At 37.8% G+C, this 72,089-nt stretch overlaps 1 protein-coding gene across 1 annotated transcript; it reads left to right on the forward strand.

The window, feature by feature from the left end:
• The first annotated feature begins 6,948 nt into the window (after window positions 1-6,948).
• LOC107787845 (phytyl ester synthase 1, chloroplastic) lies at window positions 6,949-35,119 on the forward strand. The gene is made up of 13 exons (XM_016609453.2): window positions 6,949-7,656; window positions 7,887-7,938; window positions 8,850-8,905; window positions 9,782-9,940; window positions 10,042-10,146; window positions 10,735-10,841; window positions 12,802-12,923; window positions 14,046-14,154; window positions 22,296-22,426; window positions 31,307-31,676; window positions 33,008-33,121; window positions 34,398-34,495; window positions 34,640-35,119. Exons 1-13 carry the CDS (start codon window positions 7,266-7,268, stop codon window positions 34,938-34,940), a joined length of 2,115 nt encoding a protein of 704 aa, XP_016464939.1. The 5' UTR covers window positions 6,949-7,265; the 3' UTR covers window positions 34,941-35,119.
• The last annotated feature ends 36,970 nt before the right edge of the window (window positions 35,120-72,089 follow it).

Raw genomic sequence — 72,089 nt, forward strand, 5'->3', positions numbered from 1 at the left:
ATAGACAGAAGGATCAACTCAATTACGCAGCTGTCTAAGTCCCACAGTGGGCGTCAAACTATTTACCCGTAAAAAGGTACGGTTGAATTTATAACGTGATTTATAGACAAGCGAATCGATTTGATTCCAAAAATGATAAATGAATTAAATAAAATACAAGACTTAGCATTTAAATCGAGATAAAATAGCAGATAGCTTGGTTCCGGAAGAAATGTTTCCGAAGGCAGCAATAAGAATAATGTTAGACATAAGATAAAGTATTATTTAGCTTGGAATAGTGTGTAGTATAAGTTTGTTACAGATTTTCATGTCCCGCAAGGTTGTTGAAGCCACTATTTATAGTTATACCTAGGGAACAAGGTCATAGGATCAAGCCCCTCTTAAATGACAATAATGGGGCCATTGATGGATATGTAACAGTAGGTCATGAATGCCAAAATTCTCTCTAACGACTGCGTATTTAATACTGAGGAATATTATTCATTGAACATCATCTGGTGACAAGTATTCGTTTTCTCCCGTCGATATTGTTCCCTTCGGGATCTACCCGGAGCCAACCAAAGATATTATCCTCGGTTTTGGTTTCCACTCATTTCATCTTCTGTCTGCCCCGGTTCCACGTGTCACTCTGTCATTCGAGCTTTTAATATGAACCGATTTGACATGTACACTTATACATATACACACATATTTTTTCTCAATGTAGTTAATGATGATAGAGGGTTAATTCAGTTTAATAGCAGAATCTGATTAAACTCATTTAAAATTAAACAAGGAGTCTAAAGATGGCCTCTTTCGCTTTTCTTCTTTGAACCTTTTAAAGGCTAAATTAGGTAAGAAAAACGAATGTAGGGTAAAATTGCTTGAGAAAGTATATACTGTTATAAATATATTATATTATGGATGTTCATTTAGTACTCTGTTGTAAATAAGCTTCCTGAAGAAACTTATCCATATGAAACTCCGCCGTAAATATGTTTATCTATTTAGTACTCCATTGAAAATAAGCCTCCTGAAGAAGCCTATTCTTTCGGTACTCCGTTATGGATAAATATTATCCATGGTAGAGGATTATCTATATCTGGCACAACAGCTTAGAGTAGCAGCTTACAAGCAGCTTGCAGCAGCAGCTTACACAACAGCTTCATTTCTTCCATAAATAGAGGAGAATTCAGTTCATTATGTACATAAGTTTGAAGTTTTAATAATATATCAGTTTTTCTCTATACTTGTCTTTACTTTACTATCTTTATTTTATAATACGTTATCAGCACGAGACTCTGCCATCTCGAGAAAATACTTTGAAAGTATCAGAGGTACGAACTTTCTTTTTCTAAATAATGTCAAATCTTTCTAAACTTAAGTTTGTAGCCCTGGATATATCAGGCAAAAGCTACATGTCTTGGGTGCTTGATGCCGAAATTCATCTTGATGCGATGGGTCTGGCAGACACCATCAAAGATAAAAATCAGGCATCAAACCAAGACCGTGCCAAAGCAATGATATTCTTACTGTTAAAGATCCAGTCATACTGTGGAATAATTTGAAAGATAGATATGACCACCTGAAGATGGTCGTTCTTCCACAGGCACATTATGATTGGACTCATCTAAGGCTACAAGATTTTAAATCTACCAGTGAGTATAATTCTGCTATGTTCAGAATTATTTCCCAATTGAAATTATGTGGTGATAATATTACTGATCATGATATGTTGGAGAAAACTTTCACCACTTTTCATGCCTCGAATATGCTCCTGCAGCAGCAATATCGAGAGATGGGATTCAAAAAGTATTCTGAACTTATCTCACATCTTCTTGTAGCCGAGCAACATAATGGGCTATTAATGAAAAACCATGAAAGTCGACCTACTGGTTCTTGTCCATTCCCTGAAGTGAATGAGACGAACTTCCACCAAGCTAAGCGTGGAAGAGGACGTGGCCCCAGTCGTGGTCGGGGAGGAAACTCTAATCGTGGTAATAACAATGCACCAAAGAACCCTCCTCACCACCAGCAGTGGAAAAGGAAGGAACAAAAGCATGAAGCGGTACAAGCAGCAAAGCCAGAAAATGCATGCTATAGATGTGGAGGAAAAGGGCACTGGTCACGTACATGTCGTACGCCAAAGCACCTGGTTGAGCTGTATCAAGCCTCCCTGAAGAAGACAGAGAAAAATGCTGAAGCAAATTTTATTTCTGAAGATAATTTAGACTTCATGCATTTGGATGTAGCTGATTACTTTGCACTCCCAGAAGGAGAAACAAGTCATATGATCGGTAGTGAATCTGTAGAAATGTAAATATTTTAATTTTTGTTGTTTGCAGTAGATAGTATGGTTATGTAATTGTTGTACATAAATAAAAGTTATGCTTTGAAAATGATGTTTACTATCATATTTATTTTGTTTATGTCATTTTGAAGAATATGGATAATCCTCAAATTATGTTTGGATCAAAGACCAATCATGAAGATATTTGTGTAATTGATAGTGGAACAACTCATGCCATATTCAAAGATCAGAAATACTTTTCTTATTTGCATAAGGAAAAAGCAAATATTTCAACAATTTCTGGTAATATAAGTTTGATTGAAGGCTCCGGAAGAGCTACTGTATTTCTGTCTAAGGGAATAAAACTTATTATCGACAATGCATTGTTCTGCTCAAAGTCCCGAAGAAACTTGTTGAGTTATATAGATATCTGTTGGAATGGGTATCATGTTGAGACAATAGATGAAATGAACATGGAATATCTTTGTATTACAAAGAATATTTCTGGTCAGAAATGCATTGTAGAAAAGTTACCAACTTTATCTTCTGGCTTATACTATTCAAAGATTAGTATAGTTGAAGCACACTCTATCGTAAACCAAAAGTTTACTGATTCAAATACTTTTGTGCTTTGGCATGGCCGTTTGGGCCATCCTGGATCAATAATGATGAGACGAATTACTGAAAATTTCTAGTGGGTATCCATTAAAGAACCTGAAGATTCTTACAAATGATGAATTTTCTTGTGATGCTTGTTATCAAGACAAAACGATCACTAGACCATCACCAATGAAGTTTAGCATTGAGTCCCCTGCCTTTTTAGAACGTATACATGGGGATATATGTGGACCTATTCACCCACCAAGTGGCTGTTTAGATATTTTATGGTTCTAATGGATGCATCTTCAAGATGGTCTCATGTGTGCCTACTATCATCTCGCAACCTGGCGTTTGCAAAGTTATTAGCCTAAATAATTCGATTAAGGTCACAATTCCCAGATTATCCTATAAAGGCTATTCGCCTTAATAATGCTTGGAGAATTCTCATCTCAAGCTTTTGATAATTACTGTCTATCAGTTGGAATAAAAGTTGAACATCCTGTAGCTTATGTTCATACTCAAAATGGTCTTGCAGAGTCATTTATTAAATGGCTACAATTGATAGCAAGACCACTACTTATGAAAATAAAATTAACCACTACTGTTTGGGACCATGCTATCTTGCACGCAGCATCACTTATCCGTCTCAAACCAACACATTATAATAAATATTCTCCGTCACAATTAGTTTTTAGTCATGAATCAAATATTGCCCATATACGAATTTTTGGATGTGTTGTATATGTGCTAGTAGCACCACCACAGCACAGTAAGATGGGCCCCCAAAGAAGGTTAGGAATATATATTAGGTTTGAATCACCCTCTATTATTCGCTATCTTGAACCATTGACGAGAGATTTATTTACTGCTCGATTTGCAGATTGTCGATTTGAGGAAACAAATTTCACACAATTAGGGGGAGAGAAAAAGAAAATCAAAAGAGAAATTGTGTGGAAAGTTTTATCATTATCTCACTTTGATCCACATTCCCCTATATGTAATCAGGAGGTCCAGAAGATCATCCATTTATAGAATATAGCAAATCAAATGCCAAACGCATTTACTTATTTGAAAAGGATAACTAAGTTGCATATCCCTGCAGAGAATGTGCCTAACCAAATTGATGTCCCAGCAGGACCATCCACTAGCATGAGAGCTCGTGAACCTAAACCACGCCTGAAACATGGTAGACCTTTGGGTTCTAAGGATCGAAATCCTAGAAAAAGAAAATCGACAAATGATCAAAATAATATTATGAAGGGATCTCGTGAAGAGACCCAAGATCTGATTAGTTCTGAGATTCCTGAAGAAATCACTGAACCCGAGACTCAAGTGAGCAAGGAACTTTTAATAAGTTCTACTGGTGATGGAATTAATTTAATTTGATCTGAAATAGTGGTGGATAATATTTTTGCTTATAATGTTGCACTTAACATTATGCAAGATAGTGAGAATTTTGAAACCCGATCTGTCAAAGAATGTCGACAAAGATCTGATTGGCCAAAATGGCAAGGGGCAATTCAATCAGAATTGAACGCACTTGCTAAAAGAGAGGTCTTTGAACCAGTAGTCCAAACACCTGCTGGTATAAAACCAGTTGGTCATAAATGGGTTTTTGTGCGAAAAAGGAATGACAAAAAAAAGTTGAACACAAAGATTCTCACAACGACCTAGATTCGATTATGAAGAAACATATTCACCAGTTATGGATGCCATAACATTTCGATATCTCATCAGTTTAGCCTTACGTGAAAGGCTTGAAATACATCTAATGGATGTGGTTACAACTTATCTGTACGGGTCACTTGATAATGAGATTTATATGAAAATCCCTGAAGGATTTAAAATTCCTGAAGCATTTAAAATGCCTAAAGCATATTCAAAATCTCGGAAAATGTACTCAACCAGATTACAAAGATCTTTGTACGGTTTAAAGCATTCTGGGCGCATGTGGTATAATCGCCTCAGTGAATATTTGCTGAAAGAGAGTTATATAAATGATGTTATTTATTCATGTATTTTTATAAAGAAAATGGCTTCAAAATTTGTATTACTTGTTGTTTATGTTGATGACATAAATCTTGTTGGAACTTCAGAAGAGCTCCAAAAGGCAATTGAATATCTTAAGAAAGAATTTGAGATGAAAGATCTTGGAAAGACAAAACTTTGTCTTGGTCTGCAAATTGAACATTTAGCAGACGAGATCTTTATCCATCAATTTACCTATGTAGAAAGAGTCTTAAAACGCTTTTACATGGACAAAGCGCACCCATTGAGTACACCAATGGTTGTTCGATCACTTGAAGTGAATAAAGATTTGTTCCGACCTCCAGAAGAGGATGAAGAACTCCTTGGTCCCGAAGTACCCTATCTCAGTGCAATTGGTGCACTAATGCATCTTGCTAATGTTACAAGACCCGACATAGCATTTTCTGTTAATTTACTAGCAAAATATAGTTCTTCTCCTACATGGAGACATTGGAACAGGATTAAGCATATATTGCGATATTTAAAGGGAACTCTTGATATGAGTTTGTTTTATGCTGACAGAGATAATGCAGATCTTGTTGGTTATGCAGATGCAGGTTGTTTATCTGATCCCCATAAAGTTAGATCTCAAATCGGGTACGTTTTTACATGTAGAGGTACTATCATATCATGGCGCTCCACAAAGCAATCTATTGTTGCTACTTCTTCAAATCATGCTGAAATAATAGCTATTCATGAAGCAAGTAGGGAATGCGTATGGTTGAGATCAATAATTTATTTTATTCGAGAAAAATGTAGTTTGAAATGTGAGAAAAGACTCACAATTTTATACGAAGACAATGCTGCATGCATAGCCTAATTGAAGGGAGAATTTATAAAAGGAGATAGAACGAAACACATTGCACCAAAATTATTCTACACACACGGTCTTCAGAAAAATGATGACATTGATGTGCAACAAATCCGTTCAAGTGACAATACGAAAGATCTATTCACTAAATCTTTACCAACTTCAACTTTTGAGAAGATGGTATACAAGATTGGAATGCGAAGACTTAATATTTGAAACAAGGTTTTCATCAGGGGGAGTAAAATACGCGATGTACTCTTTTTTCCTTATTAAGGTTTTTCCCCACAGAGTTTTCCTTATAAGGTTTTTAATGAGGCAGCTAGTAATGCGTATTACTAAATATGTGTACTCTTTTTTCTTCACTAGGATTTTTTTCCACAAGGTTTTTTTCTAGTAAGGTTTTAATGAGGCACATTATCTTTTAATGAATATCCAAGGGGGAGTGTTATAAATATATTATATTATGGATGTTCATTTAGTATTCCGTTGTAAATAAGCTTCCTAAAGAAACTTATCCATATGAGACTCCGCCATAAATATGTTTATCTATTTAGTACTCCATTGGAAATAAGCCTCCTGAAAAAGCTTATCCTTTCGGTACTCCGTTATGGATAAATATTACCCATGGTAGAGGATTATCTATATCTGGCACAACAGCTTAGAGTAGCAACTTACAAGCAGCTTACACAGCAGCTTACAAGCAGCTTGCAGCAGCAGCTTACAAGCAGCTTGCAGCAGCAGCTTACAAGCAGTTTAAACAGCAACTTGCAGTAGCAGCTTACACAGCAGTTTGCAGTAGCAGCTTGCACAACAACTTCCTTTCTTCTATAAATAGAGGAGAATTCAATTCATTATGTACATAAGTTTGAAGTTTGAATAATATATCAGTTTCTCTCTATACTTGTCTTTACTTTACTGTCTTTATTTTATAACATATACTTCCTACTAATTGTTTCTCTTCTTTTTTCTTTTTCTTTTTCCTAGTGCCTTCTAGTACCTAACCTTTATAAACATGTTTTATTCTAATCCACATATTGGTTTTTCTGTTTGGCACAAAACCCCACCCAAGGTGCTACTGGTGCTACATGTGCTAATTGGTTTTCCTTATACGTCTACCAATAGTTTTACGTGTATTATCAACAAACAAATATCCCACAATGATTTGTTTCAGTCGTTCAAGTAAACCCACGTCTCTTTTGCCTTTTTGGTAAACCCCGCTTCCCACATGCTCCCGTAACGTATGACTGTATGTGTATATCACTTTCACACTCAATTTAAGTGGATTCTTGTCTGTTTTGTTCTATCTCAGCACTAAAGAAGCTTAAAGCCACAAACTCTTTTTCGCTTTTGTTGTCAACCTCTGTTTCACACAGCTGATGTACCTCAAAATTTTGTGGATTTATTTTTCTTGCTTTTTTATTGGGAAAACTAGCCATCATTTATAGAAGAAAGAAAGGGAGTAAATAACACATTTTGCTCACCAATTAAAAGAATAACACTGTAGTAAATGGAGCTTGAGTTTTCAGTTTCTTTTTGTGCAGTTAGTTAGACCCAACCATGGCTTCAATTGTGCAGAGTTTGTGGGCTTCCCCTTGTTTGGCTTGGAATTCAGATTATAAGACTAAGTCATCTCGAGCTTACACGAGGTGTTTAGCCAGCAGCAGCAGGGACTCCACATTACAGTCTTCTGATTCTGTTAGAGTTAACGGTGTGTCCTTTGTTGAAAATAGACCTTTGATTGATGTGGGAGATGGTCATTTGAGGAAGGAAATTGTTCAAGAAAAGTTGGAACCACTTTGGGATGATGGATATGGAACACAAACTGTGAGGGATTACCTTGAGTTAGCGGAAGAGATTATTAAGCCTGATGGAGGTCCGCCGCGGTGGTTTACACCCATTTCAGCTGGCCCTCCTCTCAGAAACTCACCTCTTCTTCTTTTCTTGCCTGGTAGTAATTTCTAATATTTAACCTGTAATGCCTAAACACAGTTACTAGGAAGTATTATTTAGTTTATAGGTAGAGATGATTATTAATGTCAGAAAGGTAATGCTCAAATTTGAGCTGGAATTTCCTAGTTCAATTTGCTGAACCATGCAGATGTATCTGTGCATTGTACTTCTGCGGAGTCTTTATATATGCTTTTTCAATATCTAACCCTAGGGTATTTCAACATGTAGGAATGGATGGTACTGGATTGGGTCTTGTTTTGCATGAAAAGGCACTTGGAAAGTAAGTTAACCTTGTCCTATAATATTTAATTGTAGTTGTATCTAGTTCTAGAATCATGCTTTCACTGATTATGAGAAGGCAGTAAATGAGCACAACTATAAGAGTACTATTACTTTAGTTGGCAACTTAAATCACGGGGAAATAGTTAAGAGAAGAATAAGATCAATGCCAATTAACGGGGCGTAGCTTAGCTCAGCTCGTCTAGTGCACTTAATTTTTCTGCATCCTCAATGGTAATTTGTACAGTAGATGTTCTCTTCTTGTGCTAAGAAGATACAGTAAGACCTTTTGTTTCAGTTTGGTAGTCTCTGTCATGCACTGCAGTTGCCTTCTTCATATTTTTAAAGCTACAGGTTCATTCGCATGTCATGATTTTGTGGCTATGTCTTCATGCCATTTTTCGGTTTTGAGTTAGAAGCAGCAAGCTGTGAATTTAATTATTTAAATTACATAACCTTGAATTTTGATAGACAAGTGCTGTGATTGTGCTCCAGGGCTTTGGTTCAGTGGTATGGACACAATGCATGATGCGTGAGTCGAAATGTGGCCTGATATTTAAGTAGGAGAAGGATAGAGAGGCGGGCCCATGTTTCGAAACTTGGCCAACTGTGACTCGGACAACTAACTCAAAGGGCATTTCTAGGCTATTAAAAAAAGTGATGTGTTTGTTGAGTCTGAAGAACTATTGTTTGATGCCACTCTTCTGTGAAATGGTTGTGGTTCATAATGGCATTTTAAACTTATTTTTCCTTCAGTTATTGTGCTTAATCTAAACCTGCAGTAATAATCTCTAGCATTCCAGTACGAAATTCTTCTATTGAGCAGCTTCTGTAATGCTGAATCCTTTGCATAATGGAACTGCCAACCCCTTTTCTATCAGAGTGCACATATTGATCTAAGGTTTCTTGCAGAGTCTTTCAAGTTTGGTGCTTGCATATTCCTGTATATGATCGAACACCATTTGAAGGTATACTTTTTTCTCCCTCTATTTTGTTCTTCTGGTAATTTTGCTATGTTAAATTGAGAAGCAGTCTACTGTGAATTCATGATGTTTATATGTGCACCATACATCAAACTCTTAGAGACATTGTTGTCCAGTCAAAGAAAAAAGGAGTCACCTTAGGATCTTAACGGAAATACCTCACTTCTGGAAGTTTAAATAGAGCCATAGGTTGGCATTGGGGAGGTTGAATGGAAGGAAATAGGGTGACTCCTAAACGCTGACAAATTGGATGTATATGGAAGGTAAGGCTTCAGCGTAGAAGGCCATAATAGAACATATTCTGGATTTTTCTCTTATTCATTTATATAACTTTTGCTGGGTGGATCCAAATAACTAAGCAATTTGGATCTAAGATCAGGAAACAAATTCCTAAGAGATTTTTACCTTCATTTCCTTAATTTTTTTTTCTTTTGAATCTTTTTTCTTCTTTTCTGGGGGCTCCTTTCGTGCTGGGGGTATGGGGTGGATGGTGTTGACGGGGATGAGTTGGGCGCAGGTTGGAAGGTTCAGAAGGTTGTTTTCATCTGTTTAACCACCAGCCAAAGGCTTAAAGAGTTAAATAAGATGTAAAGGTCTGTCTTCCTTCTTTTGATCTGGGAGAGTGGGGGTGAGGACGAAAACCTTGAAGGTTAGAACAAGTTTTTTCTGTTTATCTTTGGGGTGGGTGGACTTGATAAGATGGCTCTCTTTGTTTGTGAATTTGGACTTCAACTATGACTTGCAATATTTCTTTTTTATATGTTTACTTAACCTGAACACGATTCTGGCTTATGGTGCTTATATCTGTCACAACTGGAAATCGATTAGAACACTTATTCTTTGAACTTCAATTTTTTTTAGAGCTGGTGAAATTTGTTGAGACAACTGTAAGGATGTTGCATGCCTCATCTCCAAACAAGCCAATTTATATAGTTGGAGATTCATTCGGAGGATGTTTGGCTATTGCTGTTGCTGCTCGAAACTGTAATATTGATCTTGTTCTGATATTAGCTAATCCAGGTCAGACATCAGAACAAAGCTTTTCTCTGATTGTAATTCCGATGTGGAGATCCACCATGTCCTAGTATTCTATGGTTTAACTGTTTGTTATCATCTTTCAGCAACTTCATTTGGCAGGTCACAACTTCAACCTTTGCTCTCTCCACTGGAGTCTTTGCCTGACGAACTTCATGTTACAGTCCCATATCTTCTGAGCTTTATTATGGGTATAATTCTCCTGTGGCTGAGAATATTACTGTTTCCAGCTTCCAAGTTTAAACTTCATGCATTTATTATGTTATCTCCTATTATCAAAATAAAATAAAATAAAATATTATGTTACCTTCAATTGCCAAGTATAATTACGGCACATAAATAGGAATGTTGCTTTATCTCTGACCTTGATAAGATTTCTTGTGCTGTTCCTATGTATTTTAGTCCTCAAGTGTTAATTGATGGTTGTTGTTTCCTCTTTGTTTGTTGGAAAGTTTTTCCGAGGTGACATTAGTAGCAACTCCCTAAGATATCTTCTGTTAGAAACATTGTACTGATTAAGAATCTTGATTACTCCAGCTGCAAGTAGTTGGGGAACTTTATCAGAACTCGTATAACTTGAAACTACTAAATAAATTCAAGGCTGAACTGATTATAGATTCTACTTTTTGTTAACTTTTTCCCAGTTTCTAAATCGTGTTATCAAAAAGAAATAGATATGGAATAACCTTTCGTTGTATCTTTTTCTCTACCAACATATGCAAGTTGTAGCTTCAAGTTTTTTATATAGTCAGAAACATAATGTGCTTTTGCTTCATCAGGTGATCCAATGAAGATGGCTATGGTTAACATTGATTCCCTGCTACCTCCTAAACAAGTTGTTGAACAACTCTCTGACAACCTCACTGCTTTGCTTCCCTGCCTTTCTGTATGTACTTATGCATTATTTTGCTTCTTATTGCATACTTCTTTCTCTTTTGCTACAAATAGACTTTTGCAATAACTATATGGTTTTAATATGATCATAAAGAAGGTTCACTTAGGGTGTGTTTGGTATGAAACAAAATGTTTTCCTTGTGAAATATTTTCTTGGAAAATAAGTGATTTTCTTACTTATTTTCTGGTATTTGGTTAGGTAGCTGAAAATATGTTTTATAATTTAAGCAAACACCGTGGGAGACGAAATGCATAAGGGCGGGGAGGGTGGTAGGTCGGGGTGGTGAGGGTAGGGGGTGGTTGGGGGGCGAGGGTGGTGGCAGGGTGGGAGCGTAGGGGTGGGGGTGGAAAGGGGTGGCTAGGGGAGAGGGTGGGGGTGGGGGTAGCGGCATAGGTAGGGGTTGGGTGTGGAATAGTGTGGGGAAGGTTAAAAAAGAATTTTGAAAAATGTTTTCCCTTCTAGGAAAGTCATTTTCCTCCAATTGGAGGAAAGTGAATTCATGAGGAAAATATTTTCCAAAACATTTAAGCCAATCAAATATGGAAAAATGTAAAAAACATTTTCCAGAAATTGTTTTCCGTCATACCAAACACACACTTATAGTGCATGTTATTTCTTCATTCTTCTTATAAGAAATATATTAGCATAGTATTCTCTAAACTTGACTGAGCTTTTCATGTTATCTTGGTTGTAATCCCAGTATAGGTTTGGCGATGAAAATGTATACTTTTCTGATCATCCATATTTTACCTTATAATCTCATGTTTACTAATTTGCTGCAAATGTGGTGCCAAGACAATGAATAGCACACCACAGGAAACTCACTTTGCAGCTGTTACCAGGAAAAAGTTTTTAGTCATCTGGTTGCATTTGTTATGTGTCCCTTAATGTGTCACAGGATTTTTTGTTTGTAGTTTGGGAGTGAGGCTTAGTTGATTTGCTGAAGTGGTTGCTTGTTGTCTTCCATTCAGTACGTCTATTTAGGAGTTGGAAATTCTTTATATTGATTTAATGTACTCGAATGTCCAGAAAACTTGTGAGGACAGATCAAATAATCTCTCCTCCTCTTAGTATAGATCAAGATTTTCTGTAATATATGGCCATTGTATCTTCGTGAAGAAATTGGGAAAAACTAACAACGGGGTCATCAATTCAATTTTGAGACCTCTTGTTTAAAGGCAAATTGGATGAAATGAAAGGAGAAGTAACTTGGGGTTTTTATAAAGGACTGGGGCCTCAAAGTCTATCAGAGACATCTGTAGATGCTAGAGCCTAGGCAAGAGGAAACAACAGCAGAGAAAGGGACAGAGTTGAAGATAAGGAGGCTCGAGTTGACACTAGTGGCATTTTCTCTTTAGAGGCTTCTTCTTTTAGACCTATGAGTAGCCGGCTTTACAAGTTAGCAATTAAATAGAAGACCAGACTACAATGAAATATTCCATAAAAGCTGCATTTTCTAATTTAGGTGACAGAAGAAGTGAACTCACAACTAAGTTCTTGTTGTGCACATTGAAAAATACAAGAGTAGGCCCTCTATAGCTTTTGTGTTACCTTGTATGCGCATTTGTAAAATCCTTTAGAAAGTTGAAAAATTCCAAATGTCTGAAAACTATCCAGAAAACAAATTTGTTTTGGCAAGGGGGGGTAGAGTAATAATAAAAAAGTAGTAAGTTTGCAGTTGTTTACAGGCTGTGGTTTAACAATTGCAGTTGGTGGAAAAGGGTCTTGAATGTTTAGCAGGTGTTTTAACATGGTACTGGCCAATTATTTGTTATCAATTATTATAACAAAAAAAAAATGCTACTGGTCTTTCTGATGCTGGGCAGTAAAATATTTTAAGTTTTCGCCTTCTTATGCTTGGACAGTCAAATGCTACTGGTCTTTTTGTTCTGTTGGTAATTAGATATGGAGTCATATTCACAGTGTTGTATTCCACCTCGCCTTTCTTCAGGGTTTGGCTGATATCATACCAAAGGAGACTCTTCTCTGGAAACTGAAGCTTCTTAGATCTGCTTCAGCTTATGCAAATTCCCGTCTCCATGCTATTACTGCTGAAGTACTTGTGCTCTCAAGGTTTCTTCCCTGTCTTACATTAATTCATATTCTCTATTGGTCTGTGTGGATTTCTTTGTGCGATACGTACGTTAAAACTTTGGATCACTTCTGAAGATTCGTACACCAAGCCCAAACATGCCTGTGGTGTGTAGAAGCAGTATATCCTAGAAGTGTTTTCTAAAATTAAGCATATGTTTCTTCTTCTTGATTAGGTGTTAACTAACTTAAGTGGTCTACTTTCTGAATGCTTTTACCCCCTTAGCGAGTAGTTCTGAGCAATCACAAATTTTTACGAAATTGAAATGCAAAAATCAGTAAAATAAATGGTACAAGACGGAGAGAAAAGAATTTTTTCACTAACTGTGAAGAAAACCATATCTTTTTGTAGGTTTTCTACTTTATGGTATACTTCTTGAATGCTACATGCTATGTTGCCCAATCATTAATAAAAATTATTACTTTGTCAAAAAGATATATTAAATTGGAGGAAAAGTAAGTGGACATCCTAGTAATTTCTGCTTTCTTTGTCCCGTGACAAAGTGCTGAAAAGATGGTTTATTTTATTGTTGTTTCTAATTTTCTTGCTTCAACTGACCGTTCAATATGTACTGCAGGATTCGCCATGTCACAAAATATATATGAAGCCCAACTCAGTTTTTAGTTTATTTATTTTAATTCACTTCAAATTGATGGTCAAGAACTTGAATAGAGTTTATTAGTTATGAATTGCTTTAGGAAGTTGCATCGATCAGGTTTAACTTTTATCTGGTCTTATTACTCCATCCAGAACTATCAGTGAAATATATATTTCATTTAGGCACTCAATAGTGAACTTACTTTATTTCATGTGTTACAATAGCTAAAAAGCACAGAATTAGGTTCCTCGGTTTCCGTGTTTCATTGTTGATGCTATGTTATACTCTCTTCTTTTTTTTTTTTTTGGATTAATTGCTATGCGGTGTAGTATTTACTTGCCTATTTTTATCTTATCTGGGAAAGACAGCTTATAATACTAAAAAGCTTTTTTCAAGATTTTTTTTCTGTCAATTCTGCCTCCTGTGCATGCATGCATGCAGTTGAATTTATGTTTCTTTATCAGATTTCTTGATAAAATGTGATGATACACAATGTACTGTTTAGTGGCAAAGACAACATGCTTCCAAGTGGAAATGAAGCTCAGAGGCTTGCAAAATCATTAAGAAACTGCCAAATACGACACTTCAAGGACAATGGGCATACTATTTTACTGGTAAGTTAGAACTTTGTCCCGTTATTGGAATACAATCATGCCTTTCCATTGTTTCAAAGTTATCTGTCTGCTTGTTTACAGTAGTTGCCGTTACCTTCATGTTTCTATAAACTTTAATTGGAAAATTGTTTGAAGCCTAAAAACTTTCTACTCATATTGAAGTTGAATTTTTTGTCAGAAATTTGATGTTCTCACTTTTTTCTGATCTCTTTTGTTGCCCAAGAATTAGATATTTCAGTTAAAACTTGCTTCTTGATTTAAGTGCATGTGCAAAAAATTCAAAAATTATTGGCTTCTGTGAAGATATGACCATTGGGCCTAACTCAACCCAAAAAGCTAGCTCATGAGTAGCGGATTGCCCAAGATCATATAAGAGACCACAAGTCCACCACCCATTCCCTCAACTACTGTGGGACTTAACACTCCCCCCCATACGCTCAAGGCTCAACTGCAACGTGAATTAGGTCCAACATTGACAAAATCAACATCAGGGATCAATGGCTCAGGTGTTGATTCCATGTAAAGAAATGAATCTTAGGCCTAACTCAACCCCAAAGCTAGCTCAGAGGGGAGGATTACACAAGAGTAGGGGTGAGCGTTTGGTACTTCGGTACGGCATTAAGAACTACGGTTCGGTACTTCGTTATTCGGTAAATCAATTGTGCATACCAAATAGCGTACCAAAGTAGTTTGACACGGTTCGGTATTTCTTGTTTGGTTCGGTAGCCAACCAAACTAAATTGAAATGATTTTCACATTAGTATAAAACGTTAAACATAGCTGGCCATAACAGTTTTCAACCTTTTTTTTTTTTTTTTTTCTAACAACGTTTTCAACAGTCAACACCAACACTTGAAATAGGAATGTTATGGACTTATGGTCCTTAGGGAACAGTCTGTACTTTGCAGCGTCTAAACTAAGAAGGCTTCACTGGATAACTTCATTTGTTCCTGCCCTCATTAACGAGTGCCTGTAAAATGGAACATAGGAGTACAATTTGCCATGCTTTTTGGAAACAAGATAAAAGAATTTGCTGTAGTAAAACTAATTCTGGTTTGAAATAATAAAGATAACAAAAGTTTGCACTTCTAACTAAGAAGGCTTCCCTGCCAACGAAACAGACTCTGCACTTTATGAACTCACAAAACTAGTAATACCACTGCGAGTAAACTACATCTGCCAACGACTAAACTAAGAAGGCTTCCCTGCAACTACACAGCTAAACTAGTAACAAAGTTGAAATTTTGGGCTATAGAAAGACAAAGTTAAACTTTTGGGCTGGGCAGTGTAGGACTAGGAAGCACGGGAGTACTTAAATAATTCGGTATTTCGGTATACTGAAATACCGAAACCTCAATACCGAATACAGAAAAATTAATACCGAATAAACCGATACCGAATTAATTTGGTCCGATTCGGAATTCGGTTTTTCGAATTTTATGCCCACCCCTACGCAAGACCATATAAAGAAACCACAACCGCTTCCCTCATCAATGTGGGACTTAACCCAACTTTATAAAGAATGGTTCCTCCTTCAAACAAATAATGGCACTTGCCACTTGCAATCTTTTGTTGGGAAGGAAGAACCACTATGTCTAGACTTATTAGACTTACTTTGCGGTTAAGTTATTAAAACTAAAATATGATAAGAGTTGAGAATGTTAAAGAATTTAGTTAGTGCATCGGGAATACACCTATATAGGTTTAGGTTGTATCACTTCTAAACCCATATGACAGTGATATGAGCATATCCTACTCCACAGAAGGAAGAATACTAGAAAGCAGACAGTGGAATCTTTTATCTCCTTGACTTGTAATTTGAGTTGATGCTCTTAATGTCACCTGCTAAAAATCAAGTTCTTAGAAAAACATAGAGTTAGAGAGAGAAATCATCCCATCTGTCTAACATTTCAGTTGAGTTTTCTGAATGTTTCCGGAGTCCTTGTTCGGTAAGTTAAGCCTAGTTTATGCAGACGTGAAAGATAGATCAAATTGGGATTTGAACTTTTGGAGTTATGGAAAGAAAAATCTACTTTGCTGCCAGTGACAACTAACAAGTCATTCGAATGCAAAAAATGAGGCAGCTTACTGGTGTGATTGGGTCGAAAGAAAGAGGAATTTCATCAGTCAAAACACTGATAAAATCATTCAATGCTTCTCTAGGTGGTCTGCCAAGTCTTACAGCTAGCTTTCTAGACATAGGCAACTTGTTCAGGAGATGGGAGGAACAGGGACCAGATTTCTGCGTATTTTGTCTTCCAAAACCCTGATAGTTCTGGTGTACCCTTATCGTTGTCTTACATGCATGGAGCTAGGAAAATCATGATAATAACCCCTGAAAGCATCCAAGATATTGGGTGGACTAATCTGGTTGTAGAACTGAAGCACCCTACAAAGTGGTATGATTGTGTTAGACAGATGCGTATGAGGTGGTTCTGACTCCACAGAACCTGCAACAGAGAGGTCTGTCCTGTGTTATAAGTGCTACATTTGTGAAAGAGAGACAGAGATTGCAAAATATCTCTTCCTACACTGCTCTTTGTGGTGTCACAATAATGGCATATGCTCTTCAACATCTTTGTGGTGAAATGAGTTGCTCCAAGGACATTCAAGGAACCCTATTTTGTTGGACAGACAAAGGGTAAGAGGAAGATATGGGGAACCATTCTAGCTTGCATGTGGTGGGTAGTTTGGAATGAAAGGAATGACAGATGTTTCAAAAGCATAAAGCAAAAATCCACAGGCTGAAGTTACATTACTCAGATGTACCTAATCTTTTGTTTTCCTTCTCATCTTGCTCTTTAGAAGGAGGTAAACTCCTCTGATCAAACCAAATGCAATGCTATCAAAAGTATTCCTGAACCTTTTTTTGGCGAGACAAGTTATTTCTCAGAATCAGTTGACATAGCTCCAGATAAGAGCTCCTTCGTCGCACAATTGAGTATACCTTCTGAAGTTTTATGTAACAACGGAAAGGAGATGATACTGCTCTCTCGAGTTTCAGTTAGAGAAGGAAGTGACATTCAACTAGCTCTGATTTGGGAAATGTGCCCCATCATTTCTGAACTTTCCTTTTAGGCAATTTCTTATTATGGATGATAAAATTTTCTTTATCTCAGGTGACAAATCTTTTGAGCTTATTAATTTTGGGGGTGATCAAATAAGATGGCTCTCTCTCACAACGAGAGGAAAACGTTTCTCTAGCAAAATCAATATCGACGAACACAATCTCAGATGGGTCTGTGATGCTTTAAAACAAGCATCAAGTGGAGTTGGAGATCTTTATAGAAGATGGGTAAGAACACAACAACAATATCTTTATAGGGTGTATCAGAATTACAATATATACGGCAAATTCGTAAGAATTGAGGTTTCGCGAGGAGGCTCGAAATCGACGGTGATCATTCTGGAGATAAGCTACAACAAGGGAGGGAAGATGTTGCTGAGAAGATCTAGGGAAACCTAACTCTTTTGGCCCACCAGTTCCATTAATAAATCCTATTTTGCTGCGGCAAATATAGAGAGATGGCCAGAGGTTTCTAAGGAATCATGCATCAAGGCAATAGAAGGCACACACCCACTTTCCAGAGGCCTAGTTGGGACCTTCAACGACCCATTCAACCGAAGCCCAAATCCGGAAACGATTCAAAAATGGTTTGCTACAAGATGGAGAGTAACTGCAAGTTTCAGAGTCACCCCCATGGACCATAATCGATTCTTATTCGAGCTTCCTTCCAAACAGGAAGCGGCAAGAATCATAGCTGGGGATTTGTTTTGGAATAGAAACACTTATCCCTAACTTGGTGGTTGCCAGACACGGATGCATCATCACCAGGGAGCAAGTCGGAAACTTCATGGATTAAAATGTTTGGAATCCTTCTGAATGCTTGGACATCAGATACCTTCAAATATCTCGGCGATCTATGTGGTGGCTTCGTCAGAGTAGACGAGGATACGAAGAACAGAACCCATTTCTGCTGGGCTCGACTATGCATCAGAAACTCCGAAAGGATCTTCCGACGAGTTTGAATCTTGAAGTTGATGGATGGAATTTTGAAATCCCGGTGTTAACTGAAATTCGGCCCTCTCTAATACTCACTGGACAATCCTCAGGGTTTGGTACAACATGGAAGCAGATGGTAACAGTGTCATCGAGCCAACCGCAGACTTGTGAGGTCGCTTCCACTAGTCATTCAAAAACGGAGCACGTGAGGGGCATAATTAGGGTTGTTCAAAACTGAACCGTAACCGTTAACCGAACCGTAAAAATAACATAATGGCTTATTGGTATCCAGTTATCGGATTAACGGTTGGTGAATGGATTGAAATTTTATAATTAACGGTTTATCGTTTGGGGGCGAATTACTTAATTTCCTTATCGGATAAACCGTTAACCTGTTAAGAATTATTATATTTATATTTTTACCCATTATAAAGCAACTTCTTAGCAGCTTGAGCTTTAACATCATCATAACTTGTTTTTGGGGTAGGAGTAGGCAAATCTAGATAGTTCTTGATACCTTTCTGCTCAAAGAAATTATTTAACTCGGTAACTGAAGCAAAACTATATCCAGAATTTATGTTAACTGAACTTCTATTACTGGTTATGGATCCCCAATTTGTATTTTAACTTGCTTATTGTAAAAGAATTAAAGAAGAAGAAACTACTATTAACAATGAGAGCTTCATTAGCGTACTAGAGTGTGATTGTGATTGGATCATCTATCTATTGTTTACTATCTTGCTTACTTATGTAATTTTTATTGTCTATTTGATTTAGCTGATAAACTGCCTGATAATTGCTTAATCCGATACCAATTCGCCCGATATCTTATAGGGTGGTTAGCGGATTATTACAGTTACAAGTCGATAACCTATAAGCCGAACCAGTAGGCATAAATATCCGCCCGATAAGCAGCCCTAGGCATAACTTTATTTCAAAAGCTCTGTAGCCCTTAATTTCTCATGGGTCGACCCGATCCACAAATGTTATTACTAAAGGAAAGACTTTTAAAGGGCTAGTATATTTGGGCCTGAACAATGGATACTAGGGGCAAGTGCACAGATAGCCATTCTTTGGTTTGCTATTTAAAGACTAGCCAGTACTTATTTTGTCCTGAAATTTTAAACTAAATTTTTTAATTTCAGGACAATTCAATATATTTTTGTCCTGAAAAACTAAAATTCAGGATACACTGGCTAATTCCTAAATAGCAGCCCTTTAGAGTGGCTATCTGGTGTCATTTCTACTGGAGATACTACACTAAATGCCCAAAGAAGAAGAAAAATCAGAAAATTCGAAAGAAGCCCAACCTAGTTTCTGAATGGAGGAGAATCGGGCACAAATTAGACCCATGTCTGCTAAGGGACTTTTCGATGCAAGCAGATATAAGTTTTGACCCTCTCTTGGTGGAAATTAATGCTTCAATTTATAGAGCTACTGACTCAATTGGAGAGACCCAATCCCAAGTTGATGCCGATGATGAAGCTAACAGTCCTCATCCCTCAATGCAATCTCGTCAGATTATGGATGTTCAGAGGGTTAGTGAATCAAAGTCCGAATTTTTCTCCTGCTCTCTCAATGAATTTTTCCCTCTTACCATGGTATGATAGACAAGATTTACGCATGCAATTAGTAGGTACACCCACTATGGTAGAAAGTTCAAGATGGACGAAGATGGCGATGATTGAAAGCGTATAAAGCTTTCGGGGTGAATGTAGCAGGTTTTGAAAACGAAATTTGGGCATTATCCTAAGAATGGAAGAGAAGAGGAAAATTCAACTAAAACAACAAGCAAATGCAGTGTCAGAATCCAAAAAATGAAAGAACAAAGGGGAAATAGAACACAGGAAATTGGTGTGGGACTCCAGGAGGGCAGTGAGAAGAAGGTAAGGGGTAGCTCGCAAAAAGCTCATTCCAGATGAAAGTCAAGATAAGGACCTCTTGTATTGTATTGTATTGTTCATCTAATATCAATAATATATTTTCTCCCGTGCTTTCTCACATAGATCTTGTGAGTTCTTCCCTTGAATTCCCCAGGCTTGATCAAGGAGTGGAGTGTTGGAGCTTGCTTCTCTCTTTAACTAGCTCTCACTTCTCTCTAAAATGCCAGATTTTTGACTTCACAAGGACCCCAATGGCTTTTAATCAAAATGGGGTCAGGTTATAAAATTCACAAAATGTACCCTCCGAACCCGACTCTGCGATCACAGACGCAGAGTACTCCGCAGAACAGGTCTGTAGTCCATGAAAGGGACCGCGAAATTGATCTCCAAAACTGGGCTGGTTTGTTCAAGTCTGCGGTAGGTCTGCAGGTCCGCGGATCAGTTATGCGGCCGCATAATGCACCACGAAATCTCCCTCCGGAATTTCTCATGCTGATTCTGCGATGGATGTGCGGCCCGCGAAACGGTTATGCGGTCGCATAATGGACCGCAAAATGACCTTCAAAATTGAGCTTCTCCTGTTCAACTCCGCGACGATTCTGCGGTCCGCGGAACAGTTTTACGGTCGCATAATGGAACGTAGAAACGCCATGTTCTGCAAAAATTTTCCACCAACTCCTCAATGCATTGCTCAATCCCAAAAGTCCGTACATGAGCCTACGTCGGCAAATAAGACCTCAGATTCATGGCGAAATTTCACGGGGCTTTACATAATGGTCTACATGTCAGATTTTGGGAGGACAGATGGCTTGGCAACACAACTCTAAAGGACTCTTATCCAGGATTATATCAGATAGCCAGCAATCAGAAGGCTAATGTGGGTCAATATAGGGAGGGCAACAACTGGACTCCTTTATTCAGAAGAAACTTACAGGATTGGGAAATCAATGATCTTCTCTCACTCTTAGAAGTTATGGGTGGCTGCAGTACTAGTGAGTCTCAAACCGATAAAATGCTATGGGGAAGATCTAAGGAAGGGAAGTTTACCGTCAAAGATGGTTACAACCACTTGTGCTCACAACATTGCATGCTAGAGGACTGACCTTGGAAACATGTCTGGAGAATTAGGCAACCACTAAAAGTAGCTTGCTTCACATGGACAACTCTTAATGAAGCATGCTGAAAACAGGAAAATCTCAGTAGAAAGGCGTGGTCCTAGTCAACAGATGCTACATGTATCACCAAAACTCTGAGACTGTCAGTCACTTGTTTTTGCACTGCCCAGTTGCAAATGCTATTTGGAATTTCTTCTTAGCCATTTTTGGACTGCATTATATCATGCCTAATTCAATCAGAGAAGCATTTGTTAGCCGGTGCTTTTTGGGAGTTGACAAAACCATCAAAAGAATCTGGAGAATGGTCCCAGCAGTAATTTTGTGGTGCTTATGGAATGAAAGGAATCACAGATGTTTTGATGGAATCTCAACTCCAACCCACACTCTGAAAGCTAGATGCCTAGTTAGTTTATTCAGTTTGAACTTTCACTCCCCTGTAAAGAATGTTTTATAAATTTATGGATTTTGTTAGCTCCCTGATACTACCATAGATGTGGTTTGGAGCTAGCCTTTTTGCTGTTTACATTTTTTTTGATCTGTTAGCTCCTTGTAGGATTTGTCTGGAACTGGCATTTAATTCCTTTTGTAATTCTGCATCTTCTTGATGCCTTTTCTAATACAATTTACTTGATAAAAAAAAAAAAATCCACAGGATGAAATATAACAATGGCATTTTGTGTTAAATGCAAAGCTTAACTATATGAGCAGTTGATTATTATTTCTTAGTTACCTCACAGACTAGACTAGATAGGAACTAACTTTTTGTAAGTTGTATCTCATAGCACTATCTTAGTGCTGCTTTGATCAATAATTTGTTCTTAATTATTAAAAGGAAAAACACACCTGTTTCACATGGTGACAAATAAGCTAAGTTGGAAGCCACTCTTTATCCTTTTGAATATAAGGGATAATCTGGATGCATTACTTTGGTGGATGGCAAAAGCAGGCTATAGTTCTTGCTACGTGTCAATGAAACTATCTTTTTCCAATCAATATATCAGCATACAAAACTTGTTAAAATAACTGCTCGAGAGATCCTTATAAAAGGCGGGTTATATAGAGATAAGACCTTTCTAGGTTTTGGTCGATTTTCTTGTGGAAATTTTTAACCTTTCATTAACATCTAATTTAATCATGCAGGAAGATGGTATTAATCTACTATCCATCATCAAAGGTACTGGCAAATATCGTCATTCAAGGAGGCATGATTATGTCATGGATTTTCTTCCTCCAAGTATGTCAGAGTTCAAGAAGGCAATCGACAACAATAGGTAATTGAGTATAGCACTAAGTTTTATCCTCTTAGTACGGATGGATGCATGCAAGCACTTGCTTGCAGGAAATATTTGAGTATACAATTACCCTTTTCTCTTCCTTTTTTTTTCCCTTTTATTCTTCCTTGTTTATTATTTGTTTTTCCTTTTTGATCTAATTTCTTATTCTCATTATCTTCACCAAACGGAATTACTAAATAACTTAGAAATATATATATTACTGCTATGGATGGTCCGATACTGAATAAACAAGTATCTCCTATAGATGGAATTAGGTTCTCTTTCAAAAGTAATTTTGTCCCATCTGCTAGAGCTTGAATAATTCCTAAAGGGCCAGCATATTCTCTTTCTAACCAAACAATTCCTAGTACACCTATTGTGATTCCTAATACAAGAATCAAATAGGGACAAGCAGAGGCGGCTCAAGCACTTTTGTGGCCTAAAGCCAAAATTTATTTGGAGGCCTTAAATTTAAAAAATAAAAAAAATTTCCAAAAAACTTTCTACTCCATTATTTTAGTTTTTTATGATGCACAAGTATTAATAATTTTTTGTTATCGATTTGTTCTAATAATCTTTTTCGAATGATAATATAACCAACTTATTTAATCTTTCTTGAGAATTATTGATCTTAGGTAAAATTTTGTCAATTTTGATATTCAATATTTCTTTCCGTTAAGACAACTGTCATAGGAACTGTTAACATTATTTTATAAGAACTATAAGCATTCAGAAAAGAATCAAATCTTTTTATTTGATTGAATACGTCGATTAGAGTATTATTTTCTACTTGTACTATTTTGTTAATAATTTTAATATAAAAATAAGTCTAAATCATCAATGTTAGAGTGACTACTACTCCCTCCGTTCCAATTTATGTGAACCTGTTTGACTGGGCATAGAGTTTAAGAAAAAATGAAGACTTTTGGAATTTATGGTCCTATACAAGTCAAAAAGGGGCCCAAAGTATTTGTGTGGTTATAAAAGCTTCTCATTAAGGGTAGAATTGTAAGTTTAAGCTAAATTGTTACCAAATTTAGAAAGGGGTCATTCTTTTTGGAACGGACCAAAAAGGAAATAGGTTCATATAAACTGGAACATAGGGAGTATATTTTAAGGAACATTCAAGGTTAAAACAATATTTTTTTAAATTCTCTAATGATCTCAAATGTTACCACTAAAACGTTTAAATTGAACTTTTAAACTCTTGGAGAAAAAAGTAAGAAAGAAATAAAAAAAGAAAGTATGTAATCTTACCAGAGAATGAAAAAGAAAGACTGTGACTTGGATAAAATGAGAAAGAGAATGAAACAATTTACAATTATTCATGTATTACATAATAATCATTCTGATATTGATGGTTTATTCACAAATGCAACAAAATTATCTTTTCTTTTATGTGGAAATATTTACTTTTCTACTAAAAGTACTCAATGTTTTTTTTAAAGAATATAAATCTATTATTACTAAAAAATGGGGTCCCTCAAATATGAGGGCCTAAAGCAAGTGTCTTACTTGCTTCACCATGGAGCCGGCACTAGGGACAAGCATCCATATGATCCCATAGACTTCTTTTAAGGATTACAATTTGGAAAAAGAATTGATAGTCTCTATTATTGCTGCATCAATTATTATTTCAACGATCAACTTCTCCCATAATGATATCCGGGAGGTCTTTGGAGAAATACCTATGGTTGGTCATTTCACCAAACACAAAGGTAAAATGACAAGGGTCGATCAAATTAGAGCTTAAGGTTAAATTTTAGAGGAAGGTTTTTCATGAATCAGACCTAATAGGACCACAATGCTCAAGTACAGGTTCCACTCCCCTGTCCACTGCACAAGAGATATCACGTCTCAAGCATTATGTTACTTTCTCATCCTTGAGCAATGAAGACATAGTCAGAAGCAAATTACTCAAAAGTAAAGGATGAATTTGTTTGCTGCTTTGTATTACCACTAAAATAACACGTCTTGGAGAATCCCTGAATGTCAAGCTAGACCTTGATGAAACTATGATTTGTTTTAGTTCGGTATCCTCCAAGGGAAAAATGTAAAACTTAGAGGGCTCAGCTACAACTATATATAAGTATAACGGTGTTTGTGAGGATTGAGGCTGAAACAATAGAAACCAATTTTGAGGATTGCAGGAAGCGATGACTGAAAATAACAAAACCTTTCTTGGAGGATTGCACTACTCTTCTTTATTCATGTGTCATTTCCTTTTGCCATCACTTAACGTGGCACCAATAAACAGAAGTGACTTATATAACCATTCAAAAGTGATCCAATAATCTATAGGTGTTCTGACATCTTCTTTTCCGTATAATTTTCTCTCATTTTCCATCTTTTAATCCTTATACCTTTTTGTTTTATCTGATTTATTGCATATGATTAACTCTTCACTTTGTTCTCTTCCTTGTGATTACACTGGTGGTTCCGCTTTGCCACTTTTTTAGATGAAAGCATTTTAAAGTGTTTTACTTGGAATATGTGGGTTCTATTCTCTCAACTTTTCTGATCAAGGATTTTAGTGGAGAATGGTTACTGGGACAGTATTTGTAGTTTTGCTGAAGATACAACATTGTTTAGTTCGTTCAGAAATGGAACCTCCATTGTTTCCTATTTTACTATTATAGTATTCACAAATGTACATGTTAATGTTTTCATGGCAAAGTAGAGAGTCATGGCAAGGATGTTAAAAGAATATAGTTTCATACAGCAAACATATTTGTATACCTTGTCCAAATTAGAAAATGAGAAGAATATATGTACAACAGCCCTTGTAAGGTGTAAGCAGCCCAATCACAGAGGAGAAAAACCTACCTGTCAAAAAGTAGTAGAGTAGAACAGAAGATTTTTTTTATATTATCATTATTCAATCAAATGAGAGTTTTCATCAATAAATAGGTAAGTGAGAGATAAGATCTTCTCAGCAACTGTCATATCCTATTCAAATTTGAATTTAAACAAAAAACAAATCCAAACTTATCCTTATCATCCTATCTTTCTCTTTTTACCAACAAATCTTAACTCGTGCTTATTAACAAATCCTAAATATCCGTACTAGCAAATCCTATCTTATCCTTACCTTTAACTAACTTCTAACTTTCGTCAATCCCTCAAGAGTCTCATATATATCTGTGATATCCAACTTGGTTGTCAGAAATTTAAATTGTGGTCTTAGGAATATTTCGGTTAGGATGGTAGCTTAAGAAGGTATTCCTTACACTCAAAAGCAAAACAAAAGAGAAAAAAATCAGCCAAAAGAACATCTAAGCAAGTGTAGCCGCAATAGTACCAGTTTTTATATATCTGTTGGCTTTAGCTTTTCTTTAAAAGGTTGATTTCTTTTGTTGGATTAAGTTCGATCATTGACAGGGTTCAAATAAATGGTGGCCATTAAAGGAGTGGATGTTAAGCACACGGGGAAGACTCTGACTATGCTTTGGCACTAGCCCTGGGCGTGGATTCTTCTTTGATTGAAGGAATAAGTTCGCATGATACGTGTACTTTTCAGGTTCGATGATAGCGTAGCCCAATGGAAAAATCCATGAGGCTTGTTGAGACAAAGTAAATGATAAGTGCTATGGGCTTGGGCTGTAAAATAGTACCAGAGCTGGACTCCCGTAGTACAATTATGGACCAAACCTCAGTGAAGACGCCGAGTCCCTAAAGGGGGTGTATGTTATGTCCATTACAGATGGCAGGATGACGAGGGTGGATGACAGAGAAGGACTAGGAGGCTTCTAGGCTGCAAGCTTTTGAAGAAGGATGCACATGATATAGGACATAACACAAGTTCGCATGGTGTGCGCACTTTTAGGCTCAATCATAGCGTAGCCTAAGGGACAAATCTGTGAAGTCTATTACCAGAACAGACAATACGTGCCATGGGCTTCTTCAATGATAATCTCTAATAGAGTATGATATCATGAACATGGATGATCAAAACATCAACTTCCCTTGAAATAACAACAACTACGCCTCGGTCCCAAGCAAGTTGGATAGTGAGAACCTCATTAAAGAATAGTTTGTTGGCCTTTGAGAACACTGTTTCTTTATCGACCAAGTAGATTTCTAGAACCAAGTTCTAGGTGATTGTTTGGGACAATACAAGAAATTTCTTAGTTTACATTTTTTAGAATCATACCTTTTATCAAAGTGAGGGGGAGAATCCATGTATACTTCTTCTTCAAGATCTCCATTAAGGAATACCTTATATTGAGTTTGGTCAGATGTGCAAATGCCTTTGTGCAGTTTATGCCATAGGTTTGTGTAAACCCTTCTATTACCAATTGTGCTATGTACTTCTCTAACATTGAATTATAGTGTAGACCTATCGACATACCATAGTCTTCTTTTCTTTATGAAAATCTACCACATCTCATGTCTTGTTCTTTTGAAGGGCATTCATCTTCTCAAAGATAGTTTCCTTCAATTATGGACCTTTTAAAACATCCTTTACTTTTTTTGGTATTTCTATAATAAATAGCTGTGAGGTGAATGAACGAAATAAGGATGATTTCTTTTAAAAAAAGGGCCAAAACTTTGCATGATTTATTGGATATGGTCTAAAAATGCCCTCTGCTCATGATCAGAACGGTCAATTATTAATGAAATTTCTTGTCGGCTCTCTGTAAATTCCTTGGTTCGGACCGGAGAAGTAATGTCACTCGTTCATTATCGAACTGACTAGACCCTAAACACCCTCACCATTATTTTCTGGTTCAAATATACCCGTGAACAATTAAAAGGGTCTAAATATGTCCCTCGCACTAACGGCGGAAGCCATGTGTGGGTATATTTGGACAATTACATTTGTTCAAGGGCATGCTTCAAATTAATTTGTTGCTGTTGGAATTAATGCATTTCTTGGAGATTGTCCTTGACCTTGACATTTATGTTTTCTAGGAGTCTGTTATAATTTCAAGAGTATTATTTGGTTATTCAATATTATCTCTTAATTTTTCAAGAAGTCTTTTAGGAAGTTGTGATGCATGTATCTTGTTAGTTGTGCTAGTCTCTTGAATTGTTCTTTTGAATAGTACAAATGGGGATGTATTTGGTAGTTGTAATCATATTAAGTAGCCTTAAGTAGTCTAATACACCTTGAGCATTCTCTAAGAAAAGTATGATCTTCCTATTATTTCCTACAAATTGGTATCAAAAGCAGTTTTTGATCTTAATTTGGGGTTAGATAAAGAAAAATCATGGCATCAAACAAAAAAGAGGGTGCGGAATCTTCAGTTGTTCTCACTCTATTTTTTGATGGAAATGGCTTTGAATACTGGAAGATTGGAATGAGAACTTATCTCAAAGTTGAAGGCTTGTGGAATATTGTTGCAAATGGCTTTGCAAAAAAAATAAGTACTTTCATTATTATTCATTGTTTTTTTTGATGAAGTAAGAGTATTATCATTGAAAGGCATCAAGAAGATGCAAAGTAGTTACAAACACAAAAGCAATGCTAGCTCCAGTACAATGTTGGCTAAGCTAAGTTTAGGGAGCTAACAAAATCCAAAAAATTGATCGGGCAATTTACAGGGGTAAGGAAATTCCAGCTGTAAAGGCTGACTAAACAAATAGCCTTCAAAGTGTGTGTTGGAGTTGAAATTCCATCAAAACATCTGCGGTTCCTCTCATTCCATAAACACCAAATAATTCAAAAGCACAAACCAAGGTTGATTGCTAGAGGTTTCACACAAAAACTAAGTGTTGATTTCTATGACACTTTTTCTCCAGTTGCAAGACTTTGAGACAATAAAAACCTTGATTGTTGTTGCTGTACACAAGAAATGGGAGATTTTTCAACTTGATGTTAAGTCTGCATTTCTAAATGGAAAACTTGAAGAAGAAATTTATGTTGAGCAATCTCAAGGGTTTTTTGTTTAAGGTGTCTCTTTATGGGCAAAAGCAAGAACATGACATCATTATCATTGTTTGCCTCTATATATGGATGATTTGATTTTTAAAGGAAATGATTTGAAGATGATGTCGAAATTCAAGCAAGATATGATGGAGACCTATAAAATGAGTGATCTTGGATTGCTACATTATTTTTTGGGAATTGAAGTTTTTCATGTGATAGAAGGGATGCTTATTTCTCAGAAGAAGTATACCAAAATGATTCTTCAAAAATTTAAAATGATGGATTGCAGGTCTTTGGCCACACCATTAGCAGCAAATGAAAAGATGACGGAGTAAAGAAGGCTAATAGCTCACTCTATAGGCGCTTGATTGGAAACCTGCTATATGTTACTTCAACAAGACCTGACATTATGTTTGCTGCTAGTTTATTGTCCAGATTCATGCAAGAACCAAGCCAGTTCATTTTGGAGGTGCAAAGCGAGTTTTACGCTACTTGCAAGGAACAACAGATTATGGGATAATGTACAAATTTGATGGAGCTTTGGAATTAATTGACTATTACTCATCATATAGCCATCCAACCACTCATCGAGCCACAAATTCCACTAATAAGAACACTAACGGACTTATAAGTCCAAAAGCACGTGCTCACACAGCCGAAATCCCTGTGCTCAAGTTACAGTCAAAATCCGGCCTCAAGTCCTCCAGATTGGCCCATCATCAGCATATCAAAATCACATCTCGCACCTCATCCATGGAATCACAAGCCGCCGATGTACAACTGATATCGAGCGCTCACATGCGCACACGAATGTGTGGAGGAAATTCAAAAAGTTATGTTTCAAGCTGAATCAATGTCGCACGATAAGGAAAGAAATATGGGAAGTTTATCCTAAATGCCTGGTAGCCTCTCGAAGATAGGTATGGATGTCATCATACCGATCCGCAAGACTCTACTAGACACTTGCTCATGACTTGTAGAACCTATAAACCTAGAGCTCTGATACCACCTTGTCACGACCCAAAATCCAACTAGTCGTGATAGCACCTAACCCAACCCGCTAGGTAAGGCAATTAACAACTATCCAATTCTAATGAAATTTAATAAGACAAATACATAAAGAAAATATCCGAATCTTATACATTTCCCAAGGACTGGTAGTACAAATCATGAGCTTCTAAGATTAGAATTTATAAAGCTGGTATGAAATAAATACATCATCTGTCCGAAATATACATAAACAGATTTTTATATATCTAAGGCTATCATGAACAAGAGGCAGCTACAACAAGAACGTAGGTACGTCTTCACATCCAGCTCCCAACGAACACAGCAACATCAGCAGCCAACATCTACACGTAAGGTGCAGAAGTGTAGTATGAGTACAACCGACCCCATGTACTCAATAAGTAATAAACCTAACCTTAGGTTAAAAGTAGTGACGAGTTGGGACGAGGGTCAAAGTCCAACACCAATAGGCAACAACAGTTTATAACAATATAATGAAAGTAATAAAAGAAGTAACTCAAAGATAAAATACTCAGCTCGTCCATAGTTTCAGAAAATTGGTCTGCTTTTCAAGTATATCAGTGAAAACTCAAATCCTTTACCGAAATCGCCAAAAATATGAGTAAGCTTGAAAGCTGTAATTTTTTCCAAAGCTTTCAATAGGTAAATGTTTCATTTTCAAATGGCATAAGGAAAATACATCTATATATATATATATATATATATATATATATATATATATATATATATATATGTGTGTGTGTGTGTGTGTGTGTGTGTGTGTGTGAGAGAGAGAGAGAGAGAGAGAGAGAGAGAGAGAGTGGCATAATACCATAAAACATGAGGAAAATGCATCTCTATGCCTGTATGCCAAGTGTGCATATCAAATGCAATGTATCTTAGAGATGATCTCATGTACTCACACTCTCAGAGTACTCAATCTCACTGTCTCACACTTTCCACTCATCATGCTCAATCACTCAACATGCTAAGTTCTTCGATATTATCTATTAGTTTTTCGAGAAGTCTTTTAGGAAGTTGTGATATGTGTATCTTGTTAGTTATGCAAGATTCTTGAATTGTTTTTTGAATAGTATAAATAGGGATGTATTTGGTGGTTGTAATCATATCAAGTGGCCTTAAGTAGCCTGATAGAACTTGAGCATTTTCTAAGAAAAAATATTCTCTTCCTATTCTTACCTACAATTGCTGAACACCTATACTTTATCCACTTGGCATAATACACAACTGTTGAGAAAAAACACAAATGCTTCAAGTTTCTTTTGTGTATATATATATATATATGTGTGTGTGTGTGTGTGTACGTATGTATGTATGTATGTATGTATTTATGTATGTATGTATGTATTTATGTATGTATGCTGATGGGAATGTTTCATACATGCACGAAGATATGCTCTAAGAGCAATCTAGAATTAAAAGGATTCAACAGATTTTTACTTTAGCTCAGACTTAGAATCCCTTGAAACATATATAGTTTTTACCTGATGACTTGTGAAGTTTAGTTTGATTACCTGTTGGACTCTTGGCTTTGTTTCAACGAGGGCCCTTTATGAACAATTCCTAACTTCTAATTTTTCGCTGTCATCGTCATAGTGCATCTCATGCTCCTCATTTGAAATCAAATGGAAAAACGATTCTTAACTTATTGTTATGAACAAATCCTAACTTCTAATTTATCACAGTCAATGCATCTCATGCTCCTTTATTTTACTTAAATGTAAGGACAGAAGATTAACTGAATCTCATTTAGATGGTCTCCTAAGATTTTATTGATTCTGTATTTATAACCTGATGCATTTGTCTTTCTTTTCTTTTAACACTAAAAATGAATCTTATGTCCCGTCAGTACTTCTAGAGCTATCGTCCTATGGTGTAAATGCATAAATTGAGGCTAATATTATGTATAATGTATTTGCAGATGCTCATTGATATTCTGCATATTGAGGCTAATATTAAGTAATGTGTATTTGCAGATGGTATCTCAACTTTACTAGTCCAGTTATGTTGTCCACAATGGAAGATGGGAAAATAGTGAGAGGGCTAGCAGGGATCCCAGATGAAGGTCCTACATTATTGGTGGGTTATCACATGCTTATGGGTGTAGAACTTGTCCCTCTTGTGGAAGAATTTTTGAGGGAGAGAAAAATTTTAGTTCGTGGTATAGCACATCCAACATTATTTTCGCAGCTGACTGAGAATCAGACAAATGAAGTCTCGTTCTTAGATTTGCTGAGACTATACGGGGCATCGCCTGTCACAGCTAGCAACTTCTTTAAGTTGCTTTCAACAAAATCGCATGTGCTGTTGTATCCTGGTGGTGCCCGTGAAGCCTTACATCGTAAGGTGTGCTTTCATCCTGCTCTTAATTCAGTTGACCTTCTATTATACTTTTAATGTGAAGCCTTGCAAAATCTTTGTTCATGCCTTAACCTTCAAGCTGCCTAAAGTAGGACCAGATTTTGGTCAAATGCTTTCCTAGTCTAACTACTTTTTGCTACAGTTGAAATAATGGAGTTGATACTGGAAAATTATATATGTAACAGTAGGATGTATAAGGTCAGGGTATGGGATACCTCAGATGCCAGTAAACCCCTAAAAGGGGCATTTGCTATACAGCTAAGCATATATGAATTTCCATATAGCATCTGTCTGTATAGAATACGAGGTATTAATATAAATGGTGAAATCAGTTCTGGAAAGCTGTGTTTCTGTATGTATGCATGTGTGCGCATCTGCATAGCTAAAATGGTAACGTGTATTTTTGTTCAGAATCAACAGTTCGCTTTTTTCAATTTGTGTTTTTAGTCTATATAAGCTTGTATGATCAAAATGTTTATTGTATATCTAACATTTTCTATAAGATTAAGTAATTAGAGGGAGAGAATATTGTCTATTTGTGTACATTGGTAGAGGATGAAAAAAATTATTTACTTATTTCGGTCTTCTTTTGTCGATACATATTTAGGTCTTCAACATCAAGAAAATTAGAAGTACAAAATGCAAAAGATGTTTCTGACTGCTCGATGTGCATGATAATTTTGACATAATGTCAACCATGACTGTTCAAACAATATGCTAATAGATGTACTGCAGTTGGTCCGACTCAAAAACTGCTTCATTAGGGTAACTATCATGAGTGCATCGCTGCTCTTAAATCAGGACTCCCCTAGTAAAAAGACAGTTATCCGTGCATAACATGGTCACAATTCCTCTTTGTGACTAGAAAAACTGTAATATGGCGATGGTTTTCAAAATTTCATATGACATTGCCAAACAGGTGCTTTTTTTCAGTCATTAGCTCAGAAGATTTTCTCCGAGTCGAGAAGGTCAACTTTTTCTTTAAATATTCTCCATTGAAGTAGTTGCGAGGAAAAAACAGGATATAGTACTGAAGGAGAGCTAATTAAGAAGAATCACACACTAATTTTTGCTGAAAGAAAATCGCCCCAAAAACATTTCTGACTATGGCTGTTTGTAAAGGTTTGTAATGGGGGTTGTCTTGCTGCAAATTTTAAGTCCTCGTTGCTAATTTTTAAGGGATAGTTACTAGGGAAAAGGAAGAAAGGTTGACAGCAATCTTCCAGTTTGCTTCTGATTCGCTGTGAAACTATATAACCTCAGCTACTACTTATTGTGATGTTACTTCTCAATTTGATGGTTTCAGTTTATGCCAGGGAGAAGAGTATAAGGTGATTTGGCCTGATCAACCAGAATTCGTCAGAATGGCTGCACGGTTTGGTGCTACAATCGTGCCATTTGGAGTTGTAGGAGAAGATGACATAGCACAAGTATGTTAATGATATTCCTACGTGCTACTTTCTCTAATAAGAATATAAGAAATAATGACGATTGGTTCTCTAAAATTTCTTCTGCTGAAAGAATTAATGTTGTATTCACCAGTTATTGCATTATACAATATGCGTGTTTCTCTAGTTCAGCATTATCTGAAAAACCAATTTTCTTGAAGGCAATGAAATTATGAAGGGTATAAGGTATAAAAGTAGAATCTCCGAACCATAATTATCCTCATTGCTCTTAACCAAATAACTCGTTCAATTAAGAACTACAGTAGGAAGAGAGGAAATGGCTATTCCTGATTCGTGCATTTGTATTTATCCTTCATGAAATGGCATGCTTTACTTCAGTTATGAAATACTTAGAAAATAACTGGATATCTTTTAATTTTATCCTATGTTGCTCACTATTTTTGGAGGATCCGAGTCCGCGCAATATAGATTTTATCCTATTTATGATTCAATTATTAGTTGATTGATGCTTCATTACACTTTCAAACAGCAATTTTCCATTTTAATATCTTCTTTAATCTTTATGCAATGGCATTCTTTATTTCACAACCACCTTTAAATTTCTCCTATTAATGTTTCAATTATATTTGATTTGATACTTCCATTTTAGAAGATCAAATTTTATATACATTTATACACACACACACACAGAGGGAGACACTCTATGAGGCATATTTGGGAAACCTTCTAAGGATTCTTTGTTGAAGTGTGTGCGCTTCATATCTAGGTGATGGAAATGTTGGCCCTGTATTCTATGTTTTAGTTTCTAAAATGGAACAGGCGAAAAGTAGTTTTGATGAGTTCAAAGTACTTTCATGTAATACTTACTGGTACATGGTATCCAAATGTAAAACAAAAAGAACGATATGAAGTTTATTTTCAGTAAAAGTGGATGTTTACTTCAAAACAACCCAAAATTGAATCAAACAGTACAAAATAGAAGAGTGGGAACTCATGTTGCGACTGAATGAGTGTGGTTTATGTACAGAAGCATAAGGAGTCCCGGCTTTTTGGACAGTTTGATGAGAAAAAAAGTTGCAATCTTTTAAGCACCCTCCTTCCAAGTTTTGAGACCTTGTGTAAATTGAAATTGTTTTGTTAGAGAAGTAAATATGCCTTAGGGATCACATAAGTCCCTTTTCTACTTGAAGGTCTAGAAAAGTAAACCGAACAACTGCAGGTGGTTGGTTCATAGCTGTACAGATGTCTGGTGCATCTCAGCGTTTTTCATTCTGATGTCATCTTCTTTTATTTGCAGTTGGTCCTCGACTATGATGACCTGTCAAAAGTTCCCATACTGAGTGATCGCATAAGAAATAACAATGAACGGGCAGCCAGGATGGGCGTAAGATTAAGGTAACTAATGGTTGCTTATATGCTATTGTCATGTTTAGGTAACTAATGGTTGCTTGTACGCTATTGTCATGTTTATTGTTTGCTCCAAGCTTGCTTCTTTATTTTTAAACCATCGATGCTACATGATGAACCGCCTGATTACAGGGCTGACATGACAGGGGAGGTCGCCAACCAAACATTATATGTTCCAGGCCTTTTACCAAAGGTTCCCGGGCGTTTTTACTACTTGTTTGGAAAACCTGTTCATACAAAGGGAAGGCAGGAGATGTTGAAAGACAGAGAAAAGGCAAGAGAATTGTATTTGCAGATAAAAGCTGAAGTTCAAAATAGTATGAACTACTTGCTTAAAAAGAGAGAGGAGGATCCCTATAGAAACATCATCGATAGGACCGTATATAAGGCATTTTCTTCTACTTTTGATGAAGTCCCAACATTTGAATATTAGCAGTAGATTTTATTGGTTCTTTTGTTTCTTTTTAATAAATATTAGCATATAGGAATTCATTCATCAGTGTAATGTACCAAGGTGATGGTGGAATTTCTCTTGTAATTGCAAAAAAATACAAGATGTAAATACATATACATTGAGTCCAATTAAGAAAAGTGTCATAAGATTCTAACAAATCTGCTACATATACCGGGCCTATGTACATTACTAAGAAGTAGGTCTTAGCTCATTTTTGTAACACTCCCCTCAAAACGGGGCGTTAGCTTTTTACAAAAGCAATCAACTTGAGCTCCATTCTACGCTATTGTGAATACATCAGCTAGTTGCTCTTTTATCTTCACATAACAACTGAAAATCATGTTTTCTTGAATCTTCTCACAATAAAATGAAAATCAATCTCAATATGTTTTGTTCTTTTATGATATACAAGGGCAACTTGATTATAGCTCCTAAGTTTTGCTGGTGTAGGATGCTTCGCTCTAGTTTCAGTCAAAAGATGATGTGTCCACATAATCTCACATGAGGACTATGCCATAGCTTTGAATTCAAATTCTGCATTTGGTTGAGATGCAATTCGTTTCTTACTTTTTCACTATATCAAGTTTTCACCAACAAAGATACGGTAGTCGGTAGTAGACTTTTATTAATCTTAGTGTTGGAAATACACCCTCAAGCCAATCATATTAAGATGTGATAGGTACATTATTGTAACAAATCTTTTCATTATATGTATGATTATAATAAAGGCAATCTTCATCATCTTGTTGTGTCTTGTTTATATATAATTTGAAGACGATGATGAAATCCTTGAATTAGGGAAACGAATTTGAGGGTTATGCTAGCAATCATACCAATGAGACCTTGATGCCTCGAAAGCCCTACTCTTAAACATTTTGTCGTTATGATTTTTTGAGAATGGGTACTGGTAAACCAGTTAGATTGGCACATTCTACGCATGGAGAGTGTGGTTAATCTCATATCCGCTTGTATATGTGTTTATTTTATTATACTTGGAGCCAAATCTCTCCACTATAAAGAGGCTTGGTTATTATTTCTGTAAGGACATCTTTTTTCTGAGATTTACATTATAGCAAAAGTATTATTTCCTCTACAAGAAAGGGTGATCATTACAGTTTCTTAGACTGATTCTATTTTTGTTAAATCCTAAGTGAACTGTTCATGATTGCCTTGTCTAGATTACTTTTTCTCCAATCCATATTCACATTTTTATTTATCTTTGCATTTTGTGTTAAGTTGTACCACATATCTTCGGAACTGCGTATAAATTCAACTCTATCCATTTTTCGGGTAAACAATATGTAACACTAATTAAAGAATATGGGTGCTCATTAGATAATGAGCTCACTGGATTGACTAATTTTTTTAGAAAACCTTAATGAACGCTTGTCAATAATGAAGTACTCATGTGGAGGTTGTGCAAGTGATCCTTAAACCTAAGATCGCCATAGTATCTTATATGTACCAACCTATACGTTGATTTACCTTAGGCGCATCATGTATGGATGTTCATTATCACGCTCCAACCTTAGTGAGCGCGACACAACATGTGCCTTAAACTTGTAACCAGGTGGACCAGTCATTCCTTTACGCTTAGACTTGGAGAATACATAATTTATGATAACAATAAATCTTTAAGAAATTAAATCATATACATTTGGCTCAATGGCCCAAAAACCTTCTCAATACATTATACATAATTTTCATGAATAAATGATAATGCTCTAAACTTAAATACATGCCCACAATGTACATGGAGATTCTATGACAATGGATAACTAAGTACATAAATAAACTAGACTCAAATTACCCACAGAAACTATAGCGGGCTCTTTATAGTAGTTGAAGATGGCATGGAGGAGCCTAGCAAAAATCTATATCATCCAGTACTAGCAATACCTTGTAACGACCCGACCAGTCCTTTTGTGTATTTGAGTCCCGTTTCCCCTTTTGATGCTTCACACATGTATATTTGTGGTTTTATGACTTGCGGGTCGGTTTCGTTTCGAAAAGGTTTTGGGTTGATTTGGACCATTTGATTCTTGATTTAGAAGCCTAAGTTGAAAATATTGACCAAGGTATGACTTTTGTGAAAATAACCCTGGAACGGTGTTTCGATAAAATTAATAGGTTCGTATCGTAATTTTGGACTTAGGCGTATGCCTGGTGTAACACTCCGTAAATTCAGACTATGTGTGGACATGTTAAATGAGTATTAATGTTATATTTTAGACATATGAAGTCATATCGGAATGAGTATGGGTGGAAATAGTCATTTGGAATCAAGACGAAGAGTGAGGTGCATAAGATTCGATAAAATCAACTAAGTTTATGGAAGGTCTATCTTTCAGCCTGATTTCATAATATTCTGTTAGGAATTGGAGACACTTAAAAACATAAAAATTTTAGCCCTTTGAAATAGCTTTCCAACGATATATTTTGGAGCCCAAACGGATCTTTGTGAAAAATTTTATGTGTGTTTTACTGGACAATGCGCTGTATGTGTGCCCATGTGCGCGCCCGGATGTTCCCATGCACGGCCGCGCACTTTTGGCAGTGCTACTGCCCTGAGGCGCATTTAGGTGTGCAGGAGCGCACCCGGGGGGTCATTTTATAAGCCCTACTTCGTTTCCTACACCCCAAAATACAAAAAATTGCTCTAGAAAGGGAAGCTCTCAAGAACCAAACTCCTCAAAGGTCCCTCCACCATCCAAGGTGAGTTCTAATGGTTATTCTAAGTTAATTTTAATTCTCCAATACCTTATAAACATGGGTAAACCCTTCAAATTATTAGATATTCGATTGGGACATCATTGTTGAGAAAAGAAACCCTAGAACTCAAATTCAAGATGATTGAACGTCAAAAGGTAATATCTTCACCCTCTAATTGATTATAGTATTGGATTAATGATTATAGACTCTAAGTTCATGAGATATGAGTTGATGGGTTTGATAGAAAAGCATGAATAGTTATAGGTTTGGGTTGTTGGTTATTGATTGTTGGTTAAGGGTGTTGTTTATCTTATGGGTGATGAAGAATGATATTGATTATAGCAATTTGAGATTTTAGAATTATCTAGGAGCAAGAGAATTGGTTATTGGATGTAAAAATACCATTAATAAGGGCTATGAATCTTTATGTCCACCAAGTATTGATAAAATGCCTAAGTGACCAAAATATGAGTATTATTGCTAATATAGAATTCCTTTGACTTGTATTGATGTAGATTAAAGTTGAAAGGGTTGACGAATGTTGTATTATGCTCAAGAGAAGGAACTTAAGGTATGTGAGGCTAACTCTCTACGTTTGGGAATGTTAATGATTCTCTCTACACTACGTTTCTTTTACAACGTTACTAATTGCCTCTGAAATATAGAAGCTTAGTGCCTTGAATAGTTGCAGAACTTCTATTCTCTATCTTCATAATTCGTTCATGACTTTCATTCTGAATGTTGTGAGCTCAATGTGTAATCAATATAGACTTGTATTTGATGCCCATGAGTCTCAGTCTAGATTACTCAGCATGTCATAACTAGTTGAAACTTCAATTCTCATAATCAGTTCATGAATACATGTCTTAGTCTAGTTCTATTCAGCATTCCAATATCATGTAACTCAGTATGGTTCAGTATTTCAGTATCATGTGTTGCAGTATGATTCTCAATTCCTGATTTTAAATCCTTGAATATTTAACACCTGTATTTGGGCCTGAGGCCGCAGTTTATGCTTTATGCATCTTTGGGCCTGAAACCGCAGTTTATGCTTTATGCATCTTTGGGCCTGAGGCCGTAGTTATGTATACGTATACTTGGGCCCGAGGCCGCAGTTTGTGCACATATATATTGGGCATGAGGCCGCAATTTATTCATTCAGATAAATAAGTGGTTCATCATTCAGAAGAAAAAGTATTCATATCCTTACTTCCTTTGTTCATTTCAGTTATCAGTTATCAGTTATCAGATATTAGTTAGCACTTTAGTTATCAGTTATCAATTCAGTTTTAGTTTCAGCATTTACAGTTCTTTCTTTTAGTTGCTTTACATACCAATGCGATTCAAATGTACTGGCGTCCCTTTCACCCGGGGCCTGCATCTCACGATGCAGGTAATGATTTATAGGTTGATAATTCAGAGCGCTAGGATTCTCGTACCAGCTATTTGGTGAGCTCCAGTTCTTTCGGGGCATTATCATTACTTTAGAGTCTTTCAGTATTTACAGACAATCAATATTTCAGTACTTCATTAAAGGCTTCATAGATTAGAGTAACAATTAGACAGAGTCGCATGCTTTTCATGTTAAGCAATGTTGACTACAAATATGTTTCAGACCTATATTAGTGTTTTCGCACTTGATTTATATCATTCAGACTTTCAGTGTATCAACATGTGTTAGTTTATCTTCCGTATTTAGTATGTTATGATATCACATGCTGATTCTGCCAACCAGTTAGTTCGCTCGGTCACATATAGTCAGGCACCAGATGTCGTGTTATGTCCAGGCCCAGGTTCGGGGCATGACAAAGCTTGGTATCAGAGCACTAGGTTCAAGTGTCCTAGAGAGTTTATGAAGCCGTGTCCAGTGGAGTTTCCTTTATATGTATGTGCCGTCCATGCATATAAATGGTTAACTACCAAGACATTTAGGATTGTCTCATTATTTCTATTCTAGACCAAGAGTAGAGCAATAAGTAACCTTCTCTTCCTACAGAATTCTAGATGTATCGAATACCCAAGCGACGGGCAAGAAAAACCCAAGGTCCTAGAGAGGATGATTGCCCATTGGGGTATAATTATGGAGTACAGATTGGTAACAAATGAGACTTGAGAGGATGTTGAAAGTGGGATGCAATGGATAGTAGTACATATTAGAGAATAAACTTATCAAAAAGTACAAAAATAGTTATCATGTTTTATAGTTATCAGTTTTCCTCAATTACCAGTTATACAGTTTTTCAGTTAGCATGTTTATTTTTATTCAGTATGATTGTATTCAGTTATATGTTTATAATTACCAGATATCTAATTTTCAGTGTATCAAAATTCTGGTGACTTATGAGTATACAGTAATGCCTATGAGTGCTAAAAGAAAATGCAAGTAACAATGATTATAGCAAAAGCTTTGCACGTTTTAGGTTCGGATTAAGACCCAAGACTTACCAGATTGTGGAGGAAGTGATTTATCAGATGATGGTACACTCTGAAAGAGAAGTTTGTATATGGTAGTGTATCTGTATGTGTTTTACTTCACAGAACAATTTCATTTTAATTATTGGAAATGGAGCCACGGGTGGGATGATGATAATTTAGATATCAGACCCCACAATGTAACATGTTAAGAATTTAATCACAGCGAGCATAGAATTGATCACTATTGTTTTGGATGGAAAAGAGCTTAAGGGCAAAATACCTAGGAGTCAGAAACGTTTGTTATTGCCAAAGATGTATTTTTTCACACGACTCATGCATATGACTAAGAAGTTATGATATATGAAATAAGAATCAAGAGCAACCGATATTGAATTTTAGGGAATGATTTAAGTTGTTCATATTTATTTAAATTAGAACTAGAAAGTACCACGTTAGTAAGTTACTATAAGAAGAAGTTATTATTGTGAGATAAAAGATATGACATTTCCTCTTTAGGTGATGTGACTAAGTATCTACCCTGGATGTTTATAGTCTGATATGATTTTGAAATATATAGAAAGTTTGGGGTTAGATATTTCGATTTCGTTTAAGACAGATGAAATTTCCCTAAGTATGATCTATGTACATAGTTAAAAAAAAGTATGCGACCGTTGAATAGGGTCGGATAGTGAGGGAAATTAGGAATAACCTTATGCTTAACTTAGTTATTCAAAGCATAACAGGTGGTTAGTAAATGAATAATATGTAAGTTTTGAGTAGATATAGTGAATTAGCAATTTCAGCAGAGCTAGTAGAGGTGCAATTTGATTTACTTAGCCAGGTTAGCTCTAATGAGTGGATGACAATTTGAAATACCGAATGTGTGTTAGAACCCAAAGACTTTAAGTTAAACCCAAAGTACAATGACAGTGGAAGAAAAAAAATCAATTAGGCAGTAAGAGAGCAAGATACAGAAGAATAGCCTTTAAGAGTTATTGAAAAGGGGGTTCTCCAAGATTGGCAGTGTGAGCAGAGTTAAATCATTAAGATTGTGTATGATAGTTGTGAATACATTAGCATTCCATTTATGTAGGTAATATAGTTTTTCCTAGTAAGAAGGATTGCTCAAAAGTAAGTCGGAAGGTGAGTCTTCATTGACGTAAAGTGCAAAGAATTACAGAAGATAAGAAAAAGTTGTTCGGATCCCAACAAAAGAGAAGAATCCACAAGTAGAAAACCTTAACCTTTGGTCTAAGAGAGAGATGTGAAAATCGTCAGTAAGTCTGGTTAGAGATTTTAAACCCGCATAGTTAGCATGAGATATAAAAACTATAAAATCATGCCTAGTTATGTATCATGAGGGTAGTGCCATTACATGAGACTCTAATATTCAGAGTAGTGGTCAAAGACGTAGCTCACAACAATACTATAAGTATTTTCAGGAAGTACCTTAAAAAGATAATCAAGTATGGGGAGTATAGCTCATGATTGAGGTAGACAAGAGAACTGTGGTGAAAGAAGTTCAACACTTAGTCAAGCTAGGATTTCGACTTTCGGACACCGAAGATGGTGGAGTTGTTGTCCAGAACAAGACTTGTTCCTCCTTAGTAGCCGAAGTGAAGGAGAAACAGTTTGATGATCCCTACTTGTTGCAGGTGAAAGATATGATTCACAAACATAAGATACTGGCTTTTGTACAAAGGGGAGATGATGGTACTTTGAGGTACGAAGATGGACTGTGTATTTCAGACATAGATGGGCTTAGAGAGCGGATTATGTCTTAAGCCCGGAATTTCAAGTATTCCATTTACTCAGGTTCCACAAAGATGTATCATGGTCTTAAGGAGATTTATTGGTAGAACGACATGAAAAAGAACGTCGCATACTTTGTGGCCAAGTGTCCGAATTATTTGCAAGTGAAAGTCGAGCATCAGAAAGCCTAGTGTTTTACCACAGAATACACATATTCTTGAGTGGAGATGGTAAATATGGACTTTATAACAGGATTATCTCGCTCATTTTGAAAGCACAATTTGATTGGGTGATTGTAGATTGACTTAACAAGCCAGCTCACCTCTTGCTAGTGAGACTATAGATTCAGTAGAGGATTACGCCAAGTTATATATCCAAAAAATCGTCAGAGTGCATGGGACTCCGCTATCCATCATTTCATATCGTGGTGCTCAGTTTACAATGAACTTTTAGAAGTCCTTTCAGAAAGGATTAGGCACGTGTTTTTCATCCTCGGAGAGATGGACATGCAGAGCGTATTATTCAAACACTTGAGGATACGTCCTCGATGTTAAAGGTAATTGGGATGACCACATACCTCTCATTGAGTTTGCTAATAATAACAGCTACCATTCTAACATCAAGATGGTACCGTACGAAGCTCTGTATTAGCGAAGGTATAGATCACCAATTGGTTGGTTCGAAGTTAGAGGAGCAGAGTTGTTGGGACCAAATTTGGTCTATAAGACTATGGAGAAAGTCAAGTTGATTCAAGAGCATTTGAAGATGGCTCAGATCCACCAAAAGTCCTATTCAGACGTGCGGCATAGAGACCTAGAGTTTCAAGTTAATGATTGGGTGTTTCTGAAAGTTTGGCCTATGAAAGTTGTTATAAGATTTGGGAAGAAAGGAATGCTCAGTCCCAGATACATCGGGTCATATAAGATCCTACGAAGGGTCAGACAAATAGCTTATGAGTTGGAGTTGCCACCAGAATTAGCGGTTGTACACCCAGTACTTCACGTGTCATGTTATGACATTTAAGTTTCCAATACTCAGATACTTATGTCAGTTTAGTACTAAGATACTCATGTCAGTTCAATACTCAGATACTCATGTCAGTCCAGTACTCAGATATTCATGCTATCTTAGAACTCAGATATTGATGTCAGTTCAGTACTCAAATATTTGTGCCAGTTCAGTATTCATATATCCATGTTAGTTTAGTATTCACGTATCCACGCCAGACCAGTATTCACGTATATATTTCATGTTATGCACATTATGATGCCCTGTGAGGCTTGTGTTATGCTATGATAGCCGGCGGGTGTTTTGGAGAAATGTTAAAGGTAACTAACCTTTTCATTCAGACCTTATATTATAATCTCCATGTCTTTCAGTATTTAGTCAGCTCAATATTAAGTCAATGCAGTAGTCATTCAGTTCAGTATCTCAGCAGTTTAGTAATTATGTATTCATTCAGTTTAGTATGCAAGTGTTCATGAAAGTTCAATGATCACATGTTTCCACCAAACCCGTTTAAGGTCCAGCGCTAGCCATAGTTACAATCAGGACAATCATTCGAGGATGAATGATCCCAAGGGGGAGATAATGTAACACTCCGTAAATTCAGACTAGGTGTGGCCATGTTAAATGAGTATTAATACTATATTTTAGACATATAAAGTCCAATCAAGATGAGTATGGGTGAAAATAGCCGTTTGGAATCAAGACGGAGAGTGAGGTGCATAAGATTAGATAAAATCGACTAAGTTTATGGAAGGCTTGTATTTCAGCCTGATTTTATGAAATTCTGTTAGGAATTGGAGAAAACTTAAAACATGAAAGTTGTATCCCTTTGAAATATCTTTCCAACAATATATTGTATAGCTCGAACGGTTCTCTGTGAAAAATTGTATGTGCGTTTTACTGGACAATGCACAATATGCGTGCCCAGGTGCACGCCCGGATGATCTCATGCGCGGCCATGCACTTGTGGAAGTGCTACTGCCCTGATGCATTCAAGTGCGCGAGAGTGCACCCGAGGGGTCATTTTATAAGCCCTACTTCGTATCCCACACCCTAAAACACAAAACTTGCTCTAGAAATGGAAGCTATCAAGAACCTAACTCCTCAAAGGTCCCTCCACCATCCGAGGTGAGTTCTAATAGTAATTATACGTTAATTTCAATTCTCCAACACCCTATTAATATGGACAAACCATTCAAATTATTTGATATTTGATTGGAACATCATTGTTGAGAAAACAAACCCGAGAACTCGAATTCAAGATGATTGTATGTTCCAATATAGACTTCTAGAAAGGGTTTGTTTTAACCCTTTCTAGATATTCGATTAGAGGGTGAAGATATTTTGGGGTGAAAACAAACCCGAGAACTCGAAATCAATATAGACTTGTGTTCGATGCCCATTAGTCTTAGTCTAGATTACTCAGCATGTCATAACCAGTTGAAACTTCAGTTCTCATAATTAGTTCATGAATACATGTTTCAGTCTAGTTCTATTCAGCATTCCATTATCATGTAACTCAGTATGGTTCTGTATTTTAGTATCATGTATTGCAGTATGATTCTCAATTCCTGATTTTAAATCCCTAAATGTTGAACACCTGTATTTGGGCTTGAGGCTGAAGTTTATGATTTATACATATTTGAGCCTGAGGCTGCAGTTTATACTTTATGCATCTTTGGGCCTGAGGTCGTAGTTATGTATACGTATACTTAGACCCGAGGTTGCAGCTTGTGCACATATATATTGGTCATGAGGCCACAGTTTATTCATTCAGATAAACAGGTGGTTCATCATTCAGAAGAGGGAGTATTCATATTCTTAGTTTCTTTGTTCATTTCAGTTATCAGTTATTAGCTATCATTTCAGTTTCAGTTTCAACATTTATCATTTTAGTTATTAGATATAGTTATCACTTCAGTTATGAGTTATCAATTCTGTTTTAGCATTTACAGTTCTTTCTTTCAGTTGCTTTACATACCAGTAAAATTCAAATGTACTAACTTCCCTTTTGCCCGGGGCCTGCATATCACTATGCAGGTAATGATTTACAGGTTGACAATTCAGAGCGCTAGGATTCTCGTACTAGCTATTTGGTGAGCCCCAGTTCTTTCGGGGCATTATCATTACTTTAGATTCTTTCAGTATTTACAGATAGTCAGTGTTTTAGTACTTCATTAAAGGATTCATAGACTAGAGTAACAGTTAGACAGAGTCGCATGCTTTTCATGTTAAGCAATGTTGACTACATATATGTTTCATACCTATATTAGTGTTTCCGCACTTGATTAATATCATTTAGACTTTTAATATATCAACATTGTTAGTTTATCTTCTGTATTCAGTATGTTATGATATCACATCCTGATTCAGCTAGCCAGTTGGTTCGCTCGATCACTTGTAGTTAGGCACTGGGTGCCGTGTTATGTCCAGGACCAGGTTCGAGGCGTTCCACCTGGAATTGAATTCGAAGGTCCCTAGGTTGATTTGACTTGCTTTGCCAAAAGTTGGCAATTTGAGGTTTAGAAGTTTCCCTAAGTTTGACCGTAGGTTGACTTTTTAGCTATCGGGTTTGAAATTTAGTTTTGGGACTTGGAATAGGTTTGTTTTGCTATTTGGAACTTGTCCGCAAAATTTGGTGTAATTTAAAGTTGGTTTGGTAGGACTCGGACGCTTGGTTGCAATTCTAGTGGTTCTTGAACTCTTCCTTGGATTTCATGCATTTTAATGTCCGATTCATAATTCTAGATGTTACTTTTGAGTTTTGATCACGCGAGTCAGTTCATATGATGTTTTAGACTTGTGTCGATATTTGGTTTAGAGCCGTGAGTGCTCGGGTGAGTTTCAAACTTGCTTCGAAATGGTTTGGACTCAAATATAGGTTGCTGGTGTGTTGGTGTTGCAGTTATCGCAATTGTGAGCACCGACATCGCAATTACGAAGATGATAGAGGGACTTATATATCGCAATTTCTATACCTGGTTCACATTTGCGAAAATATTGGGATGAGTCGATGTCGGTCGATGGTGTGAAAACATTTCCTGATGTCGAATTCCAAAAACTAGCAGATATACTAGTCTGGGCAGGATCGCCTTTGCGACATTTTTAGTTGCATTTACGATGGGTATAGGGTTCACAATTGCGAACCCCATGTCGCATTTGTGACTTCCCGCATAGGATGTCAGTGCCTCATTTGCGAAGCATTCTTCAGAATTGCAACATTTGTAATTGGACAAAAGGGCTGGGAGTCGGGATTTTATCTCATTTTCTCTTATTTTAGAACCCTAGACTCGGTAGAAGACGATTTGGAGAGGGGTTTTCACCTACAATCATTGGGTAAGTAGTTCTAATCAATTTCCAACTATATTTCTTGATTATATAAATGATTTAAAATTAAATTTATGAGAATGAAAGAGATTTTGGGGAACTTTTGTCTAAGTTTTGAAAAATAAAAATTTAGGATTTGATTTTGACTCGGATTTGAAAACAAAATACATATATGGACTCGTGGGGTTATGGATAGTTGAGATTTACCCTTGGAACCGGGTTTTGACTGGACGGGCCTAGGGTTGACTTTTGTTGACTTTTGGAGAATTGTGTAAAGATCACAGCTTTATTTATCGTAATTGGTTTCCCTTGCATTGTTTGATGATATTAAGTCATTTTTGGTTAGATTTGAGCCGTGTGGAGGGATGTTTTAAGGGAAAAGCTATTTTTGAGGGTTGATTTGGCCTAGTCGAGGTAATTATCTTGCCTAACCTTGTGTGGAAAAACTAACCCTTAGGATTTGTGTTATTTGAATTGTGTGAAAGATGTGTACACGAGGTGACGAGTATGTACACAAGCTTATATGTGGAATGTTGACCGGTTTAGACTCGTAGGCTCTTTCATGCATTAAAATAACATTGTCATATCATGTTATATCTTCCATTGCTAAATTACTCTTACATGCTTTACCTGATGTTGTTAACTCATGTTTTATCTTTTATTTTCAAATTTGCTCTTATATGCCTTAATTGGCATTGTTACCTCTCTTATTGTCATGTGCCTCTTTTATTGTTGAATTAATCTTACCTGAAGTTGTTTATTTCATGATATCTCTTCGTGTTGAACTATCCTTACGCATTTAGACATAGTTGCATACTATTTTTTCATTGTTAAGCTTATGTTATACACTTGGATTGGAAGTTGTCTTTTTGTGGGAATGCTCTCATTTCTCATAGGCAAAATACATAAGTTACCCCCTGAACTATGGACCAAATCCCTATTACACACTTTTTGTGGACAAAAATTACTTTACACATTTGACCTTTACAAAGTGTGCCTAAGACACACCATATTTTATAGCTAGCGCGCGTGTTTTATACTTACAAGAGACGAGTGAATGTAAAACATTTGGGTATGGATCATTATATAAATGCTACATGTCCAGTCTTTTTAATTTTTAATTTTTTTATAAATCATTTCTATGTTTTTCTATTTTTAATTAGGTCCTCTTCCACATCCAACCACCCCACCCATTTTTCTCATCCCTAAAATGCTTCATATGTAAATGTGCTTTAAGTTGGACAAAATCGAAAGAAAAACCAATCTAAACAAATTCAGTTTGAATCTTTCATTCGATTGGTTTAACTTTTCTAAAATTCTGGTTATGTTTTGTTCTTTCAAAAGATGGATCCGATTATCTTTATCAAAGTACTTCACATTTTATTCTTCCCCACTCCACTTATTCATGGTTAATCCCCACTCTAAAAAGATACTTAATAAAATTTTGTTTATACATTAAGCTCTGAAACACTAAAATAATTTTAGAGTTAAATTCAAATTCTAAATTTACCATTCATCTCCTCCAAGTTTGACTGAAATATTTTCAGATCTGTTAAAATCAATGGTTGATTCCTCCATTATTATTTTTTAAATAATTTTTCTCTTTCTTGTTCATTTATATTTTGTTTCCAGATCTGCTCGACACTCACCTTTCTTTTTTTCCAGAAATGCTAAAAACAATGCATTTATTTTGTGTCACAGTTAATATGATAATGGTTAATAATTTTGTTCCAGATTTATTTCCAGACTTAGTTGACAATGATTAATGCATTTTCATAATTTTATTTTCAGATAAGCTATACGATGGACTATAATGAAAACCCAAATTTCTTGATAATGTTTTTAGGTGCGAAGAAAGGGTTTTTTGGTGTTTGTGGGTTTTCTTCTAAAACTTAATGTTGGTGGTTGTTGTTGCTGTGACAGTGGTGGTGATAAGGTGGTGGCAATAATTTTAATGGCAGAAAAAACTTTAATGGAGAAGATGACTAAAAGTAGGGGTTGGGGAAGATGAGAGATGGGTTGAGGAGGGGAATCCTTTTATTTTTTTTTGTTTTTTTAAGAAAGAATATTTAATTAGGGTGTAAATTAAGTATTTTATTTTTTCTTGAATTATGACACGTGTTATGATTTTATTGGTGCATGATATTACACATTTTTTGAAAAACTGGTTAACAAAAAGTGGTGTATCTTAGGCACATTTTGGAAAGGTTGAGCGTGTAACGTAATTCTCGTTTACAAAAAATGTGTAATATGGATTTGGTCCATCGTTCAAAAGGTAACTTATGTATTTTGCCTTTCTAGTTATTGAAGTTGAAGTTATGAAAACTATTATCACATTGAGGTTGAAGCTATTGATTATGGATATATCTTTCCTTGTTGAGTAATTCTCATTGATGGTTTGTTCATACAAGAAGGAAGTTCTGTAAAAGCAACGGGAAGAATTGCTCAGATACCTGTGAGTGAGGCTTATTTGGGTCATGTTATAAATGCCCTGGCTAAACCTATTGATGGTAGAGGTAAAATTTCAACTTCTGAATTTTGATTAATCGAATGCGCCGCCCCTAGTGGATAAGTACACTAGGGTTGGAATGCTCTTTTATCATGTATGTGGATTACTTGGTAGGATTCACTCACAGGAAAAATTCAAGTGAATTTTTTTTTGAGTTCAAAGAAGACGCCTCCAACTACTTAGGGTAACCCACTCTTCTTCCTTGCGTTCGATTAGGGGCCCCTTCCCTCCATTCTCCCAAATACCTCTCCGCTTCCTCTGCTTGCTTTCATGTAGTTTATTGCTTAGGTAAAAAAGTTTATTCCGGCTAGAATTTCTTCTTCTCTTAAAAAATGATACTAATATATCTTGAAACTCTATAAGATAAAAACCATGCTTACCTTGAATTGTACCTCCGCCTTTTAGATCTCTCCTAGATGGGAGCTACCGGGTTTGGCGTTGGGTGAGGGAAACTAACACAGTTTCTAGGCGTTTTATTATACTATAAAGAGAGAAAATCAGTCATGTTTCGTTTTCATAATGGAGTCCCGAATGATATTAGGATGGCCAGGAGCCTTTGTTCTTGCAGATCGTATAAAACAGATACTAAATATAGTGAGTTCTTAGGTAAGTTTTTTAAGGGTCTACTCGATGATGAATTTTATGTTAATGAACATCCCACTAGCACCAATATTTCTAAATACCAAAATCCAATCTAGAAACTTTCTCTCTCCCAGAAAACCCTCTATCCCCAAGCCTCTTTACTAGGTTGGACAAGCTTTGATGCCCTTACTCCCAAGAAGTTGCTGGTGGGGATCATGGAACTATCACTCAAGAAGTAAGAAGCTGATCCTTGTATGGCCATAAGGATAATAGTTCTTTTTAGGTCAGGGGAGGCTGGACCGGGGGTTACCCGCGATTGGTAATGGCACAACCAAAAGAGGAGTATGGGAGATAAGGTTAGGCACTGGGTAGCGCATCATATCTGTTTCGGGTACAAAGGCGACGAGGGGTGCTAACCCGGCCACCCAATCCAGTAAGTCAGGGGCAGGCCGGCCATAAGTTTGAATTCTGCCACCTTTCTTGTGGAAAAGAAAGTGAGTTAGACAAAAAGAAAAGTAACTTTGACAAAAAAAGTGACTTGGACAAAAAGAAACGAAGTGGCTTAGACATATCCTTTTTTATTGTGGTTGAGCCGTGTGTTATATGCTGTGGTAACATTGGTATTGTTGATTTTTCAAGTGTTGTGGCATATGGGCATGTATGGCGTAAGTTGACTATTGTGTTGTGATATTGATGCGCATGCGACGGTATAAGGATAGGGGTTAATGTGCATGCGGCGGTATAAGGTGGGACTTACGTGCGTGTTACTAGTAAGGGAATTACTTGATGTCACACAACGGGATAAGGGGGGTAAAGCACGTGTAGCTATTTCGGGAAACTATTTTCAAAAATATAAATGCAAGGCTCACGCGATGATATAAGAAAGATTGTGATTATGATTTGTGAGGTGTGGTGTCTCGGTTGTGATTCTTGTTGCACCTTCTGTGTTAGAAAGGCTTGTTGGTTGAACAATTTTATTAATTCTTCATTTGTCTTACTTGTGTTTTTCCCGTATTTGATTGCTTGTCATTCTTATCCTGTATTAATTCCTTGTCGCCTTTATTGCCTTAAATTTCGTTGATAGCCTACATTGTTGTATTGCATTGTTGTCATTCATTTTCTTTATTCCCTTATAAGATTGTCTTATATTCTGTTCAGTTTTCTTATCTTATTAAGTGTCTTGACCTGACCTTGTCACTACTCTACTGAGGTTAGCCTTGATTCTTACTGGGTACTATTGTGGTGTACTCATACTATACTTCTGTATATTGTTTGTGCAAATCGAAGTACATCCGCTCGTGTCGGACGCTAGTGATTGACCAGTTATCCTGGAGACTCAAAGTCCACATGCCGACATTCGCAGGGCCTCGAAGTCACATTCTGCTATAGTTGTATTACTGTTTATTTTTTGTTCAAATAGTATTATATCTTGAGATTATTAGTGCACTCTCTGTAGAGCTTATAGCTATGCTCCACCAGGTTTTGGGAGTTATTTGACAGTTGTACCATTTGAGTTTTATTATGATAGTTTCACAGTTTAAGTTGATGTTTAAGTTTTTCTTTCTGCTATTTCTCAATGCATGTTAGGCTTACCTAGTCTTAGAGATTAGATGTCATCACGACATCCTAAGGTGGGAATTTGGGGTAGTGACAAGTTAGTATCAGAGCTCTAGGTTCATAGGTGTTACGAGTCATAAGCAAGTTTAGTAGAGTCTTGCAGATATGTACGGATACGTCTGTACTTATCTTTGAGAGGATATGAAATTGTTAGGGAAATTTCTCTCATTTGATTCCTTATCGTGCTAATTGTTGATTTTGAAATCTGAATCTTTGTCTTTCTATTCTCTCACATATGGTGAAGACGCGCACTAATGAATCAGATAATCAGACACCCACACCACCTACTAAAGCCGCGCGAAGCCGAGGCTGAGGATGATGAGGGGTGCGTGTTACAGCTAGAGCACCTGCCCGAGCAGCGACTGAGGAGCCACCAGTAGCTCCGGTTGAGGGATAGGCACCCGAGGCGCCTGTTGTTACACCTGTACTTCAGGAGACCCTAGCATAGTTCTTGAGCATGTTCGACACTCTAGCTCAAGTGGGATTGATTCCCCTTGCACCAGCTAAATCTCAGGCTAAGGGAGGAGCTCAGACTCCCGTGGCCCATACCCTAGAGCAGCGGGCGCACATTGATCAGGTTCTGGGGTTATGCCAGCACAACCTGTTATTTGGGTTCAGCCTGAGGTCGGGCTAGAGGCATTTGAGGAGGAGTAAGTGAGGCCTGAGAGGTTCAAGAAGTATCATCCTCCTACTTACAGTGGCATAGTTACTGAGGATGCACAAGGGTTTATAGACAAGTGACACAGTATTCTCCGTACCATGGGTATTGTGGAGACGAGCGGAGTTGCCTTTACTACATTTGAGCTGTCTGGAGCAGCATATAGATGGTGGTAGGCTTACGAGGAGGATAGGTCAGCTGATGCAGCCGCACTCACTTGGGCTCAATTTTTAGAGATATTTATGAGCGAGTTTGTTCCCCAAACCCTTTGGGATGCATGGCGCACAGAGTTTGAGCAGCTGCATCAGGGGACTATGTCGGTGTCAGAGTAAGCTATCAGATTCAATGAGTTATACCGACATGTACCTGCTTTGGTTGCCACAGTCAGAGATCAAGTCTGCAGGTTTATCGAGGGGCCCAATTATGGTATTAGATTCAATATGGCTCGGGTGTTGGAGAAGGATACTCTTTTTCAGCAGGTTGTGGAGATCGCTCGCAAGTTGGAGAGTATATGGAGTCAGGACTGGAAGGATAGAGAGGCCAAGAGGCCTCGAGGTACTGGAGGATTTAGTGGTGGCCACGCGGCAGTTTCAGTCCGACATGACAGGGGATATGTGAGCCGCCCAGTTCATTCAGCACTTCCAGCTACTAGCAGTGCTCCGGCTATTCCGAGGTCTTAAAGTTACCTTTTGCTAAGCCACTGTCCAGTGCACCTCCTGTACATGGTGCCTTCAGTGGCAGTCTAGCCGACCAGACCAGAGTCAGTTTCAGCAGCCAGACCCATCGAGAGCTTATTTTGAGTGTGGTAATACCATTCATATGGTGAGGGACTTCCCTAGACTCATGAGATCTACACCTCCACAGACTACGCAGGCCCCACGAATTCTATAGGGTCCACAGATTTCACATGCCATGGCTGCTGCTCCAGCTGCCGCTCCACCTGCACCACCAGCTAGGGGTGGAGGCCATGCAGGTAGAGGTCGCCCTAGAGGGGGAGTCCAGGCTCATTTCTATGATTTTCTTGGTAGGATGGATGCGGTTGCATTGGATTCTATCATCACAGGTATGGTTTCGGTCTATTATTGGGATGCATCGGTCTTATTTGACCTGAGATCCACTTGCTCATATGTGTCATCTTACTTTGCTCCATATTTGGATAAATCACGTGATTCTTTGTGTGATATTGTATATGTGTCCACACATGTGGAAGATTCTATTGTTGTAGACCGTGTTTATCGGTCGTATTTAGTCACTATTGGTGGTTATAAGACCAGAGTTGATCTTTTGCTACTACATTTAGTAGATTTTGATGTAATCTTGTGCATGGACTGGTTGTCGCCCTATCATGTTATTTTAGATTGTCACGCCAAGACCGTGACATTGGCTTTGCCGGGTTTGCCGCGGTTGGAGTGGAGGGGTATATTGGATTATATTCCTAGCATGGTTGTGTCCTTTATGAAGGCGCAACGAATGGTTGAGAAAGGGTGTGAAGCATATCTAGACTTTGTGAGAGATGTCAGTTCTAATACTCCTACTATTGAGTCAGTTTTTGTCACGATCCAAAATCACATGTGCCGTGATGGCGCCTATCGTGATATTAGGCAAGCTGACAACTCACTAATACAAGCATCTTTAATTCAAAACATACTGAAATAGGTTTAGGTAAATAAAATCTCATAATAACTGGGTGAAAACACAGCAACTCAATACATAATTTTCCAAAATCCGGGTGTTACTGAGTACATGAGCATCTATACAATAACATGGTCTCACAACTGAAACACTGTCTAGGAAGGTAGAACAATATAAATAAACCTATGAGATAAAGGAGGAGAGTCAAGGTCTGCGAACGCCAAGGCAACTACCTCGATAATCTCCGAACTGATAAAGCTCCAGAAATCAGCAACCACCGTGCTCGGAAATACCTGGATCTGCACACGAAGTGCAGGGTGTAGTATGAGTACAACCAACTCAATAAGTAACAAAACTAACCTTTAGGCTGAAAGCAGTGACACGCTCAACCAATAGAGTCCAAATACAGAGTTTAACAGTATGGAAATGATAGGAAATATGACAATAATATCTCAGAGAAACTCATAATCTGTTGGTACACAGTACATGAATGTAGACATGCTTCCAGGTTTAACAGTTAAGCTCAATATAGATAAAATATGCAAAGTATGAATGATATGAGGAATATTACATTTCTATATCTACATGACAATGTGCATATCACATGTGATGCAACACAATGAAAACCTAACGTACTCACACTCTCAGAGTACTCGATCTGACTGTCTTAATTCTCGCTCATCACACTCAGTCACTCAGCACTGTATGGTACCTGCGCTTACTACTGGTATGTCAGACTCTGGAGGAACGGATCCTGCTCAAGCGTTAATAATAAGCCAATCTGGCCTGCTGCGGCATGCAACCTGATCCTAAAATGATGAAGCCTAAAAGGCCTACTGAAGCGTATAGCTCGATACAAATAAGCCATAAGGCTTGCACTGGCGTGCATCCCGATCTACAAATCTCACTCACAATACGGCTCTCAGGCCCCAATTCAGTTATCAATCTCTCCAATCTCTCGGTCTCACAAATCGCATGCCAATTAGCCCAAACAATGATTTATAACACAACAATAGATGTTAACAGAGACTGAGATATGATATGCAAATGATGTATGTGACTGTGTACAAAATTGCCATCTAAGCAAATAATTCAACAGCAGAAATGACCACAGTGCATCTCAACAGGATAAGCATATAGCCTAACATGATTTCTAACATGAATCTGCAGCTCAATTACCCTAACACATAGAGATCACATGAATGGCTACAAGGTTTGATGACTACACAATACAACAAAATCGATATTATCACAATTTCTATGGTGAACGCCCACACGCTCTTCGCCTAGCATGTGCGTCACCTCAACTCCAACCACGTAATACGAAATTCAGGGATTCATACCCTGAGAACCAAGTTTAGAAGTGTTACTTACCATAAACCGTGCAAATCTCTACACTAATAAGCCCTTGCCTCGCGAATCGGCCTGCGAACGCCTCGAATCTAGCCACAAACAACTCGACACAATCAACACAAGCTATAGGAAATAATTTCATATGAAAAAGCTAAGTTCTTAATCAACAGTCAAAAAGCCAACTCAAAAGGTCAACCCTGGGCCCACATCTCGGAATCCAACAAAAGTTACAAAATCCGAACATCCATTCAACCACGAGTCCAATCATACCAAAATTACCAAATTCTGACATCAAATCGTCACTCAGACCTCCAATTTTTACTCTCCAATCCATGGGTAAAAAATCCCCAATTTTCACTTCAAAAACACCAAATCTATGGGGGAAAATCAATGGGTAATCAATTTTATTGAATATAACTAATTAAAAGTGATTTACCTCAATATATCATGTGAAACCTCTCTCAAATATCGCCTCCAACCGAGCCTCAAAAGTTTAAAAATGAGAAAACACCTTAAACCCTTCGAATATAATTCTGTCCAGACGCCTCGCACCCGCGCTCTAGTTGACCGCTTTTGCAGTCAAACATCCGCACCTACGGAATTACACTACACACCCGACCTCGCGCACCTGCGGTCCCCCTTTTCGCACATGCGGGACCGCATCTGCATACAAAACTTTCGCTTCTGTGATCACCGGCTACACAGCTCAACCCCGCTTCTGCGGACTCTCATGCATAAAAGCACATCCGCTCCTGCGACCTTCTTTTTGCACTTGCGACCACTGCCCAACTTCTCCGAAACTACACCTGCAACCACGGGCTTGCTTCTGCGGTCACGCACCTGCGACCAATCCTTTATGGGTGCGATGGCACTAGACATCAGCAGCCCAAAATTTCTCCTATGTCAACCAAACATACTAACAAGTCCTAAAACATGATAGAAACTTAGTCGAGGCCCCAAATCACATCAAATAACATCAAAAATAAGAATCGCGCCGTAATTCAAGCCTAATGAAAACTAATGAATTCCAACTTCTACAATCGAAGCCGAAACCTATCAAATCAACTCCGATTGACCTCAAATGTTGCACACAAGTGATAATTAACACACCATACCTATTCCAACTTCCAGAACCAAAATCTGAGCCCGGTAACATCAAAGTCAACTCTCAGTCAAACTTTTCAACTCTCCGAACTTCTAATTTTCTAATTTTCGCTATTTCAAGTCAAAATCACCTACGGACCTCCAAATCACTATCCGGACACACTCCTAAGTCCAAAATCACCCTACGGAACTATCAAAACCGTCAAATCTCCATTCCTGAGCAATTTACCCATAAGTCAACATCCGGTCAACTCTTTCAACTTAGGCTTCCAACCTTGTGACTAAGTATCCCAATTTGTTCTGAAACATCTTCGGAACCAAACCAACTACCCCAGCAAGTCATATAACAACAATTGAGCACAAAATAAGCAGTAAATAGGGAAACAGGGCTACAACACACAAAATGACTGGCCGTGTCATTACATCCTCTCGCATTTCCCGCTCGGTCTCCCAAGTAGCCTCCTCGACTAGCATACCTCTCCACTGCACCTTCATTGAAGCTATGTTCTTTGACTTAATTTTCGAACCTATTGATTCAAAATGGACACCGGCTCCACATCATAAGTCAAATCATCGTCCAACTGAACCGTGCTGAAGCCCAAAATATGAGATGGATCGTCGACATGCTTCTAGAGCATGGAAGCATGAAACACTGGATGTACACTCGATAGAGTAGGCGAAAATGCAAGCCTGTAAGCCACCTCCCCAATCCTCTCAAGCAACTCAAATGGGCCAATATAGAGGGCTCAACTTGCCCTTCTTCCCGAACTTCATAACACCCTTCATGGGTGAAACTCTGAGTAGTATCTTCTCCCCCACCATGTAAGCAACATCACAAACTTTTCGATCGGCATAACTCTTCTCTCTAGGCTGCGCCTTGTGAAGCCGATCCTGAATTAACTTAACCTTGTCCAAAGCATCCTAACCCAAGTCAGTACCCAATAGCCTAGCCTCACCTAACTCAAACCAACCCACCGGAGACCGACACCATCTCCTATACAAAACCTCATACGGAGCCATCTGAATGCTCGAATGGTAATTGTTGTTGCCGGCAAACTCAGCAAGTGACAGAAACTGATCCCAAGAACCCCCAAAATCCATGACACAAGCACGTAGAATATCCGCTGAGGGTGGAATGTTGTACTCAACTCAACCCGTGTGCCTAACTCTCACTGCACTGCTCTCCAAAATTGCGATGTAAATTGCGTTCCCTACTCTGAAATGATGGACACCGGCACACTGTGAAGGCAAACAATCTTGCGAATGTAGATCTCAGCCAACCGCTCCGAAGAATAAGTAGTATCAATAAGAATGAAATGCGTGGACTTGGTCAATCGATCCACAATCACCCAAATAGAATCAAACTTCCTCGAAGTCCGTAAGAGCCCAATTATGAAGTCCATGGTGATATACTCCCATTTGCACTCTGGAATCTCAAGCTTCTAAAGCAATCTGCCTGGTCTCTGATGCTCGTACTTCACCTGCTGACAATTTAGGCACCGAGCTACAAACCCCACTATGTCTTTCTTCATCCTCCGCCACCAATAATGCTTCCTCAAGTCCTGATACATCTTTGCAGCACCCGAATGAATGGAATACCACGAACTGTAGGCCTTCTCAAGAATCAACTAACCTTTGGGCTGAAAGCAGTGATGAGCTCAACCAATAGAGTCCAAATATAGAGTTTAACAGTACGGAAATGACAGGAAATATGACAATAATATCTCAGAGAAATTCATAATATTTTGGTACACAGTACATAAATGTAGACATGTTTCCAAGTTTAACAGTTAAGCTCAATATAGATAAAATATGCAAAGTATGAATGATATGAGGAATATTACATTTCTATATCTACATGACAATGTGCATATCACATGTGATGCAACACAATGAAAACCTCACGTACTCACACTCTCAGAGTACTCGATATGACTGTCTCAATTATCACTTATCACACTCAGCACTGTACGGTATCTGTGCTCACTGCTGGTATGTCAGACTCCGAGGGGCAAATCCTGCCCAAGCGCTAATAATAAGACAACCTGGCCTGCTTCGGCGTGTAGCCCAATCCCATAATGATAAAGCCTAAAAGGCCTATTGCAGCATGCAACCCGATCTATATATAAAGCCAATATGGCATGGTGCGGTGTGCAGCCCGATCCACAATATCTCTCACAACACGGCTCTCATGCCCCAACTCAGTCATCAATCTCTCCAGTCTCTCGGGCTCACAAATCTCATGCCAATTAACCCAAACAATGATTTATAACACAACAATAGATAGTAACAGAGACTGAGATATGATATGCCAATGATATATGTGACTGAGTACAAAATTGCCATCTAAGAAAATAATTCAACAACAGAATTGATAATATTGTGTCTCAACAGGATAAGCATATAGCCTAACATGATTTCTAACATGAATCTGCAGCTCAATTACCTTAACACATTGAGATCACATGAATGGATACAAGGTTTGATAACTACACAGTACCACGAAATTGACCGAATCATAAGTTCTATGGTGAACGCCCACACGTCTGTCTCCTAGCATGTGCGTCACCTCAACACCAACCAAGTAACACGAAATTTAGGGATTCATACCCTCAGTACCAAGTTTAGAAGTGTTATTTACCTTAAATCGTGCAAATCTCAACTCAAATAAGCCTTTGCCTCGCGAATCGGCCTCTGAATGCCTCGAATCTAGCCATAAAAAACTCGATACGATCAACACATGTTATAGGAATCAATTCCATATGAAAAAGCTAAGTTCTCAATCAAAAGTCAAAAAGTCAACCCCGGGCTCACGTCTCGAAATCTAACAAAAGTTACAAAATCTGAACACACATTCAACCATGAATCCAACCATACATAAATTACTAAATTCCGACACCAAATAGTCACTCAAACCTCTAATATTTACTCTCCAATCCATGGGTCAAAAATCCCCAATTTCACTTCAAAAACACCAAATCTATGGGGAAAATCAATGGGTAATCAATATTATTGAATATAACTGATCAAATGTGACTTACCTCAATAAATCCCGCGAAACCTCTCTCACAAAACGCCTCCAACCGAGCTTCAAAAGTTTTGAAAATGAGAAAAAGCCTCAAACCCTTCGAATATAATTTTTCCCAGACGCCTCGCACCTGTGCCCTAGTTGACCGCTTATGTGGTTCCGCTTTTGTGTCAAAAATCTGCACCTGCGGAATTACACTACACACCCGACCTCGCGCACCTGTGGTCCCCCTCTTCGCACCTGCGGGACCACATCTATAGACAAAACATTTGCTTCTGCGATCACCAGCTATACAGCTCAACTACGCTTTTGCGGACTATCATGCGCAGAAGCGCATCCACTCTTGTGGCCTTTTTTTCTCACCTGTGACCACTTCTTCTGCGGTCACACACCTGCGACCAAGCCTTCGCAGGTGCGATGGCACCAGACATCAGCAACCCAGAAATTTCTCTTAAGTCAAAATCCAATCCGATTTCAATCTGAATCACTCCCAAGGTCACCACGACCTTAACCAAATATACCACCAAGTCCTAAAACACGATATAAACTTAGTCGAGGCCTAAAATCACATCAATAACACGAACTGCACCCCAATTCAAGCCTAATGAAAACTAATGAATTCCAACTTCTACAATTGATGCCAAAACCTATCAAACAACTCTGATTGACCTCAAATTTTGCACACAAGTCATAATTGACACAACAAACCTATTCCAACTTATGAAACCAAAATCTAATCCCGGTAACCACAAAGTCAACTCTAGATCAAATTTCTTAACTTTCCAAACTTATAATTTTTCAACTTTCGCCATTTTAGGCAAATATCACCTACGAACCTCCAAATCACTATCCAAACACACTCCTAACTCCAAAATCACCCTACAGAGCTATCAGAAATGTCAAAACTCCATTCCAGATCTATTTATACATAAGTTAATATCCGGTCAACTCTTTCAACTTAGGCTAAGTGTCCCAATATATTCTGAAAGATTTTCGGAACCAAACCAACCACCCCGACAAGTTACATAACAACTATTGAGTACAAAATAAGATGTAAATAAGGAAAAAAGGCTACAACACTCAAAACAAACGGTCGGGTCGTTACATTTCTAGTAGTGAGAGATTTCCCAGATGTATTTCCAGCAGACCTACTGGACATGCCACCCAATAGAGACATCGATTTTTTATTGACCTGGTGTGACACTAATCCCATTTCCATTCCACCATATTGTATGGAACTACTTAAGTTGTAGGAGTTAAAGGAGCAACTTTAAGAATTTCTTAATAAGGGCTTCAAAAGTGTCTCGCCCTGGGGTGCTCTAATTTTGTTTGTGAGGAATAAAGATGGATCTATGTAGATGCGTATCGACTATAGGCAGTTGAACAAAGTCACATTCAAGAACAAGTACCTACCACCATGCATTGATGACTTATTTGACTAGCTTCAGGGTGCTAGAGTGTTCTCAAAGATTGATTTGAGGTTAGGGTATAATCAGTTGAAGATTCGGGACTCGGATATCCCTAAAAGACTCGGTATGGTCACTACGAGTTTCTAGATGTCATTTAGGCTGACTAACGCCCCAACATCATTTATGAATTTGATGAACATTGTATTCCATCCATATCTTGACTCTTTCATCATCGTATTCATTAACGACATATTGGTATATTCACGTAGTCGAGAGGATCATGAGCAACGCTTGAGGGAAGAAGTTATATGCAAAATTCTCCAAGTGTGAGTTCTAGCTTGATTTAGTGGCGTTTTTGGGCCATGTGGTATCGAGTGAGGGGATTAAGGTAGATCAGAAGAAGGTGGAGGCAGTTCAGAGTTGGCCTAGACCATCTTCTGCTATAGATTTATGAAGTTTTCTACGCTTGGCTGGTTATTATTGCCCCTTCGTGGATAGATTTTCATCCATTGCTGCAACTTTGACTAGATTGATCCGGAAGGGTGCTCTATTATGACGGTCTGATGAGTGTGAGGAGAGCTTTCAGAAGCTCAAGACTGCCTTGACCACAGCTCCAGTTCTAGTTTTTCCATTAATATCGGGCTCTTATAAAGTGTATTGTGATGCTTTACGGATTGGTATTGGATGTGTATTGATGTAGGAGGATAGGGTGATTGCTTATGCTTTGTGCCAGTTGAATCCCCATGAGAAGAACTACCCCATTCATGATCTAGAGTTGGCAGCCATTGTTCACGCATTGAAGATTTGGAAACACCATCTCTACGGTGTGTCTTGTGAGGTATTCACAGATCATCGGAGTCTACACCACTTGTTTAAGCAAAATGATCTGAACTTGAGGCAACGGAGGTGGTTAGAGCTGTTAAAAGACTATGATATCACCATTCTGTATCATCCGATGAAGGCCACTATGATGGACGATGAGTTAAGTAGGAAAGGTAGGAGTATGGATAGCCTTGGATATATGCCAGTTTGAGAGAGACCGTTAGCATTGGATATTCAGGATTTCGCCAATCAGTTTGTGAGATTTGATGTTTCGGAGCCTAGCCGGATTCTAGCTTGTGTGGTTTTGCGGTCTTCTTTGTATGGGCGCATCAGAGCGTGTCAGTATGACGACCCCCATTTACTTGTCCTTAAGGACACGGTGCAGCACGACGATGCTAAGGAGGTTTCTATTAGAGATGATGGGGTGTTGAGGAGGCAGGGTCGGATTTGTATGCCCAATGTGGATGGGTTGCGTGAGTTGATTCTTAAAGAGGCCCACAGTTCGCGATACTCCATTTATCCTGGTGCCGCTAAGAAGTATAAGGATTTGAGGCAGCACTATTGGTGGAGAAGAATGAAGAAAGATATAGTAGAGTATGTGGCTCGGTGTTTGAACTGCAACCAGGTGAAGTATGAGTATCAGAGGCCGGGCGGTTTGCTTCAGAGACTTGAGATTCCCGAGTGGAAATGAGAGTGTATTACGATAGATTTTGTTGTTGGGCTTTCACAGACTTCGAAGAAATTTGCTACAATATGGGTTATTGTGGACAGACTGACCAAGTCTGCGCATTTCATTCCGGTTATGACAACCTATTCTTCAGAGCAGCTGGCTCAGATATATATATCTGTGAGATTTTTTGACTTCATGGCATGCAGGTGTCCATTATCTCTAATCGAGGTACGCAGTTCACTTTGCATTTCTCGAGAGCAGTGCAGCATGAGTTAGGCACAGAGGTTGAGCTGAGTATAGTATTTCACCCCAAGAGACGGGCAGTTCGAGTACACTATTTAGATCTTAGAGGATATGCTACATGTCTGTGTTATAGATTTCAGGGGTTAATGGGATTAGTTTCTACCGCTTGCAAAGTTTGCCTACAACAACTACTACTAATCGAGTATTTAGATGGCTACGTATGAGCCCTTATATGGGAGGCAATGTCGTTCTCCAGTTGGTTGTTTTGAGCCTGGGGAGGCTAGATTATTGGGCATTGATTTGGTTTTATATTCCTTGGAGAAGTCAAGTTGATTCAGGATCGGCTTCGTACAGCTCAGTCGAGGCAGAAGAGCCATGTTGATAGGAGGGCTCGTGATGTAGCATTCTTGGTGGGAGAGAGGGTTTTGCTTAGAGTTTCGCCCATGAAGGGTGTGATGAGGTTCGGGAAGAAGGTCAAGTTGAGCCCTAGGTATATTGGTCCTTTTGAGATCCTTAGGAGAGTGGGAGAGGTGGCTTATAAATTTGCATTGCCACCCAACTTATCAGTAGTTCACCAGGTGTTCCATGTTTCCATGCTCCAAAAGTATTTTGGTGATCCATCCTATGTAATAGATTTTAGCTCATTCCAACTGGACAAGGATTTGACTTATGTTGAAGATCAGATGGCCATCACGGATAGGTAGGTCCGAAAGTTGAGGTCAAAGAACATTGCTTCAGTGAAGGTTCAATGGAGGGGTCATCCAGTCGAGAACGTGACCTGGGATACTGAGCATGACATGCAGAGTAGTTATCCTCACATATTTTCCACTTCAAGTATGTCTCTATGCACGTTCGAGAATTAACATTTGTTTTAAGAAGGGGGAGAATGTAACGACCCGATCGATTGTTTTCTATATTTGAGCCTCGTTTACCCTTTTGATGCTTCACACATGTGTATTTGTGATTTTATGACTTGTGAGGTTGGTTGGTTTCATTCTGGGGTGGTTTGGGGTTGATTCAGACCATTTGGTTCTTGATTTAGAAGCCAAAGTGGATAATGCTGACCAAGGTTTGACTTTTGTGAAAACGACCCCGTAACAGTATTTTTATGACTCCGATAGATTCGTATCGTGATTTTAGACTTAGGCGTATGTCTGAAATTGGATTCGGAGGTCCCTAGGTTGATTTGACTTGCTTTGCCGAAAGTTGGCAATTTGAGGTTTAGAAGTTTCCCTAAATTTGACCGTAGGTTGACGTTTTGGCTATCAGTCTTGGAATTTGGTTTTGAGACTTGGAATAGGTTCGTTTTTCTATTTGGATCTTGACCACAAAAATTGGTGTAATTTGGAGTTGGCTTGGTAGGATTCGGATGCGTGGTTACAATTTTAGAGGTTCTTCAACTCTTCCTTGGATTTCATGTATTTTGATGTCCTATTCATAATTGTAGATGTTATTTTGAGTTTTGATCGTGCGAGCGAGTTCGTATGATATTTTTAGACTTGCTTAGAAGTTTAGCTTAGAGCCCCGAGGGCTCGGGTGAGTTTCGGACATGCTTTAGAATGGTTTGGACTCAAATAGAGGTTATTGGTGTGCTAGTGTTACAGTAATCGCAATTGCGAACATGACAGGGGGGATCAGATATCGCAATTGCGATATCTGGTTCGCATTTGCAAAGATAGGCTAGTCTGGGCAGGATCGCATTTGTGACATTCTTAGTCGCATTTGCGATGGGAACAGGGTATTGAGACTTCCCACATAGTCTGTCAGTGCCGTATTTGCGAAGCATTCTTCGCATTTGCGACATCTGCAACTGAACAAAAGGGCTGAGAGTCAGGATTTTATCTCATTTTAAAACCCCGGACTCGGTAGGAGGCGACCTGGAGAGAGGATCTTTACCTATAATCATTGGTAAATAGTTTTAATCAATTTCAGACTATATTTCATGATTATATATGAGATATAACTTTAAATTTATGAGAATCAAAGAGAAAATTTGGGAAAATTTTATCTATGTTTTGAAAAATACAAAATTTGGATTTGAGAGTCGATTTGGAGTCGGATTTGAAAACAAAACACATATATAGACTTGTGGGTTATGGATAGCCGAGATGTACCCTTGGACCTAGGTTTTGACCGGGCTAGCCCGGGTTTGACTTTTATTGACTTTTGGGGAATTGTATAAAGATCATCGCTTTATTTATCGTAATTGGTTTCCCTTGCATTGTTTGATGATATTAAGTCATTTTGGTTAGATTTGAGCCGTGTGGAGGCGTGTTTTAAGGAAAAAGCTATTTTTTGAGTGTTGGTTTGGCCTAGTAGAGGTAAGTATCTTGCTTAACATTGTGTGGAAAACTACCCCTTAGGATTTGGGTTAATTATGTTATTTGAATTGTGTGGAAAATATATACACGAGGTGACGAGTGTGTACACGAGCTTATATGTGTTGTGTTGACCGGTTTAGACTCTTAGGCTCTTTCATGAATAAAAATGACATTGTCATATCATGTTATATTTTCCATTATTAAATTACTCTTACTTGCGTTACCTGACGTTGTTGACCCATTTTATATCTTTTATTTTCAAACATGCTCTTATATGCCTTAATTGATGTTGTTATCTATCTTATTGCCATATGCCTCTTTTATTGTTGAATTAATCTTACTTGATGTTGTTATTTCATGATATCCCCTGGTTTTGAACTATTCCTATGCATTTAGACGTAGTTACTATTTTATACTATCTTTTCATTGTTAAGCTTATATTATACACTTGGATTGGAAGTTGTCATTTTGTGGGAACGCCTTCATTTCTAGTTATTGAAGTTGAAGTTATGAAAACTATTACCACATTAAGGTTAAAGCTATTGATTATGGAGATATCTTTCCTTGTTGAGTAATTCTCATTCATTCTTGGTATCATTGATATTCTTGTACATTATTGTGGTTGAACCGTGTGCTATATGTTGTGGTAACTTTGGTATTATTGATTTTGGCAAGTGTTGTGGCATATGGGCACGTGTGGTGCAAGTTGACTATTGTGCTGTGATGTTGATACGCATGCGACAGTATAAGGATACGGGTTAATGTGCATGTGGCGATATAAGGTGGGATTTATGCACATGTTGCTAGTAAGGGAATTACTTGAAGCCACACGACGAGATAAGGGGGCTAAAGCGCGTGTAGCTATTTCGAAAAAATATTTTCAAAAATATAAATGCAAGGCCCATGCGGAGATATAAGGAAGATTGTGATTGTGGTTTGTGAGATATGGATATGAGGTGTGGTGTCTCGGTTGTGATTCTTGTTGCAACTTCTGTGTTAGAAAGGCTTGTTGGTTGAACAGTTTTGTTAATTCTTCATTTGTCTTACTTGTGTTTTGCCCATATTTGATTGTTTGTTGTTCTTATTATGTATTCATTCCTTGTTGCCTTTATTTCCTTAAATTTTGTTGTTAGCCTACATTGTTGTATTGTCGTGTTGTCATTCATTTCCTTGCTTCCCTTATTAGATTATCTTATATTTTGTTCAGTTTTGTTGTCCTAGTATATGTCTTGACCTGAACTCGTCACTACTTTATCGAGGTTAGGCTTGATACTTACTAGGTACTATTGTGGTGTACTAATACTATGATTTTGTGCAGATCCAGGTACATCAGCTTGTGTCGGACGCCAGTGATTGACCAGTTATCCCAGAGACTTCAAGGTACACCTACCGATATTCGCAGGCCTCGAAGTCACCTTCTACTTTAGTTGTATTACTATTTATTTACTGTTCAAACAGTATTGTATCTCGAGATTATTAGTGCACTCTCTGTAGAGCTTATGACTTGGTTCCACCAAGTTTTGGAAGTTATTTAACAGTTGTGCCGTTTGAGTTTTATTATGACAGTTTAATAGTTTAAGATGATTTTTAAGTTGTATTTCTGCTATTTCTCAATGCATGTTAGGCTTACCTAGTCTTAGAGACTAGGTGCCATCACGACATCCTAAGGTGAGAATGTAGGGTAGTGATAAGTTGGTATCGGAGCTCTAGGTTCATAGGTGCTACGAGTCATAAGTAAGTTTAGTAGAGTCTTGTGGATCGGTACAGAGACGTCTGTACTTATCTTCGAGAGGCTACGAAAGTGGTAGGAAAATTCCACTCTTTTGATTTCTTATCGTGCGAATTGTTGATTTCGCAATCTAAATCTTTGTCTTTATATTCTCTCGCATATCGTGAGGATACACACTACTAAATTAGATGATCAGACACTCGCGACACCTGCTAGAGCCGCGCGAGGCCGAGGCCGGGGCAGAGGCCGATGAGGGGCACGTGTTGCAGCCAGAGCACCTGCCCAAGCAGCGGCTGAGGAGCCACCAGTAGATCCGGTTAAGGTACAGGAACCCGAGGCGCCTGTTGTTACCCCGATACCGTTTGAGTTTTATTATGACAGTAAAACAGTTTACGTTGGTTTTTAAGTTATTATTTATGCTATTTCTCAATGCATGTTAGGCTTACCTAGTCTTAGAGATTAGGTACCATCATGGCATCCTAAGGTTGGAATTTGGGGTCGTGACATACCTGCATCCATTAAAGATGTAGCACCCCCGGCAAAAGATCATAAGTACATGTGGAATATTACTCGTATGTGTAGCTAAATTCCATCATATATAATAGGACAAGGAACATATATGGAGGACAACATGGAATCATAATGTGAAATGAAATACAAATAAACATTTCATGAAAATAATATTATAGAACTTAAACCTTTAAACAAACCTTCTTGTTTTAGGTGGGAGTTTTCAAATCACTGACCTAAACCATCACAACCATGTGTATCTCATAGAGCCCCGTACTTGGCCCGTACGAATAGGGTGTCTCACCATAATATCATATAGGTGTTGACCATGTATGCTAGCAAGAGAAATTTCAATCAAGGGAAACCATTTAAGGGTGATTATAATCATATACCGGCACATGTAGTTTTGGGTATTTATATAAATACCTTCTCAATGACTAAGAATACTATCCTACATGAGAATCTCTAGACTCCACGAGTAGGGTGTGTTAATTTTAGTGTTAAGATGTTAGGAAAAGACACTAATTTATGGAAAAAAAATTCCTAGGAGTGTATGGGATTTGGGGATCCTCCTCCTTACAATGGAAATCCTGTCCAATATGTGTTTTATTTTCTAATGATTCGGCCAGTCATTTTGTGTATTAGAGCCCCGTTCTTCTATTTGATGCTTCTCGTATACTTGTTTATTATTATGTGACTTGCAGGGATGATTGATTTGGTTGAGCATGTTTAAGTTTAGTAAATTCGTTTGTCTAAAGGGTATATAATTTTTAATGCTGAGATATTTTCTCGTTACCCGCCCAAAGGGGGTAATATTGTGAAGGCTCATGTTTGTTGTCCATAATTAACTTATATTGCATTCGTCATGGTCTTTCAATCTTGTAGAATACTTATTTACACACAGATAGTGAATCTGTCTACCTAAAGGGGATGGCTTTTCAATGTAACGACATGACAGGTAGTTTTGAGCATTTGCCCTTCGCTCGGTCGTTTATGGGCGTGAGTAGCTCCGTATGATGTATTTTGCCTTGTGTGAATCATCGGTTTTGGTTTTCAGGTATTTCGGAATCGAATTGGAGGAATGGATTTCATTGTTGAAGCTTTAAATCGGGAGAGTTGACAAAGTTTGACTTTTTAGCATTTGACCTCGGATTGGAATTTAGATGATTTTGTTAGCTCGGTTGGGTGATTTTGAACTTAGGAGCGCGTCCGCATTGTGATTTGGAGGTCCGTGGTTGAATTTGGCTCGAAATGGTTGAAATTTTCGAAAGTTTGACCGGGAGTGGACTTTTTGATATCGGGGTCGGATTCTGATTCTGGAAGTTGGAGCAGGACCGTAATGTCAAATGTCACTTGTGTGCAAAAGTAGAGGTCAATCGTACATGATTTGATAGGTTTCGGCATCGGTTGTGGAAGTTGAAGTTTCAAAGTTCAATGATTTCGAATTGAGGTGTAATTCGTCGTTTCAATGTTGTTATGTGTGTTTTGAGGCCTCGAGTAGGTCCGTGTTTTGTTATGGGACTTGTTGGTATATTTGGACGTGGTCCCGAGGGGCTCGAGCGTATTTCAGATTGATTTTGGAGCATTTTGGAAATTTTGGCTAAGGTTCATTGCTATTAGTTCTGGTGTGACCGCACCTACGGCTGGTTTGTGCAGATGCAATGGTCGCAGAAGCGAGAAGAGGAGTCGCAGAAGCAAGAAGAGGCTGAGTGAGGAAGACCGCAGAAGCAGATTTTTGTAGCGCACCTGCGTGCGCGCAGATGCGGGATTTGGATCGCAGGTGCGTAAGGCTTCGCAGAAGCGGGATTTGGTATCCGCAGATGCGGAAGGGCCAGTCTCCATGGGCTTCACAGATGCGAGGCATCATCCGCAGAAGCAGAGGTTGCAAATGCGATATTTTAACCGCAAATGCGAAATAGTTGGGCAGAGTTATAGAAATCGAGGGTTTTGTTCTTTCTTCATATTGTGAGATGTGCGACTCGGATTAAGGCAATCTTTGAAGCAAATTTCATCACAATGATTGGGGTAAGTGTTGTCTACTCAGCTTTGCTTACATTTCATGAATCTATCTTCATTTTTTGGCAATTGGTTGAGGAATTTTAAAGAGAAATTAGGGGTTTTGGCCTAAAGTTTTATAATATAGATTTTTGAGTTTTGAACATCGAATTGGAGTCCGAATTGAGTGAAACTAGTATGGTTGGACTCGTAATTGAATGGGTTGTCGAATTTTTGGAGTTTTGTCGGGTTGCAAGGTGCGGGTTTGATTTTTGGCCGGATTTGGTATTTGATTTAGGATTCGATCTTTATCATTTGGAATTGTTTCCTTGGGCTTTATTTGATGTATTTGAGTTGCTTTTGGTAAGTTTTGAGCCGATTGAAGGTCTCTACGCGCATGATGGCATTCTTGGAGCATCGTTTGGCTTGCTCGGCATTGATATTTGCTTGTTCGAGGTAAGTAACTATTCTAATCTTGGAGCTGAGGGTATGAAACCCCGAAATACGTGTTATGTGATTTGTGTTGAGGTGACGCACATGCTAGGTGACGGGCGTGTGGGCATGCACCATGTGAATTGGGACTCTGTTGTTTCCATGGCACTGTATAGTGGCCCTATTTTGTTGATATCCGTGTTTTCACCATGTGATAAAGTAAATGAGCTGTCAATCATGCTAGATATCATGTTTAGGCTTTATGCCGATACTGTTGGGACCCATAGTGGTCGTTTCTTGCTATCATCTCACTGATTTTATTGATATTTCGTACTCAGTCATATTCATGCATTCATATCATATCTTAGTCTCAGTTGTTATTTATTGGTACATCATATCATTGTCGGGCTAGTTTCATGACATTGTGAGCCCGTGAGTGAGACTGGAGAGATTGATGACTGAGTGAGGCCGAGAGCCTGATTATGAGTGACAGTTATAGGATCGGGCTGCACGCCGCAGCATCCTATATTAATTTATGCCTGGATCTGGCTTATGATAGCGCTTGGGCTGTAGGAGCCCCTCCGGAGTCTGTATACACCACCAGTGAGCGCGAATGATATTATTAAGGTATGGATTTCCCTGGACATGGATTTGTTCGAAGTACTTGATACCTGGAGATGGATTTCTCCACAGGGTTGGATTGCCCTTTTTCCTCGGTACTGGATGACTTATAGTCAGTATTGTATATGTTATGGGATGGATTTCCCTGGGCCATATACAGTACCATGTGGTTGAGCATGATGAGTGGAAAGTGTAAGACAGTGAGATTGAGTACTCTGAGAGTGTGAGTACATGATTCATCTCTGAGATACATGGCATTGACATGCACACATGACATATAAGCATAGAGATGCATTTTTTCTCATGTTGTACGGTATCACGTCATTCATGAATTTTTTCACACATTGATATGTGGGCATGGAGAGGTATTTTACACTTGCTATCTGGAAAGAAAATGAAACGTCTAATTTATTGTGGAAAGGATTTTTGGAAAAATTTACGGTTTTCAAATTATCTCATATTTTACGACGATTTCGGTAAATGATTTAAGTTTTCACTAATATTCTTGAAAAGTGGAACTATTTTCGGAAAACTATGAAAAAGCTCAGCATTTTTATCTCTGAGTTACTTTCTTATTTTTATGCTCTACATTGTTATGAACTGCTATTGTTTATTGGTGTTGGATCGGACCTATGTTTCAGCTCGTCACTGCTTTTAACCTAAGGTTAGGTTTGTTACTTACTCAGTACATGGGATCGGTTGTACTGATACTACACTTCTACATATTGCGTGCAGATGTTGGCTGATGTTATTGTTGTGCTCGATGGTTGCCGGATTTGAAGATGTACATGCGTTCCTATTGTAGCTGCCTCTTGTTCATGGTAGCCTTAGATTTATCAAAACTCTGTTTATGTACTTTTCAAACAGAAGATGTATTTACTTCATATCAGCTTTGTAAATTCTATTCTTAGAAGCTCATGATTTGTACTACCAGTTCTTGAGGAATGTATAAGATTAAGATATTTCAACACTTAATTGCTTTATAAATTGTTATTGGAATCGGTTAGTGGTTAATTGGCTTACCTAGCAGATTGGGTTAGGTGCCATCACGACTACACGAATTTTGGGTCGTGACATTCAAGTACTGGAATATTTTCTCATTACCTGCCTAAAGGACGTAATATATATTATGAAAGCTCATAATTTTTCGAGGGGAGTCAGTGATTTATACCGTTAGACCTTCTTCATCAAATAGTCCTGTTACATTCCCCTCATTACCTTGTCTCACATAGAGCAAATATCACCAATAAATATTTCATACTAATTGGAGATGAAACTTGTTAGCCATGAAACGATAACAACCTTGCAATATTTGTGGGGTCCATCTCATCAAAATAGGCATGTGCCTATGAAATAAAACCTGGCTGGCAACTCTTTCCTGGAGCTAAAGTTTGGAAATAAGTGGAGGAGATTAATACATCTCCTCTAGTATTCTTGGAGGCTACGTATGTTGCTCCTATAAAAGGAAGAGCTCTCTCACTTCTTAAAACACACCAAAAAATAGAGAGAAGTAACAAAAGTTAGAGAGAGTAATCCACATATCGTAGTCTGTGAGATAAATAGTGAGTGTGAGTAATATTATAGTGAGATAATTAAAATAAGGAGTATTATTTTCTTTCGAAGTTATAGTAGTCTCTTGACACTACAAAGTTGTAATATTATAGTGGTAATATTGCTCCGCTCGAGTATTGTATTTTACCCCGTTAAAAGATTTGGTGTTATTATTACTCTCTTGTATTATTGTTATTTATCTTGGATATTATTCCTAAGCATTATTTTTTCAACAACATGGTATTAGAGCCATGTCAAATAATGGTCCGTTGTTTTTTCAGTACCCCCGTCTCATAAAAGATAATTATGAGAAATGGTTTCTACGCGTGAAAGCCATTCTTGGCTCCCAGGATATGTGAGAAATCATAGACAAGGGGGTATACAAAACCCGATAATGAGGAAGCTTTGCCTCAAAATAAAAAAAGATGTCTTGGCAAAGACAAGTAAGAAAGATCAACAAGCTCTCACGCTCATCCACTAATGTTTGGATGATGCCATGCTTGAAAAGGTGACAGATGCTACCACTCAAAGGAAGCTTGGGAGATTTTACAAAATTCTCTCCAAGGAGTTAACAAGGTGAGGAAAGTAAAACATCAAACTCTAAGGGCTGATTTTGAAGTTTTGAAAATGAAAGAATCCGAATGCATTTCGGATTATTGTTCAAAAGTGAAGGCTATTGTGAATCAATTAAGAAGATACGGGGAGGACATAAAAGATGTCCGTGTAGTAGAAAAGATCCTTTCCACTTTAACACCTAAATTTGATTTTATGGTGTGTGATATTGAGGAGTCTAAAGATTTAGACTCTATGATGGTGAAGCAATTGGAGGGTTCTTTACAGGCCCACGAAGAAAAGATCAAAAGGAGACAAGAAGTGCCATTGGAGTAACTTCTTAAAACTCAGGCATCTTTCAAGGATTATAGAGGTGAAAAGAGCTATCAAGGGAATGGACGAGGATGAGGCCGTGGCAGTCATGGAAGAGGAAGAAGTAATGGTAACAAATTCAACAATGAAGTTAGAATCCACCAAACATTCAGAGGTCGTGGTCGTGGACAAAGAGGAGGAAGAGGACGTGGCTACAATCAAGAAAATAATGGGCAAAGGTATGACAAATCAAAAATTGAGTGT

Source organism: Nicotiana tabacum, chromosome 21, assembly GCF_000715075.1.
Source record: "Nicotiana tabacum cultivar K326 chromosome 21, ASM71507v2, whole genome shotgun sequence".
NCBI classification, from domain to species: domain Eukaryota; kingdom Viridiplantae; phylum Streptophyta; class Magnoliopsida; order Solanales; family Solanaceae; genus Nicotiana; species Nicotiana tabacum.

Bases quoted from the DNA above. Each gene is read 5' to 3' on its own strand.
- LOC107787845 (XM_016609453.2), top strand. From the start codon at position 7,266: ATGGCTTCAATTGTGCAGAGTTTGTGGGCTTCCCCTTGTTTGGCTTGG. The intron at 8,906-9,781 runs GTATACTTTTTT...AATTTTTTTTAG, and splicing joins TGATCGAACACCATTTGAAG to AGCTGGTGAAATTTGTTGAG. The intron at 33,122-34,397 runs GTATGTTAATGA...TTTTATTTGCAG, and splicing joins GAGAAGATGACATAGCACAA to TTGGTCCTCGACTATGATGA.